General features: G+C 40.3%; 4 long non-coding RNA genes across 4 annotated transcripts; 2 read left to right on the top strand and 2 right to left on the bottom strand.

Annotated features, from left to right (window-relative positions):
* Positions 1 to 28,288: 28,288 nt before the first annotated feature.
* LOC144783307 (uncharacterized) lies at positions 28,289 to 30,332 on the bottom strand. The gene is made up of 3 exons (XR_013601427.1): positions 29,206 to 30,332; positions 28,753 to 28,863; positions 28,289 to 28,392 (listed from the first exon to the last, which is right to left on the bottom strand). It is a non-coding gene; the product is annotated as an uncharacterized LOC144783307 (long non-coding RNA).
* Positions 30,333 to 33,931: 3,599 nt separating this feature from the next.
* LOC144783305 (uncharacterized) lies at positions 33,932 to 34,997 on the bottom strand. Its single transcript, XR_013601426.1, has 3 exons — positions 34,849 to 34,997; positions 34,396 to 34,506; positions 33,932 to 34,035 (listed from the first exon to the last, which is right to left on the bottom strand). It is a non-coding gene; the product is annotated as an uncharacterized LOC144783305 (long non-coding RNA).
* Positions 34,998 to 39,820: 4,823 nt separating this feature from the next.
* LOC144783304 (uncharacterized) lies at positions 39,821 to 41,864 on the top strand. Its single transcript, XR_013601425.1, has 3 exons — positions 39,821 to 40,947; positions 41,290 to 41,400; positions 41,761 to 41,864. It is a non-coding gene; the product is annotated as an uncharacterized LOC144783304 (long non-coding RNA).
* A 3,599-nt stretch (positions 41,865 to 45,463) lies between these two features.
* Positions 45,464 to 47,507, top strand: LOC144783303 (uncharacterized). The gene is made up of 3 exons (XR_013601424.1): positions 45,464 to 46,590; positions 46,933 to 47,043; positions 47,404 to 47,507. It is a non-coding gene; the product is annotated as an uncharacterized LOC144783303 (long non-coding RNA).
* Positions 47,508 to 72,089: the final 24,582 nt, after the last annotated feature.

Below are 72,089 nucleotides of genomic sequence, written 5' to 3'. Positions count from 1 at the left end.
CCATTGAGACATCCATTCAATCACCAACACACCCATACACACACTCACCCACCCATACGGCTGTTTCCACATGCACTCTTGAACCCATTCACACAGTGTATCAACCACTCAAACATCTATGCACCGACTCACACACCTTCCACCCAACCACAAACACACCCAGGCACACATACAAATACTTAGGCAACCAATCGATAACCCATATAGACACTCATGCAGCTACTGACCAACCCATGCAGCAGCTTATACAACAGACTGATACAGAAATTCACACAGTTTAGTTACTAACCCATGCATTCAGTGAGTCACATGTAATCACTCACTTAAACAGTCACTCACGCACCTACTAAATCCTCCAACCAGACACTTACACACCCAATCATTCTTCAATACACCTTGGCATATATATAATACATATATCTGGTGACCGAGGAAGATTCCCGAACCCTCCTGATTACGAGCTTCATTCTGATTGGCTGGCAACACTCCAAACCAAGAAGTGTTGGCAGCCATCTTGTGACTTGGTAAAACTAGTCACAAGAAAACAGTAAAAAAAAAAGATGAAACACCAGAAAAGGGGGCAGGGTTGAAACACCGTGACCCCCTAGGACTGCTCAGTGCCCAAAAAAAGCATTTAAAAAAAAGAAAATTCAGCCGGAGTCGCTCTGGGAGCCAGCGCTTCGTTTTCCTTAAGACCCCGGGTGGGCCACATCCTGGGGGCAATTCAAATTTATGTAGCGGGGGCCCGCAGCCCCGGGGACCACCACCTCCCCAGGGCTTCTTTGAAAACTACATGGGGGCTGCTGCCCCCACACGCTGCCCTGGGGCCAACCACCTCCCCAGGGCATTTCTTATTATGGGGCAGGGGCCTTGCTGCCCCCCAAACAATTAGTAATAATACATGTGGGGGGCTCACGCCCCCCACACTGCCCTGAGGACCATCACCTCCCCAGGGCACTAATTATTGAAATGCGAGGTTCCGTTGCAGACCCCCGGCCCCAGGGACCACCACCTTGCTGGGGCTGTTTGCATTGGGAGGGGGCCACACAGCCCCCCTACTGGAGCCATCCATGACCCTGGGGACCGCAACCCCCCAGGGCCTGCTCCAGCAATGTCCTGGGGTGCCTACCCCAGAGACACTGCAGTTTGTAATGACAGGACAGGAGCACTGTTCCCACCCTGTCTTTGCAAACACTGCAGGAAAACTGCTCTTGTTTCCATGAAGCAAAGTAGATTGCTTTTGGACAAGGGGAGCTGCATGTCAGTAGCTCCTCTTGTCCAAAATCAATGCCAGCTCCGGCAGGAAGAGGGGATCCGGCTGAGACCACGGGGACATTGGGGTTCCCCCTGCGGTTTCCACCATAAGACCAGACCCAGGGGGATGGTGTCCCCGGGGCCATAATTGATCTCAAGAGAGGGGCCACGCGGCCCTCCTCCAAAATAAAAAAAAGAATGGCTGGACTGGCCCTGGGGACCCCGGGCCATAATTGGCCTCAGGAAGGGGGCCGTGCAGCCCCCTTCAAAATATAAAAAACGGAAAGGAGGGGGCCGCGTGGCCCCCCTTCCCTGAGCCACTATTTGCCCTGGGGATTGGGTCCCCAGGGCAAATAGTGAATCAGGGAAGGGGGGCCACACGGCCCCCCTCCTGTGAAAATAAAAAAAGGAAAGGGGGCAACACCACGGGGGGTGGGTCCCTGGGGCCAAAAATGGCCCTCCTTAAAAATATATCTATCATTTTAAAAAAATATGTGGCCATGCCCCAGGGGATGGGGACCCCGGGGTTGAAATCAGCCTCGGGAGGGAGGCCTTGCGGCCCCCTTCTCATTTTAAATAAATGGCTCAAGCCCTGGGGGATGGGGTCCTCAGGGCCCAAAAAAATGAAGAGAAGGGAGCCACACAGCCCTTCTTCTAAAATAAAAAAGGAGAAGCTGGAATCTTGCTGGAGGCCCCGCCCCCTCCCTGCACCACTCTGCAAATGCGCCAATCTTAAGGGTGCTTAAAGGCCAACTAGCCCACCAGGTACCTCCAGTAAGTCCCACACAGCTGGATTGCTGAGATGTGGTCCGAGGCCACACCCCTTTTTACACCACTCTGCAAACGCGCTTCTTGGCGTATTGCTGGTGGGGCGAAGAGGTCCTCTTGTGTCCTGAGGAGCCACGTTTGCAGAGTGGTGTAAAAAGGGGCGGTGGCCTCCGACCACGCTCAGCAATCCAGCTGTGTGGGGCTCACTGGAGTTACCTGGTGGGCTAGTTGGACCGCAGGGACCCTCAGGATTCAAGGGGGCTTAATCCCCCAACCAAGAACACACAAGGAGGCGAGTGGTGGAGAAAGGGGTTGTTGCCTGTGTCCACCTGTCAGCAATCCCACTATCTGGGGCATAATGGAGGTATCAGGGAGGCTAGTTGGCCCCTAAGGATGCCCAGCAGTGAAGAGGACTTTTATCCCCATCCAAGAGCACGCCAGGGAGTGCATTTGCAGAGTGTTGAGGAAAGAGGGCGTGGCATGCTATGAGAACGTAGCAATCCTACTGTGTGGGACTTACTGGAGGTAATAGGAGGGGTAGTTGGCCCCCGAGGTTGACCTTGGGGGTCAACTACCCCTCCTGATACCTCCTGTAAGTCCCACACAGTGGGATTACTAAGAGGTCTTCGGAGGCCGTGCCACCTTTCTCCACCACTCTGGCAACGAACCTCCTGGCACATTACTGGTTGGGTGATGAAGTCCACTTTACTCCTGAGGGACTTTGTTGAGCTAACTATAACTCGCGCCCCCGCAATGCACTGCTGATAATGTCACATATTACATCACTCAGGACAGGTCAGTGACATCACTGATGACATCTCAAATGAAATCACTGATGAAATCATCCACTTAATATCTCCTCATACCCTGATATACCTTTTCATACACCTACTCTAAAATACAAACTAATATTCTCAAAACCATAGACACACCAATTCTGGTTAGTACATACCCACTCACATATTCATAGGTCTACCCACACATCCACTCACCCATACAGTCACTCATACTTGCAATCACTCATCAATATAGCCACTGATATATGCACTCATAAACCTATAAAGATACTGCTGATGGCATTAGTGATGTCATCAGTGATGTAATTTGAGATGTAATCAGTGATGTCACTGACCATGTCATGAGTGATGTATTATGTGATATCATCAGCAGTGCATTGCGTGGCATATAGAACACCACCTTTGTTCCTCCGTAGCCCCAAGCAATGAAAGTCTATGTTTTTCCATTTCTTGAAGAATGACTCTATGACTACCAATACGTTTTGTGAAATCAGTCTACCTGTGGAAGAGGACAACAGCTGCACGTCCAGGCCATCTATGGTACCTATCATAACAATCAGCAGGTTCATCTATGATTTCTTTAATGTTGGATAGGACTCCCTTCCAAAGCTTTCTATGGATTCATACATCCTTCACACGTATAGGAGCCTATTTTGTCACATCCATAACAGCATATGTCCAAGCTTTCAAATATTCCATTCAGTCTCACTGGAGTTAGATACCACCTCAACATATGGCTGCAGATTGAGTATTTGGCTGCCCTTTGTTATATTGTCACCCATGAAATTATCTGGATGGGCACCTAGAGCTTTGCTGCTCATTTTGGACATATGTGCAGGACTGGAAGGTCTGGCCCATTTCCAATACTCTGTACAGGAGCTCAATGATTTGTGTCATACTTCACTTGGACAACAAGTCTTCCATTCTTTGGTGTCTCTGCCCACCTCTTACTGCACCCTGTCTTGCCATGCCGAATGAAGAAGTTGAGCAAACCGTAGACAAAGCTCAGGCCCACTGTGAAGTTAATTGCACATTGTTCCCGATTTTTAAAGATGCTATTGTTAAATAAGGAGCCTAGTACGCGGAGGGAAGCATCTATCAGCCCATCCAAAGTATATTCTATCCTCAGTGTCGTAAAAGAATTGCTGACAATTGGCATTAGGGGAGGCAGGAAGCTTGAGAACTGGTGGGTGTTCACTGCTCTATTTCGATCTGTTATGTTTATTTTGATGGATTGTACACAGGGTTCCTGATGTTTATGGGCTCTATGGGGCATCATCAAAAGTTTTTTTCAAGGTTACTGTGCACATCTCCTGTTCTAGTCTAAGCCACAGTTTAGCTGATGCTGGGGAAGACCAAATGAAAGCCAGTAGTAACTGGGTCTCCAAAATATATGGGCCTACTTCGGGTACTCCTAGATCACATATATAAGATGCCTTAAATAGGACAGATTTTGTGAACCCCTCCCAGAACTTTGTTATGGCAAATGAAATTCCAAAGCTTCTTTTGGATGGTCGTTATAGGCATCTGTCAAGAACAGGATTGGGAGGCTACATGAAGCAACTGTGGCATGGAGGTGTTGCAATGAATCCTGCTTATCCATGAGAATTCCAGTTTACCCCATATATATTGTTTTTATATAATATATTCAGCAGTGGTTGGAAGTTGTAATCGGTCTCTGAAATATTAACGGGAAGACTACTTTTATGTAGTCTATGCCCTCTTGAATCATGTCATTCTATCTTTGAATCTTGTTGTTAGGTTTTCCTTTGCATAAGATGCCCATCTTTGTTCCACCATAGGCCCAAGCTAGGAAAGTCTGTGACTTTCCAATTCTTAGAGATTGACAATATGACAGGCACAGAGTATTGGAAAATCAGTCTACCTGTGAAGAGGACATAATAATCAGCTGGTTCATCTGTAATATCTTTAATGCTGGATGGGACTCCCTTCCAAAGTTTTATTTGGATTCGCACATCCATCACACATAAGTATAGGAGTCTATTTTGCCACTTCCCTACCAGCATATGTCCAAGCTTCAAACATGGCTTGTGGTATAAATCACTCGGAAATCAAGTCATTCTTGTGGTGTCTCTGTCCACCTGTTGCTGCTCCCTTTCTTCCCATGGCTGATGAAGAAGATAAGTCAACCTTAGACATCCCTGAGGCCCAGTTGGAAATCAATTGCACACTGTTCCCCATTTCTCAAGATGCTAATGTGAAATAAGGTACCTAGTATGGGAATGGGAGGCATCAATCAGCTCATCCAAGGTACATTCTATCCTCAGTGCCATAAAAAATCTGGATTGCTGACAGTTGGTGTTAGGGAAGGCAGGCAGCTTGAGAACTGGTGGGTCCGCACTGCTCTATTAAGTTTATTTTGGTTGATTGTACAATGGGCTCCTGATAATTATGGGCTCTCTGGAGCATCGACAAAAGATTTTCCTGTTCTAGTCTATGCCACGGTTTAGCTGAAGCTGGGGGAGACCACATGAAAGCCAGTACTAACTGGGTCACCAACATGTACAAGCCTACTTTGGGTACTCACACCAAACATATGATTCCCTAAAAAGGACAGATTTCTTGACCTCTGTAACTTTATCACAAATGAAATGCCAAAGCTTTTTTGTGTGGTCTTCACAGGCATCTTCCGACAAAGGATTGGGAGGCTACATTAAGCAATTGAGGCATGGAGGCGGTACAATGAGTTCTGCCTATCCATGGGGTGTTCAGGTTACCCAGTGTATATTGTTTTTTTATATAATATATTCAGCAGTGGTAGGATGTTCTAATCGGTCTCCGATATATTAAGGGGAGGACTTCTTTTATGTATTTGATTCCTATCCAGGCGGAGTTAAAGCTATATCTGCTGGGTAACATTACACTATTATATTGATTTTCAGCTCTCCCTATGCCATGTAGCCTGGTATAGTAAAATCAGGGCCAACGAAACATTTAGCTGTGAGAAACCTAACAAAACATCTTGACAGTGCTATTTACAAGAGTGATTGTACTATAGGAGCCACAAAATGAGGAATTCTTTTCAGCTGCAGCAATAGTATCATTATGGACTTCATCATGTTACCCACTTCAAAGATGAAGTAAAAGACTTTGGTCAGTCTGGAAAATAGTATTTCACTGTATGCCTTATAAAAGGATGATGGCAGTAATTCATCAGGCCGGGACCTTTGTTGTTAGGAAGAGCTTTAACTGGCTGATGCACTTCATCCTCTGATAGAGGGTGTTCAGAGCCATCAATTAGGTACGGTGGAATTATGTGGGCGGTGACCCCCATCAGGCATTAATGCATGAACATGGGATTACACAATTCTACTCTATAGAGGTTAGAATAGAATATTAAGAAAATGTTCATGTAGCCTTGATCCAATGTGTGGGTGACACCAAGGTCATTTCTAATATATTAAATAACGTTTTAGCTATTCTAGTTTGGTAAGTCAATAATCTATCTACTTTGTCAACCTTTTCCTAATATATGTTTTTCATCTCCAATAGTTTATGTCCTGCATCCTTAGTGAGTAGGGCTTCTTCTGCCCCATGTTTTAAAGACATCACAAAATGAGCACAGAGAGAAAGAACTCTTGTGCGCCAACTCCAATCTAGATATTCCAATCTCAAATTCTATCTGTCTTGCCTTTGCTACTCTCACAAACATAAAAGTTTTTTTAAATAGGGTCCCTGCTGTTTACCAGATTTTTGGCATCACAGACTGTGACTAGGGTCAACCCCTCCATCACATTCTCGACAAAAAAAATGTCTGGGGCCTCTTGGATATTATTTGGAGACCACAGGGTCGCACAAGGTTACTTCAATAATCCTGCAATACTGTGCAAGTACAGTGGAATGTTGAAGATTGGAGTGGCATAGAGTGTAAAAGCGTAAAGTGGATTAGCGTAAAGTGAAGTGTACAGTAGAGTGATGAAGAGTGTAGTGGCATACAGTGGAATAGTGCAGAGTGGAGTGGTGTGGAGTGGAGTAGCATTCAGTGAAGTAGCATATAGTGGTGTAGTGTAGAGTGGAGTGGCCTAGAGTAGAATAGCATACAGTGTAGTGGCATAGAGTGGAGTGGGTAGAGTAGAGTGATGTTGAGTGGAGCACAGTGGAATAACGTATAATGAAGTGATGTACAGTGAAGTGGCAGAGAGTAGAATAGTGTAGAGTTGAGGAGGCACAGCGGATCTGCAGACACCGCTATCTGCAGATCCACTGTGCCTCCTCAACTCTACACTATTCTACTCTCTGCCACTTCATAGAGTGAATTGACATAGAGTGTTGTGGTGTACAGGGTAGTGAAGTAGACTGGAGTGGTGTAAGTGGAATAGCATACAGTGGAGGGGTGCAAAGTGCAGTGGCATGGAGTGGAGCGTGATAGAGTGGAGTGGTGTATAGTGGAATAGTGTACAGTACACTCGCATTGAATGTAGTGGTGTGGAGTAGAGCGAGGTACAATGTATTGGTGTGCACTGGAATAGTGTACTGTCGAGTGGCTTACAGTTGAAGAGTGTACACTGGAGAGGGGTAGAGTGGAGTAGCATTGAGTGGAGTGGCCTCGAGTGGAGTTGCATACTGTGAAATAGCATAAAGTGGAGTAGCCTATAGTGGAGTAGTGTAGAGTGGAGTGACAGAGTGGAATAGTGTACAGTGGAGTGACATAGAATTGAGTGGTGTGGAGTAGAGTGAGGTACAATGTAGTGGTGTGCACTGGAATAGCGAACAGTCAAGTAGCTTACAGTGGAATAGCATACCTGGAGGGGGTAGACTCGAGTGGCATAGAGTGGAGTTGCATACTGTGGAACAGCATAGAGTGAAGTAGCCTACAGTGGAGAAGCATAGAGTGGAGTGACTTAAAGTGGAATAGTGTACAGTGGAGTGGCATAGAGTGGTTTGGGGTAGGGTAGAGTTGTGTTGAGTGTAGTGGCTTTCAGTGGAGCATTAAAGACAATGTCATCTCAGGCTGCCATTTTAGAAACAATTGTAAGGATGAATTGAAAACTCTTTACATTCACAGTGACATATTGGCACTCTTCTTTCTTACTGAACTCTGGGACGTAGCTTAAGGGGGTGTTTGGGGTGATACATGCCCCCTAATAAAAGAAAATAAGTGGGTACAGGAGGTTTATGTCTGTTATGATAAGGTGTCTGTTGGGTTTCATCTGGGATTTTTAAAAACACACATCTCTGTTTTGAAGGTCTTAAAACATGGTTGTTTTGCAAAATACTGTGTTTGATGTACCACTCACAATCCACACTCCTTTCCCTTTCCACTGACCCTTAAGACCTACTCATGTGCAGGTTCTCACATTATGATTTCATGAAGTGGAAGCATGATTGTCAGAAAATCTGAAGCTCCCCCCCCCCCCCCAAGTCTAACTGACCATGCTATGCCCCTGATGAAACAATGTCACAAATGCTACGTCTATGTACTATCTTTCAATACTTATCTCCTCTAGGCAGAAAAAGTTATCACACAACCACTTCATAAGGAAGGTGCTTTAAAGCGATTTAGTTTGCCTCGCTGCTCTAGAAATTTTTCCACTAACACACTTTCATATTTCAAAACAATATGCGTTTCATTAGGCAAAACTCCATACACACTTTCTTTAACATTTCTGAACCCAGTTTGCACATTTGTAATGCAAAGGACTGGGGTTAAACTGTTAAACGAAGAAAATGAAATTTCTGTTCATGTCTGCGATGTCGGCTGCAGATTTTAATAATAGAAATAAATGCTGGGGCAAGTTTGAGCTCATTTTTAGCTGCGTTCAGGAAACACGCTGAGAGACTTTTAATCAGATTAGTGTTTCTGGGAGGAGAATTGGTCGAATGTCTTGTGTGGTCCAGCTCTCATGTCTCAGTGCTGCATGGTATGTTTTGTAATGTATTTCTATTTCTCTGAATAGGTTGAGTGGCCTGAAATGGAGTACCATGAAAACAAGAGAGGATAAAGGGCTAGGATTCAGTTACTGTAATGCTGAGAACTATTTCTTTCACAGAAGGCACAAAGAGTTTGGAGTGTTCGCACAGAGGTACTGAGCCTTTTTATTAACATTGTGCAGAAGGTAAAACATGGAGCCAATAATTTGGCTACACGGTTTTCCTGGTATGAACCTGGCAAGAGAATGAATAACTTCTTTCGCCATTTCTTTGCGTGTAAAAAGAAACCAAAAGGTAGCTCTGTTACAGTGGCATAATGATATGTGAGCCCCTCCTCCGCAAGATATGCTGAAGAGGCCCCCCACACCATGTTCCTATTATTATGACAGTGATTTACAAAGTAGGAAGCAGATTGCATTTACCTTGCCCCACAGAAATATTAAGGCCAAAATAAGACTGCAGAAGCAAGCATTATATATATATTTATATGTACTGAAAAAAACGAAAGTTATAGGGACGTTACAGTGAGGAAATAGAATTTATTAAACATTAGAAATTAACTGAAAAAACTAAGGTTATAGGGATGTTATAGTTGGGCTGACATTGGACTCACAAAAAAATACAGAAATTCAGCAGTTATAGTTAGCTGAGTTAACTATAATTTGCACCTCCACAATGCACTACTTTTGGCCTCCCATATTACATCACTCATGACATGGTCAGTGGCATCACTGATGACACATGAAATTACATTATTGATTATATCACTCATGACATCTGAAATGACATCATCCAGAGAAACACTGACACACCCATTAACACCCCATAAAATATGTCATACATCCACTTCCACACAATCACTAACAATAACAAACTCATTCCCAGAACACATACAAACAGGTACACATATCACTGGTCATCCATACAGCCAGTAACTCATCAACTCACCCATAGAGGCACTAACAGAACCACTAACTCACATATACAGACACTAATGCACCTACTCACTTATCGATACAGCCAGTCACAGATTCAGTCATAGAGACATAGACACACTTACACACCCACTCATACACCCATACAACTACTGACAAAGTAAATGAGTTAATCATACAACTACTCACACACCTACCTAGTCACCCATGCAGTCAGTCACACAGCATCTAACTCACCCATACAATTACTCACACAGCCACTCAGTTACTTATACATACACTAAAACATATACTTACTCACCGGTACAGTGACCTCAGAGATTACATCATTCATGATATGGTCAATTACATCTCAAATGAGCTGTGAATGGAATGGAACTATAATCGCTATAACTTTATTTAGAGATAGTGTGTGTATATTAACACCCCTTTTTTCTCTTTTCTTTCGTGTAAGAACCATTATAAGATGCAACGTGCCCAGATTAATATGGCCGATAGCCTTTAACTTTAAAGTAATGTGTAGTCCATTGTTTACATTGATGTTTGCAATCCTAAGTATGTTTATTATGAATAAGTCACTTTGACGAACATACAGGTATGGCGGTCACGGGGCAAGATATGCTGATATTACATTGTGTGTATATTAACACTTGTTTTCTTTTCTTTGTTGTATCAATTCCTAATTTTCACATCGTGACCAGGCCAATATGGCAGCCAGCTTTTCGGATTAAAGTAATATGTAGTCCTTTTTTAATGTTGGCAACGTTAGGCATTTGTACATTTAAAAAAGGATGCTACAATGACGTCTTGTATCGTTATCAAGGTTCAGACGAGCCGAATAGTGCGGATCACGTCCTTTGCAGATTAAATACTTCCAAACTACAACCTGAGTGCTGATTCCTTCCTTGCAAAAGTGAGAGGAGATTAAAAACATATGTATAAAATTCACTGAAAAAAACACAAGTTTCAGGGACGTCATAGTTAGTTGGACATTTCACTCGTACAAAACAAGAGAAATTCGGCCGTTATAGTTAGTTGTGCTATAACTCGCGCCCCACAATGCACTGCTGATGACGTCACATGTTACATCACTCATGACATGGTCAGTGACATCACTAGTGACATCACTGATGACATCTCAAATGACATCACTGATGATATCATCCATGCCATCTGATGCACGGCCTCACACGCTAAAATACAGACTACCATTCTCGACACACCAATACTAGTACAGCTACAATATTTTGTGCACTATGCATGCAGACCTCTAACCAGCTACATACTATTGATATGCTCTTCTAAATACCCAGTTAGTACCTATGCAGTCTAGGAACCCTTCTGTCTGTCCCATGCACTTCTCCATTTACCCATCCAGCTCTATCTACATATCCTATCACTCCACCAATACCTAAGCACTTATAAATTCAGCACGTACTTTCTTTGCAACACTGAAATTACTCCAGTTATTAGTCGTATACTTAAGGAATGGCGTAGTCACTAACACAAGTGCAGGCACAATATTTTGTACACTATGCATGCACACCTCTAACCAGCTACAAACTATTGATATGCTCTTCTAAATACCCAGTTAGTACCTATGCAGTGTAGGAATCCTCCTGTCTGTCCGATGCATTTCTCCAGTCACCCATCCAGCATGATCTACTTATCCTATTACTCCACCAATACCTAAGCACTTATAAATTCACTATACACTCTGTTTGTAATACTGTAATTATTCTAGTTACGAGTCATGAACTTATGGAATGGCCTGCCTACTAACACAAGTACAGCTATCATATTTTGTGCACTGTCCAAGCAGACCTCTATCTAGCTACATACTATTGATACATTTGTCTAAATAGCCAGTAAGTACTCATGCAGTGTAGGAATCGTCCAGTCTGTCCCATGCACCTCTTTAATCCCTTATCTACCACTATCTACTTATAATATCACTCCACCAATACGTAAGCACTTATAAATTAAGGGGCAAATTTACAAGGCCCTTGCGCCACTTTTGCGTCACTTTAAACATGGGAAAAGTGACACAAAAGTGGCGCAAGGGGCTTGTAAATCTGCCCCTTAGTGTTCATTCTGTTTGCAGCACTGCCATCATTGCAGTTACTAGTGGTATTCTTATAAAAGGACCTAGGCACCAACACAAGTACACATACAATTTTCTGTTCATAATCCCTACAAATCTCTAAGCAGATACATACTATTGGTCCACTACATTAAATACTGAAGTAGTACCCATGCAGCGTAGGATACCTCCTGTCGGTCTCATTCAATTCTTCAATCACCCATCCAGCACTATGTTCTTATTGTATCAGTCTGCTAATACCTAAGCACTTATGAGGCAGATTTACAAGCACCTTACACCACCAGTACGTCACTTTTTGTAATGTAGTGATGGCGCCAGGCACTCCTTCATATTTACAAGGAGAGGAAAAGCCACCCTGCATGGTTTTTCCTCTCCTTGTAAATACGACCCCTTCATACACAGACCTTTGCGTTGAAGGGGCGTTCCATAGGTGCTGCTGTGGGTGTTCCCACGCAACACCCATAGAACAAGACACATCTTCAGATTTATGAGAAATCGTAAATCTGGAGATGTGTGTGAATGATGCGCCATCCTAGAGTTGGTGTAGCAAGGCGCAACGAGGAGAATTGTTTTCATTTCTTCTCATTTTTCCTCTTTGAATGCATGCTGCATTCCACAGCATACATTGAAAAAGGAAAATGCCTTTACTGATTGTTTTTGTGCAGGAAGGTGTCCCTTCCTGCACAAAAACAATCTCCACACAACACAGACATCCTTGCACCATGGTGCAAGGGTGCCTGTGTCACCGCATGGCTGCAGTTTGTGTAGCAGTGCAGAGGGAAGCACACAGTTGCAACATATTCATGTACATATGTCACATCCCTGTACTTCGGAAGTGCCACAATGCAGTGTAGCTAAAGGGCTTGCAGTGTCATGCTGCAGTATTTCCTCATAAATCTTCACCTATAAATTCACAATACACTACTAATACATTCTTTCAGTCAATCATGCTGTATACATATATTCAACCAAACTTTCACACATTACCTTGCAAATATAGTTCTTTCTTTAACCAGATTAGGTAGTTCTGATAAAAACCTTTTTTTTCTTTTGTATTTTTTAATTTTTTTAACAATTTTGTATTTTTTTGGGTGTTTTTTCAAAAAATGAACAAAAAAGAACAAATAAAACAGGAAACATTTGGAATTACTTATCTTTCCAAAAACAACAAAAACATTTTTTAACAATGATGGTTATGTTGTGCAGCACAAACTGCATCCACCGACTGCTCACCAAAGCATATAAGTTTCTTACACTTCACGCAGTGTTGCTCGAGAATGGCGAAATCTGTCCTAATGTCCATTGCAGGTGTTCCTGAGGACGCTCCAGACGTACTTGCCACAGCAGGTGAGGGGTTCAAAGCAGCTCCCCTCATTTTCTCCCGAGCAAGATTGAGATGCTTGTACATAGAAGCAGTGCCACAAGAGTATTTTTTTTTCACTGCCTCTTGACAGGACTCGGTCACAAATTTTGCACGTCACCTTTCTCACATTTACTTTCTTCTCTACAGGTGGAAAAGTGAAGAATTTCCACACAACAGATTCCGGCCTCTGTGGACGTGGTGCCTCCTGCAAGAATTCTTCTTCAGAAGATACTTCCTCCTGCTGCTGCTGCTGTCCAGATGCCATTTTGTTTGATATGTTCTTCAAAACACCAAAAAAAACAAGCAAAAAGGGTTCTTGTAGGAAAAGAGATGTCTCTCTAAAGATGCTCCAACAAGAATGGTTAAAATGGGTGAGGTCCTTCAATTGTTACAGTGGGAAATGTTATGAACCAATTAAATCTTTTTTTTTTAGGTCACATGGGATCCGTGCACTCTGCGCTCACGAAGCATGCACCTGACGCGACTATGCAAAAATATATTTAAAAATAATTTAAGTTTATTATAAGTACAAATATATTATTTTTATGAATATCTTAGAAAATCTCTTGCCCTAATATGTATATTAAAGACATATACATATCATTTTAGGACCCAGCGCCCCCCAGCATGTATATGATGTAACATGGGACCCACCACCGCGCAAGCGTCGTGTACCGTAATGCCCATGTGTCGCGAATACACTAGAGCAGGAGTCACGGACTGGACGCATACCAATTGCGCACATTACGTAATATTAAATGTATATGATGTAACTGAAAAACATGCAGCCGCACTCCAAACGCGGATCCTTCACACGTTTTCTAAAATGGCGGCTAGAATCCACGCACCTACCGTGATGTGTACGCTTTGGGTGCGCGACTGGAAAAAAAGAAAATAATATAAATATATTAAAATAAAAAAATAAAACAAAGAAATGAAACAATATTTCAGCTTGAATTAAAAAATTTTTTTTGCAATTTTCAGAAAAATATATAATGTTATTTAATGAATAAAAATATTTCTAAACAGTTAAAAAACTGTAGAAAATCAGTACAAAAAATAGGTATAACTACTATTACACTTCGAAATTCACTGAAAAACCCAAAGGTTTCAGAGACGTTATAGTTAGAAATTAGCATTTAAAAAAGCTTTGAAATTCACTGATAAAAACATAGGTTTCAGAGACGTTATAGTTAGAAATTAGCATTTAAAAAACCTTAGAAATTCACAGAAAAAAACATAGGTTTCAGGGGTGTTATAGTTAGCTGGACATTTCACTCGTCCAAAACCATAGAAATTCCTCCGTTATAGTTAATTCTGCTAACTATAGCTCGCGCACCCGCATTGCACTGCTGATGATGTCACATATTACATCATTCATGACATGGTCAGTGACCTCACTGATGACATCACTGATGACATCTCAAATGACATCACTGATGACATCACTGACTTTATGTAAGGGGTTTCCCAAGACATTGTTTTACATAATGGGTGGGGGATTCTATGGCTGTAAAATGACAGATAATTAGCAATTGCTTGGAGTCCCTCCGTACCTCACTAGGCTTAGTGTAGGAAGTCTTAATATTATGAACAAATAATATTTAGTCCACCCATGTAAACAGTCCCCCTTTAACCCTTTAGGTGCTGCCGTCGGCCAACGGTCGTCACGGGCACTACCTCCCCAGTGCTGCGTGCGACCGCTGGACGTCCAGTTCAGCACTGGATAATGGACAGCGCAGCACTGGGGAGGTTTGTTTACGAAGCTCCTAAGGTGTTAATTTGTTCTTCTTTATTTACTTATGCACCGTATGAATTATTATCACTGTATAAAATGTCACCACAAACAGCAGCATGCCTGTGCCCTAGCCATATAGACAGTATGAGAATAGTAGACGCATAGAATAGGATCCAATAGACTGTTAATGTCACACCCCTTGAACTTTGTGTGTTTTATAAAATACATTTGAAGTACATATTTATGGTCTTGCCATTAGTTGAATAAGCATAGAAGGAATTACCATACGGGTACATTACCCTTAATTAATTTATTATGTATATTTTTTACTTGTGGCATGATGCATTTTGGCTACATTAACCGCAATAGCCTAAGTTTGCCATGAGGCATGTGACCCTGATTGGAGCCTATGGATTCTGAATCTGCAGTAATGATTGTTATTACAGTTTGTATAATGAATTGCATGCCTCGTAAATATGGTAGCGCAGGCACAACCAATTTATGGAAATTATGTTGTATAATCATGCCGTCATCTGCACATATTAGCTAGAAAATGTTAATGCCTTGTAAATATGGTAGCACATGCACAATTAATACATGGAAATAATGTTTTATAATTATGCCGTCAATTGCGCATATCAGCTAGAAAACGTTTATGATTCATTTTGAGGCATACCACAGCTAATATGCAAAACCCTTGCAGAATGATAAACAATTGGTTTTGACTGTAGAAGCAACCAGAATTGTTGATATCTGGAATAATTGTTTCCTCAAACTGCAAAGGGATGAATTTATGGCAATTGATTTTATGATTTACAATTGTTTTTTGATGTGCTTGCGACACGCAAGTGTTTTTTCACTGTCTAAGAATCATGACCCTTATTTCTATGGGGAATTGGGCGCAGGTTATCTACTTGACAAAGGCTTTGCCGAAACGCGTCTTACTGTTTGGGTTGTGAGACAATCAACTTTTATTGGACTCCTCCTATGATGTGCCGCTGGGAGTTATTTCATAATCCTGAAAGAAGTCTCCCGTGTGGGAAATATAAGCACATGAAAAAATGCTTTTCCTATGGAAACATGGTCCTAACTATAATGAACGGTCGCCAGTAGGTAATTTCTCTTTTTGGATCAGCTCCTATCTTGAAAGTTTGGGGTGATTCTTCAAGGGGGGCTGAGAAAAAATAGGGGTGCCAAAACGTGTTTTCTCCATGCAGCTTTAGACAAGGCTACAGGTCAAACTGCTGAACGGAATTACGCCAAATTTGGCAGGGAGCAAGGTCTTGGTCCATAAAGCATGCTTTTGTTTAAATTGGGTATGTCCGTTTAGTAGTTTTAGAGAAATATCAAAATTTACAGATATCGATATTAGAGAATTCCGACATCTGATTGGCTGAGGCATTATGAGCATGTTTGTGCAGCTCGTTGGCTGTGAACCATTGAAACTAGGAAGTGTTGGCAGCTATTTTGTGACTGAGTTAAAAGGCGTAGGGGAAAAAAAAAAATTGTATAAGAGGGTATAGTAGGAACACTGTGGTTTTAGTTTAAGCAGTCTGTACGGTACAGAGGCAGCGAGTTTGAATGTTGCGTAGGCTCTGGAAATCCCGTTGGGAAAACAATGCGCAGTATTGCGGCAAGCAGTAAGGTTGCGTAGGCTTTGGAAATCCCATCAGGAAAACAATGCGCCATATAGGAGCAAGCAGTAATGTTGCATAGGCTCTGGAAATCCCGTCGGGAAAACCATGCACCGTATTGCGACAAGCAGTAAGGTAGCATAGGCTCTGGAAATCACGTCGGGGAAAATAATGCACCATATTGCAGCAAGCAGTGTGTAGGGTGCACACAAAGATAGTGTAAATGTTGCGTAGTCTGTGGATATCACATCCACAAAACAACAATGTGCGGTATTGCGGTAATGTTCAGTAGGCTGTGAAAACATATCGGGAAAATAACAGTGCGCCGTATTGCAGCTTTCCTTTAATATAATGCGCAGTAATGTTTACTATAATGCGGTGTTCACTTTTATCTTGGACTGTGTCACTTTGTTAGACGAAATGTAATATTATGTGGGAGGGCGTGTTCTGTTCCAGTGCGTGGAACAAAATTAACGTTTAATTGGCAGAGGTGTTCCAACAACAAGCTCAATGTTCATTGGCTGCGAACAATTAAAAGTAGAAGTGTTGCCAGCCATTCCCTCCCCCTGCATGGAGTAACAAGGACATCTGATTGGCTGACATGTTCCAAGCAGGACCTTCCCAAGCTTAATGTTCAATGACTGTAAACCATTGAAAGTAGAAGTGTTGCCAGCCATTCACTCCCCTTCCGCGGAGCATCAGGGATATCTGATTGGGTAACGTGTTCCAGGCAGGACCTTCCTAAGCTTAGTGTTCATTGGCTGCAAACAATTAAAAGTAGAAGTGTTGCCAGCCATTCCCTCCCCCTGCGCGGAATAGCAGGGTCATCTGATTGGCTGATGTGTTCCAAGCAGGACCTTCCCAAGCTTAATGATTATTGGCTGTGAAGCATTAAAAGTAGAAGTGTTAGCAGCGATTCCCTCCCCCTCTGCGGAACACCATGGACATTTTATTGGCTAAAGTGTTCCGAGTACAAATTTGCTCCTTATTGGCTGGGAACGTTTCACTGTTGTGAACCATTTTGTGATTCACTTCGATGGAGTACGGGGAAAAAAAGTAGTAGCGGGGAGGGTAGGAACACTAATAACTCTGTACAAGGGTAACAAGGTGGTGGACAGGGATTGTGAAGATAAAAATTGTTTTTTATATATTTTAAGGGCCATTTATATAATTGGCTTGGGGTGCACAAATCACGGCGGAAAAATAACAGAGTGTGTTGCAGTCTTCTTTTTATAAAGTTTTCGGGTGGGATACTTCCTAGGAGCACTATTTACTTATAATGTGGTGTTTACTTTTCTGACAGGGAGGTGTGGTTGCGCAGCAAAAAATTTCAGTCTAGGTTTGAAACTGTTTTTATTAAGCAATTAGAAAAAAACTTTCTTCGGAAACTGACACTGTATATATCAAAGGGGTGACAAATAAAAACGCAATTCATAAAATATCCCTTAAGCGTGGCCACGCCCTTCCTTTTTTCTGCTATAGTTTGTAAAAGTGATGCTCCATATTCTTGATAATATAAGAGGGCATGAGTTACTTTTAGATACAGTAAAAAAGAAGTGCTACAAGAAACACTCCCGCACTACATCATCTCAGGTCACAAGAACAATCACAAGTAAAAAACTGTTAAACACAAATGACTTTATATTACATAGAAATGTACGCTTTATCATTTTTTACAATTTCTATTCTGTAGAATTCGGGAACGTTCTGTCGTAGTGCTTAGAGGTGGCTCACTGCTCCGCTAACAAATCACGTTCTCTGTTAATAATATATTGGATAGTAGTATAATAATATACCCTACTGGTCCTATATATTCTATAGGGAGAAGGTGAATACGAACCGCAACTGAGAAAAATAGAAATCACAAAATATCATTCAGAAATGTAGGGTTTATCAAAGGTATTCACTAAGAAAGTATCTATGCAAACTATCTATTTTCAGACTGCAATTTTGAAAAATATTCTCACTGTAAAAATATCTGATCAAGTAAGTTATAAAGGTCAGTAAGCTGTATTTCAGATGGTTTTACTCCTGGTGCCGACAAATCTCCAATTCCTGTTCTCTGACAATATGACACTCTATTACAATATAGAGAGTGTCACTGATGCCACACAAAAGGAAAAGGAAAATAAAGTTATGAACCCAAAACAAGATCAATAACAAAATACTTTCCAGCGGTGAGTATGTTCAGAGCTTTCTTTTCTCCGGGACTACGAAATCTTTCATCTTCGCGGCAACAGCTCATAAACTCCTCTGAGATCATAATGACTGTGAATATTGTAATATACATATTCACAGTATATGATCCCAAGGGAGAAACAGAGTAACAACCAGAAGCTGGTGACCTTACATATAAATCTTTAGTCTTCACGTAGATGGGTCACCAACACCTCTGAGGTCAAGTACAGTGTCAATATTATAATATACAAAGTCACAGTATATGAGCTCAAAGGAGCCAGAAAAGGAGCACTGTTTGCTGTATTCTGTCTGTTTCTGAAAACAAGCTGCTGACATTACAGAAAAAGGCAAAAACAACCAATAACACTTTTTTCTAAATACAAATGTTTAAATATTGACAAATAGCAACGTATTATAAATATCTACTATGCCATAATCAAATAACTTACAATTCTGGAATATGTTTTGTTGCAGCGAAACAAGAATCCAACGCTAGAATAGGGAACCTGCATCACAGAATGGACACGCGTTAATAACTCACAAAAACGATACTAATCGAACAACGGTTTTGGTTTATATATTTTTTGGTTATTAAGTAGTCTATGGAAGGAAGATGCAGCTCTGCCCCTTTAGCTGTCATGTTTTACAGTTCACACATGCTCACGTTTTAACTGTTTAACTTGTGCACGTGTTGGGAAAAGTGAAAAAATGTGAAGCGGTAAAGGTTTCTATTTCGATTCTAACACGTATAAGGTCCTTAATATATACATACGTTGGAGAGCTTAACCCCTCCCACGCTTATGACGGAACCGCTCCGTCATGCCCCTCGGGTGGGCTGTGCTGGTGAAGGAGGGGTTCCGTCATGGCCTGCTCGCCGTGCCTGCGCGGCGCGTTCCATTGAGCGGGCGGGGCCATGACTGAACCGCTCCGTCACAAGCACAGCCCACCCGAGGGCGGTGACGGAGCAGTTCCGTCATAAGCGTCGGAGCGCCGCGCGGCCGCCCCACCCCTTTAGCGCTGCGACGGAATTGCCTCTGCAGTGAAAGGGTTAAAAACTGTTACCCGGCAAACCGTCTCATTTCCATTCTCATAACTAAAAATATCCATTAATTGCCATAATTCTAAATAGAAGACATAAAAAAACTATATAATTCAGAACAGAAGAAAAAAAAAAATATGTGTAATATTTCTCATCACTATGGTTTTAAATTAAGAGAATGCCAACATTTGTAAAGCATACAGCTACCCCCCGGAAAGTATGCATGTCTTTTGAAAATTTTCTTAAAAACAACATAGGTTTCAGGGACATTGTAGTTAGAAAGTAGCATTTATAAAACCTTTGAAATTCACTGAAACAAACATAGGTTTTACAGACGTTTCAGTTAGAAATTAGCATTTAAAAAACCTTTGAAATTCACTGAAAAAACCATAGGTTTCAGGGACGTTATAGTTAGTTGGACATTTCACTCATACAAAACCATATAAATTCCACCGTTATAGTTAGTTCAGCTAATTATAACTCGCGCCCCCGCAATGCACTACTCATGACATCACATTTGACATCATTCATGGCATGGTCAGTGACATCACTGATGACATCTCAAATGACATCACTGATGACATCATCCACGTGAAAATCTGGTGCACCTCCTCACAGTCTAATATAACCTTTGATTCACCCACTCTAAAATACAGACTACCATTTTTGAAACCATCAAGACACCAATACCAGTTACTACATACGCTTGCACTGATTCCTAGGTCTACACACACGTCCCCTCATTCACCCATACTATCACTTTTACATGCAGTCACTCATCAATACAACACTATCATATGCACTCATACACCTATTCAGACATGCAAACACCAGTAATCATCCATGGAGTTACTCACACACCTAGTCAGTCATGCAAAAAATCAATCACACTCCCATTTACAGACCTATACAGTTATACACACACCACCTCACTAATTCATACAGATAGTAATGCATACTTACTCTCTTATATAAGCACTGATACAAGTACACACTCACCCACCCATACAGCTGTCTACACATGCATTCTTGAACCCATACACCCAGTGAATCAACCACTCACACATCTATGCACAGTTACACACCTCCAACCCACCCACACACACACACACTCAGTCTTCCATACAAATACTCAGGCACACAATCAATAACCCATATAGACACTCATGTAGCTACTGACCAACCCATGTACCAGCTAACACAACAACAGACAGACTGACATTCACACAGTTTAGTCACTAACCCATGCATTCAGTATTACATGTTTAATCAGTCACTTATACAATCAGTCACACATCTCCTAAATCCTCCATCCAGACACTTATACTCCCACTCATTCTTACATACACCTTGGTATATACATATAAAACATATTTAAACTTTACAGAAACACACAGTCACTGGATGATGTCATCAGTGATGTCACTGAGCATGCCATGAATGATGTAATATGTGACGTCATGAGCAGTGAATTGCGGGGGCGCGAGTTATAGTTAGCTGAACTAACTATAACGGTGGAATTTCAGAATTTCTATGGTTTTGTACAAGTGAAATGTCCAGCTAACTATAACGTCCCTGAAACTTATGTTTTTTTCAGTGAATTTCAAAGGAGCTATATATATATTTTGTTCATCGGTCCCCCCCCAACCCGATCATGAGCCTGGTCTGGACTCAATTCATCATGCTGCCAGTCATGTAAGACAGGATACAGTTTACCTTTTGATATCATTCACGCAATGTTTTTCCCTAATGGTTCGAGATTTGGCTCATGTACCAGTTGAAATTATTCATGACTTAGACATTATGCAAGCTGTTGAATTTCTGCTAGCAGACACCCGTAGAGATGCATTATGGGACTGGAAGTCCTGGAAGATTGGAGCACGCACTGGGAGTTTGACATTGAAGTCGAAAGTCATTCACTGGATGCAAATGACTCTCGTAGTGCTGTGGCTTTCACCTTGTCCCTTTTGCTACTGGTAAACTGAATTGGGAATGTGACATATGCAGCTCGGAAAGCGAGATAATTATCCCAATAGCTGAGGTCAGAGGTCAAACACCGGCAGACTATGCAGCAGCTTGTGAGCTTACTTTGCGTTTGAAATTATTTCTAATGGACAAATCTTTTTAAAAGACACTGTGCAGCATGGTTCCTTGTCAATTAACTAAATGTTTTTTTTAATTTTCAGGCAATTTAGCATGAGAGTATGGTGGCGCTTACTTTATGCTTTATGTATTCCCAGGGAAGCCGGGTGAAATGCAACATTCTGTTTATAATTTTACATACCCTAGCTAGCTACAACAGGATAATTCATAGAAGTTGTTTAGGGGTATTACGCAATTGATATACATCTGTTTATTCTATCTATGTTATCGCTGGTATTTATCTTCAGGGCTCTTTTGAATTCTGTAAGGGGTTTACATTAACAGAACATGCTTGTCAGTATGTTGTCTATGTCTACTAGTGCCTCAAGGGGAATGGCCACTATATATATTGCCATTTTAAAAGCCAGACTGATAAAGGCTTCAAGTAAGCCGGAACGCGTCTCTCTCTTACCTCGGGGTTGAGGGTGACTTGAGACAATAAATATTGCCGTAATCTGAGCAGCCTCGATCCATGCCTTCTTCTGTAGTTTTGCTGTAGAAGCTGGAGTGCTTGTTTATATATATATATATATATATATATATATATATATATATATATATATATATATATATATATATATATATATATATATATATATCACCACCTGTAAGTTACAGTAAGTAACTCAATGACGGCCACTCCAATTGTGCTGTTTTCAGTTTCTTTAATGGAGACAGCATTTGCATGACGCGTTTCGCCTCCGTGAGGCTTAATCATATGCAGCTTTACAGGGGATGGGTTCGTTAGCTTTTTTAAAAAATAAACGTGACTCTAAACATCGAGAAGGGACTAGTGCCCAACAGTTCGAATTTAAAGTGTCAGCAAGGTTCATATAATTCATCTTTTCATGGCATAGTACAGGGAAGTACTTCGCAATTACCTCCGGACAGTTCCTTAGAAATGCAGTATTTCTTGTGCATGTTTCCTGATACTATTTTTCATTATTGTTTTCTCTCCGTGTCCTTTGAACCACAGTGACCAGAATGCACCATTGCTGTCTCTTCGTGAGTAATGTCCCCCAATGTAGATTTTGGCAAGATTTTCTCCTTCGGGTTAGTCGGCAGCCTTATACAAAATGCCTTTAAAGGGAACAATTCCAAGTGTGGCTTGTATTTCCCGGCAGCGATGTATTCCGAAGGGTATCTCGCTACCATCCACGTTATGTTCTTTCATATTCATTTGTCCTCCAGAAAGCACCTTCCAGCACGAGGGGCTTGGAGACAGTCTCCGTCCCCGACTCTGGCTGCGTTGTGTTCTTCTCTGCAGTCGAGGCGGGCCCTTCACCGAGGCAACATCATCTTTCTGTAGTAGAATTCCCTTTCACAGCCGGCGGGCGCTTTTAAACTGGATTCTCTCCAATGTCTCACGATTCTGACAAGGAAAGCGCCTCCACCAAGCGAGTCAGGGCCGTCCTTCCAAGGTGTGTCAGACACCTTACAAATCACCACCTGTAAGTTACAGTAAGTAACTCAATGACGGGCACTCCAATTGTGCTGTTTTCAGTTTCTTTAATGGAGACAGCATTTGCATGACGCGTTTCGCCTCCGTGAGGCTTAATCATATGCAGCTTTACAGGGGATGGGTTCGTTAGCTTTTAAAAAAAATAAACGTGACTCTAAACATCGAGAAGGGACTAGTGCCCAACAGTTCGAATTTAAAGTGACAGCAAGGTTCATATAATTCATCTTTTCATGGCATAGTACAGGGAAGTACTTCGCAATTACCTCCGGACAGTTCCTTAGAAATGCAGTATTTCTTGTGCATGTTTCCTGATACTATTTTTCATTATTGTTTTCTCTCCGTGTCCTTTGAACCACAGTGACCAGAATGCACCATTGCTGTCTCTTCGTGAGTAATGTCCCCCAATGTAGTTTTTGGCAAGATTTTCTCCTTCGGGTTATATATAAAACCTACTGCCGCTCGCCAGTAGGTAGTTATATTTAGGACCTCGTTACCATAACATTCTATTCCCAATAACTTTGGCGCCGATTGACGAATCTTCGCGAAATTTTCAAAACTAATTCTTTGTTGATATCAGCTCCTGTGTTGAAAGTTTGGGGGTGATTTGTCAAAGGGGGGCCAAGAAAAAAGGGAGTTCCAAAACGTGTTTTCTCCATGTTCATTTCCATAGAAAACTTTATAGACAAGGCTACAGGTCGAATTGGTGAACGGAATTACCCCAAATTTGGCAGGGGAAGGGTCTTGGTCTTGGTCTAGAAAGCATGCTTTTGTTTATTCTGTGTAAATCCGTTCAGTAGTTTTTGAGAAATATCGAAATTTACGGATATCGATATTTGGGAATTCTGCAATCTGATTGACTGAGGCGTTACGAGCACAAGCTTGCTGCTTATTGGCTGAGAGCGGTGCGAGCGGTTGCAACTAGGAAGTGTTGGCTGCCATTTTGTGATTCTGTTGAAGCGAGTAAGGGGAAAAAAGGACAAAAAAAGTGGGAAATAGGAGGGTAGGAGCTCTGTAACCTCTGTGGAGTGTTTAGGGTGTGCTATAGAGGGGGGCGAAGCAAAGTATTCACTCCTATCGGTGTGAAAGTGGTGGCTTACGAAAATTAAGTGAGGTATTGCCTGGAGTCTGTTGCTGCTAAGGTGAGCTGGTGCGGAAATTGTGTGTCTTATGCTGTGGAGTCATGTGCAGTGGCCGCTGCACTACACCTGTGGAAGTAGTGTCAGCATGTGCTTATACCTACTAGGACAAACTACTGACCCGTTCTGGTCTGAAAGTCCTGGTGTACAGAAGATTTGTGAGGTATTGTCTAGAGTCTCATGGTGCTACGGTGAGCTGCTGCCAGACTCGGGGATGAAAGCGTGAGCCCAAACTGTGTGTGCTATGCTGTGAAGTCATGTGCTCTAGGCGCTGTGCCATAATTGTCCAAGTAGTGTGAGCATGTAGTTATAGCTACTTGGATTAAATTGTAGCTTGTGTTTGGTGCTTAGGGGGTGTTATAGAGGGAGTGCGAAGGTAAATTTGCACATATCAAATCAATTCGGTATTTGTGAAGTGCTAACTACTCACTCCTATGGGTCTGATGGCGCTGGGGTGTAAGCGGAGCTGCTTAAGGACTTGGGGTAAAGCCGTTGAACTACTGACCCCTACCGGTCTGAAAGTGCGGGGTTCAGAAATTAAGTGAGGTATTGCGTAGAATGTCAGGCTGTTAAATTGAGCTGCTGCTGGACTCGGGGATGAAACAGTGAGCCTAAACTGTCTATGCTGTGAAGTCATGTGCTCTGGGCGCTGTGCCACACGTGTTCAACTTCTATATAATGCTTAGGTGGTGTTGTATAGGGATTGCGAAGGTAAATCAATACGGTGTTTGTAAAGTGCAAACTACTTACCCTTATGGGTGAGTAGAGCCAGGGATCAAAGTGAGAGGTCTGTGCTGCAAAGTGAGATGGTCTGGCCACTGCGCCACAGCTGTGTGGAGAATACATTTTGGCGAGGGTCCGGGAGTTGCCGTTATCTGGGCCTAAAATAGCGGGCCTAAGTTGTAAGTTATTGGGTGGCTCTAAAAAGAGCCCTTGTGTTCATTAGTTGGAGCTACATATAAGTGTGGATGCACAGCTTCAAGTTATTCATGAAAACTCGGTTTCCCTGATCTGTGAAGTGTACTCCATCACTTCTGTATATATCCGCCATATCAAAACGTCTGTTGTTCTTGTAGATGGAGCCCATTTTGTGGTCTCTGAGGTATATGTAGACACAGCTTTGTTGACTTTCTTCCAAGATTTTTCAATCTGAGGACAAAATTGTTTGGGCCATTTCCACTTCTGTCTTTGGCATATATTGGAATATACAAAGACAGTTTGAGGCAAAAGTAACATCAATTGCCCAAAGATGTCCTTCATAAGCATTTCCAACCTACCCCAGCCAATGTGCCTAGGTCGTTTCCATCACAGTGCACAATCATGAGGTCAGGGTGTTGGAGAGGCAAACAGGTTTTAACCAAAGGCAACAATTGGTGCCACTTCAATCCTCTCTGTCCAAACCATTTAATTTCCACTTTTTTTAAATCTTGGTCTAAGTCAATACGTCTCTGTTCTGCATGCCTCTTGCACCAGAAAACATAGCTATGTCCTACTATCCACACTAGCATTTTGAAGGTATGGCTGGAAGGTAGGGAAAGATGTCTGTAGCTCATGCTGTTACTTCGTAGAATAAGAGATATGTTTAAAGATGGGGAACTAGTTTCTTTTCACATACAAAACGATACCTGATTGGGAGATGAAAATTATTGTTTTTTAAAAGTAGGGTGCACATTCCTTTTGTGGAAAAGCATCTTTGTGATTGGTTAAGAAAAAGCAGTTTGAACGTGGAGTACATAATATAGGATACAATTTGATCAACTCAACCACACCTGCTACTTGCATTTGGACTACAGTGTTCGAACTTAAAACAGTCGTGAACTTTTAACCTGCATGTGCCGTTAAATGTTCGAGAAAATGTTGCAAAAAAATATCGTTAGGTTTAAAAAATTTGATGAACTTTTAACCTCCACATGTTATAGAATGTTTTAGAAAGTATGTTGATAGAATACGTTGCATTTCTGACTTCTATGTGCACTTGAAGATTAATAAAATAGTTTACATGTAAAATTAGAAAGACAGTGATAGAGAGAAGTTTTGAAAGCTAAAGGAACCAAGGAACTATTCGAATGTGTTCTTTATTACCTACTTATTACCTAGTTATAGAGTTAGGACCGAGTTTCGATAGGAAGCGTATTTTTAGTTTTGCTTATAACTTTGACGTCATATGATGAATCTTCATGAAATTTTGAAAACTAATATTGCTTCATATCAGCTCTTATGGTAAAGGTTTGGGGGTGATTCGTCAAGGGGGGCCGAGATAAAAGGGGGGGTCCCAAAATGTGTTTTCTCCATGTTAATTTCCTTAGGAAAGTTTAGACAAGGATACTGGTCGAACGGGTGAACGGAATTACCCCAAATTTGGCAGGGAGAAGGGTTTTGGTGTAGAAGGCACACTTTTGTTTATTTGGTGTAAATCCGTTCAGTAGTTTTTGAGAAATATTGAAACTTACAGGTATCGATATTTGGAAATTCTGCCATCTGGCTGATGCGTTACGAGCAGGAGCTTGCTGCTTATTGGTTGTGATGGTGTTGCAACTAGGAAGTGTTGGCCGCCATTTTGTGATTCTGTTGAAGCAAGTAAGGGGAAAAAAGGGCAAAAAAAGTAGGAAAGGAGGGTATGAGCACTGTAAGCTTTGTGGGGGAGTGTGAAGCAAAATAGTCATTATTACCGGGCTGAAAGTGCAGTGTTGCTCAGAGTGACATGGTGCTGATATGATATGGTGCTACACTCGGGTATGAAACCGAGAGTCAGTCAAAAAACTTTATTTCGATTTTTAAAAAATCACAAAAGTTGATACATAATACATAGAGGTGAGAATATATAAAATATAACCAAATTACAACATAAAAATAGGTTATGTAAATTGGAATCAACCATCCTTTGAAATTCTTAGTTATACAATAAATAGCTTAAAAACAGCTAAAAATTCACCCCTGCAGTACTGCCTCCTAGGGTGCCAGATTGTCATGGATTCGGCATACAAATCAGTTTTAAATTAATTCGGGATCAATACAGGAAGGTACATAGTGCAAGAACAATTGTCTAAAACTAAGGAGATAAAACATTTACCTAAGGCTCCTCTCTTTCCAACCAATCACCCACACCCAGCCCAAGAACTTGGCGACAGCAATCACAATAGACTTTTTCGTGGATGTTTTTTAAATCCTGACTGCCTCGCTACTTAACCTGGTGCCCAGATTTAGACATAGGGGTTCCTGCCATCTGGACCTGGGATTACTATAGGCTGGGCAAGCAAACAGAATGTGTGCCAGTGATTCGTTAGAATTCGGACAAAATGGACAATTGCTACTATTCGAGCTACGCCATTTGTTGGTAAAATACATTAAGAGGAAGCGGACCCACCCTAAACTGATGGTACAGTTTCCTGTCTTTAGGGGCAGTAATTAAATCCCAGTATCCTTCATACTTTGCTTCATGCTTGATCTCAAGGAAGACTCTGGATAACAAGGGGCCAGATAGAGCAGCAAACCGCCTCATAATAAGCGAGTTCCAGTATGCTGCCTTAAACTTGGTTTTAGGCGGAAATACACTGTCAGCAGATGAAGTCCTTAAACTGCTCATCCCCATCTCACATAGAGTGACTTTTACTCGCCTTAGCCATGGGATTTTGCTCATTCCGTCAGCCTCCCTAACTTCTAATAGAGCGTGGGCATAGTGTGAGAGCTCTGAGGTAACCCATAGCATTCTCCAGTATGCAACTGGCCTAAAGTGTGCCACATCCTCAATCGAGTAATACAAAAATGAGCTGGGAGTGCTAGTTTTATCTCAGACTCAATCAGAAATTTTAATCTTCAAAAGGAAACATACATCAATTTACAATTTCAAAAAAAACATAATATTGTTCTTGATGTTCAATTTCAAAATACAATTTTATTCTTGATGTTCAACAGCCGACGCGTTTCGTCCTAGAGGCAGGACGTCATCAGGGCTGCAAATGCAAAACACATAATACAGATGCATCAGTACATATGTACAATCTAAATCATATTGGTACAATCTCAATCAGTAATGACCTGAAAACATAACTCAAATCTCTTAAAAACCAATCATTGTGATACAGCTCAAGGTGCCGTGTGGTACTTTACAAAGAATATAATAACTTCACAAAATTAGAAAAAATAATAATAACAGATAGATAAGCGGGTACTTCCAGCCTATAATTCTCGCTCCAGATACAATCTGATGTTTCTCATTTGTACAATCCAATTATACATCCACATCCTGGGAACAGAAAAGCATGCAAACTGCTGCATAGTTATATTGTTTATGTCTTCAATAAATAGCTCACCTCGTACTCTTATCCTGTGGTTCTTCTGATATTACGATTTAGACTTTCAAACTAAGCAATTGTGCTACAAGAGGTCAGATCCTTCATCACAGTACCGGAAATTACCATAAACTAGGGTGGAGCAGAAGAAAAGGAAGACCAATAAGTTACCAAACATGACCTGTATATCTTCCTGATTTCGATTCACTAAGCTCCAAAGCTCTCTGAACTTAGATTCACCCTATCTGACATAATGACATTTTATACCTACAAGAAATGCGTACCTGGAAAACCCTAGATCAATGTATTTCTCAAATCGATTAATCCTTTATTCCTTTAATCGAGAGTCCTTTAAAAACTAGTCAGCCAAATGGTATTCATACCTAGAAAAGTTAAGAAAATACCTTAATGTATTAGGTTGCTCAGCCCACCCTCTCTGATCTTAAAAGATTTCCATATCCTGTCTTCACTTACCATAGTCCAATACAGTGTAGCCCAAGAAACAAATAACATCTATTATCCAATGATCCTAATATTCCGTTCTGCACCAATCCATTCTGCAAAATAACAATAAACAGAATTTGTAGCCTTCCCATCTCTTATTCTACTCTTTGCCTATTACCCCAAAGCTCCACCTACACTTACCCTTAGCAACAAGACCTCCTGCTCCACACCATCCGGACTCGATAAATTCCGAAGGTGTAATGCTCCGAACTCCCTATGCTTAAAAAGAACCGAGAGCCAATCAAAACGCTCTCCATTCCGCGCGTATTTTAATTGTGTGCATCTGCGAGAAAAGGAACGTTTCCAATTAGGTCCGCTAGCTGCGTGCCTTGATACTTAGTATATCCGCTCATGCGCATTGAGCTATGTCTAGTATTTCCGTTCATGCGCTTTCGTTCGAATTACCGGCAATGCGCATATGCCAGTCACTGTTGTCAGCCAATCAGGTCCGCTGTCTGCGTGCCTTTCGCGCGCATTGAGCTGTATCCTTGCTATTATTTCCGGTCTTGCGCGGCTCACCACAACGTCTTTGTATACGCTTCTCCAATAAGGTCCGCACTGCGCATTTAGGTTAGCATTTGCCAAGACGGTCTACTTCACGCATTGGACTGCATATTAATCCTTCCAATAACCTAAGTATTTCCGGCTATTCCAATAAACAGTATCCGGTCGTGCGCATATCATTCTTATGCCTCCTTCAATAAGGTCCGCACTGCGCATTTAGGTTAGCATTTGCCAAGACGGTCTACTTCACGCATTGGACTGCATATTAATCCTTCCAATAACCTCAGTATTTCCGGCTATTCCAATAAACAGTATCCGCTCGTGCGCATATCCTTCTTATGCCTCCTTCAATAAAAGTTACCATCAACTCTACCAAATGCGAAATACATTACACATTACCACCGTTTCCTACTTCTTGCAACCAATGTCCCTTTCCCAGATGCCCAATAAAAAGAAAATAATAAAAAATTAAGAATAAAAGATAAATTGAAAACTGACTACATCTATAAGTCAAATCATATGAACATAATTTAGAAAGAAAAAAGAAGGAAAAAAGCAGCAGTTTGTTTGCTCCACATCCCAGAATGTTTACAATGAGCATACAATAAATGCTAGAAATGCCTGTTAGGACATTCCTTATTTGAACAGACTGAATTCAATCACATTGGTCTATCACATATCATGTTTTACTCTCGACTATGCCAAAAAGTGATGTAGTTCAGAATCAATATTTAAACCACACATTTTTGTACGACATTTGATTATCCAACGTGCTTCTGCTTGGCGAATTCGTAATTCCCAATCTCCACCTCTCACATGTTGAGACACTTTTTCTATGCCATGAAATTTGAAGTCAATACTAGAACCATGTTCCTTTTCCATATGTGCATAGAGGGGAGATCTCGTATCTCGGTTAATGACTGCTCGTCTGTGCTCCTGTATTCTCAATTTGAGGGGTCTTTTCGTACTCCCTATGTACACTTTGTTACAGCAACATATTATGGCATAAACTATTCCTACGCTATTGCAGTTAATAAATTCATTAACATGAAATTGTCTTATACCATCAAATCCAAAAGTTTTAGTTTTGTTCATACCGTGCGGGCATATGACACATGCCCCACAGACATAAAAGCCTTTTGGCTGGGTAGGAAGCCAATCCTTAGTTTGCTTCACTATCGGACGAATGTAATTCGTTGAGACCTTGTCCCTAATTGTTGGACATTTCTTAAACGTTATTAAAGGTTTGTCATCCAAGATGGAAGCCAAACCTGGGACACCTTTCAGCAAAGTCCAATTCCTACTGAGAGCCTGCCTGATTTTGTCTTTTTGCACGCAGTATGCTGTAACAAAGGAAGGCTTGTGCCTAACTGGCTCTTTCTTTTTTGGAGACAGGGTAGTGGCTCTGTCTATCTTTGACACTTTATCACTCGCCCTTGCTAGATCTTTTTTGGCATAGCCTCGTTTACCTAGTCTTTGTTTCAGTTTGTTTAGCTCCTGAGAGTAGTCATCATCCCGACTGCAATTTCTGCGGGTTCTGACCATTTCTCCAAAGGGTATTCCCCCAACTACTGAATTCGGATGAAAACTGTCTGCCCTCAAGATGGAATTGGTGGCAGTTTCTTTCCTATACAATTTACTGTTGATTTTGTCCCCATCCACCATCAGCGTCACATCCAAGTATTCAATGCTAGATGTACTGTAATTCATCGTCAATCTCACATTGAAATCATTGTGATTCAAGTAATACAAATAATTATTTAAATCCTCAGGTGTGCCTCTCCATATTATAAGAATGTCATCGATGAATCTGGCCCAAAATACCACCAGATCCATCCATTCCCCAGCTCTGCGGCTCCAGGCGTGCTCCCTCTCATACCATCCCATAAATAGATTGGCATAAGAGGGAGCAAACCTGGATCCCATCGCTGTACCCCTGACTTGGTGATACCATTCATCCTCAAATAAGAAGTAGTTATTTTCAAGGATCAACTGGCTCATTTGAATAATCATTTTAGAATGGTGTCTCAAACTTGCACTCCTGCTACCTAGAAAGTGTTCTAGCGCTTTTAAACCCTTGTCCATTTCAATGCAGGTATAGAGACCCACAACGTCCAACGTTGCCAAAATCATACCATCTTCCCATTTAAAATCTTGCAATTTGTTAAGAATGTCAGTGGTGTCCCTAACATATGAAGGTAAGTTCACCACTAATGGTTTGATAAAACCATCCACAAATTCTGACAGATGTTCCGTGACGCTGCCGATGCTGGAGACTATAGGCCTACCTGGTGGGTTTACTCTGTTTTTATGAATTTTCGGTAATGTGTATAGGAAGGGAGAAACAGGATGACTAATATTTAGATATTTATATTCTGATTCCTCTATCAGTCCTTCTTCCCTCCATATACACAAGTGCTCCAATATAGTCTGAGCAATCTCTTTGGTTGGATTGGCATTAATTTTTTTGTAACAATTCACATCTTTTAGTTGTTCACGTATCTCAGCCACATAGTTAGACCTGTTCATCACCACGATGTTACCCCCCTTATCGGCTTCCCTGATAATAATTGAGGGATCCTGTTTTAAATTGGACAAAGCCAATCTTTCCTGCCGGGACAGATTATCTCTATAATGACTGTTCAACGAAATGTTATCTTGTAGTTTATGGAATTCTTGCAATGTCTTTTCCATGAATAAGTCAATTGCTGCATATTGGCTACCATGGGGAATGAACTTAGATTTGCAACGTAAACCACTAGTGCACTGGTAGTTCGTTTCAATTTCACATAAACTGGCCACATCATCCACATTGAGATCCATTTCCCCCGACAAAGTCATTAACAAATGAACATTTTCCAACTCTGCCAATGTCATTTCAGAATTTTTATTATTCAATATTCTCTTCTGCACATTTACATCCAATGATGAGAAAAAACTTTTCAATTTTAAATTCCTGCAAAATTTAAACAAATCAATATGCAACTCAGTGTAATTGCAATTATATACAGGACAGTATTTTAATCCTTTTTCTAGCACAGAAATTTCATGTTCACTCAAAAGTCTATCCGACAAGTTAATGACTTCCAATTCCCCAGGGATAGCCTGTTCTAATCCTTGTTTCTGTTCTGACTCCTGGTACCCATCCTTGTATTTGTGGGATTTCCTCCTCCCCCTTCTAGTCCTCCTATGAACTTTTTCCGACCCTTCTTTATCATTTTGAGTTCGTCGCAAAAAGAAGAATTCTTCTTGGATGCTCCTCCTACGGCACCCATGGCATTCTCCTCGATAGAAGAGATGCTGGAGCTGCTATAATTTGTGGACGTGCTTAAATCACCTGGTTGTGCTGTCCCTGTAGTTTGATTGGGTTTAGGTTTTGGTTTAGCCACCTCATCATAACCTCGGGCAAAAGTGAAGATTCTCCCTTCATTATAGTCCCGCTCATCTCTTTTTAACTTACTCAGTTTTTTATCTTTAATTTGTAATTGATGTTTATTGATAACATCTTTAAGAATAAGATAATTCTTATCCGTCAGCTCAGGTAGATTCATCTCTTTTATCTCTTTTTCCAAATCAGCGATTTGTTGTCTTAACTTTTCTACTTTCCTGTCCGAGTTCTTAATGAGAATATTCATCATATTAAATGATGAAGCATATAGATTCTCTTCCCACTCCTTAAGGTGATCCTCCTCGAGGTCATCATAAGTTGGGAAAATGAGAATACGAAGTCCTCGCGGTACCCTCTTCTGTTCCATATAATTTTTGAGGGTTACACCATCCCACCATTTGCTTAATTCGGATTTGCGTAGTCTTTCCAATTTTAAGAATTTATCTCTCAGACTAATCTTAGTTTCATTTCTTTTAGTACCCGCGGCTCCATTAGGCTGTCTAATTTGAAAGACTTCTGCTGCCAATTTATCTCTGTCATCATCCATGTTTTAACAGGTCCCTGTGCTACTCTACCCTTCAATAAAGGTTTATACAGAAAGATTTTTGGATGACGTAGGGTATAATAGGTGCACTAGAGATAGTACATCAAATTAATGATAACACTCCACCAACTACTGGGGCATCATCCTACCCCAGATTCAACTAGACAAATACAAAAATGAGCTGGGAGTGCTAGTTTTATCTCAGACTCAATCAGAAATTTTAATCTTCAAAAGGAAACATACATCAATTTACAATTTCAAAAAAAACATAATATTGTTCTTGATGTTCAATTTCAAAATACAATTTTATTCTTGATGTTCAACAGCCGACGCGTTTCGTCCTAGAGGCAGGACGTCATCAGGGCTGCAAATGCAAAACACATAATACAGATGCATCAGTACATATGTACAATCTAAATCATATTGGTACAATCTCAATCAGTAATGACCTGAAAACATAACTCAAATCTCTTAAAAACCAATCATTGTGATACAGCTCAAGGTGCCGTGTGGTACTTTACAAAGAATATAATAACTTCACAAAATTAGAAAAAATAATAATAACAGATAGATAAGCGGGTACTTCCAGCCTATAATTCTCGCTCCAGATACAATCTGATGTTTCTCATTTGTACAATCCAATTATACATCCACATCCTGGGAACAGAAAAGCATGCAAACTGCTGCATAGTTATATTGTTTATGTCTTCAATAAATAGCTCACCTCGTACTCTTATCCTGTGGTTCTTCTGATATTACGATTTAGACTTTCAAACTAAGCAATTGTGCTACAAGAGGTCAGATCCTTCATCACAGTACCGGAAATTACCATAAACTAGGGTGGAGCAGAAGAAAAGGAAGACCAATAAGTTACCAAACATGACCTGTATATCTTCCTGATTTCGATTCACTAAGCTCCAAAGCTCTCTGAACTTAGATTCACCCTATCTGACATAATGACATTTTATACCTACAAGAAATGCGTACCTGGAAAACCCTAGATCAATGTATTTCTCAAATCGATTAATCCTTTATTCCTTTAATCGAGAGTCCTTTAAAAACTAGTCAGCCAAATGGTATTCATACCTAGAAAAGTTAAGAAAATACCTTAATGTATTAGGTTGCTCAGCCCACCCTCTCTGATCTTAAAAGATTTCCATATCCTGTCTTCACTTACCATAGTCCAATACAGTGTAGCCCAAGAAACAAATAACATCTATTATCCAATGATCCTAATATTCCGTTCTGCACCAATCCATTCTGCAAAATAACAATAAACAGAATTTGTAGCCTTCCCATCTCTTATTCTACTCTTTGCCTATTACCCCAAAGCTCCACCTACACTTACCCTTAGCAACAAGACCTCCTGCTCGAAAGGCACGCAGACAGCGGACCTGATTGGCTGACAACAGTGACTGGCATATGCGCATTGCCGGTAATTCGAACGAAAGCGCATGAACGGAAATACTAGACATAGCTCAATGCGCATGAGCGGATATACTAAGTATCAAGGCACGCAGCTAGCGGACCTAATTGGAAACGTTCCTTTTCTCGCAGATGCACACAATTAAAATACGCGCGGAATGGAGAGCGTTTTGATTGGCTCTCGGTTCTTTTTAAGCATAGGGAGTTCGGAGCATTACACCTTCGGAATTTATCGAGTCCGGATGGTGTGGAGCAGGAGGTCTTGTTGCTAAGGGTAAGTGTAGGTGGAGCTTTGGGGTAATAGGCAAAGAGTTGGCTGACTAGTTTTTAAAGGACTCTCGATTAAAGGAATAAAGGATTAATCGATTTGAGAAATACATTGATCTAGGGTTTTCCAGGTACGCATTTCTTGTAGGTATAAAATGTCATTATGTCAGATAGGGTGAATCTAAGTTCAGAGAGCTTTGGAGCTTAGTGAATCGAAATCAGGAAGATATACAGGTCATGTTTGGTAACTTATTGGTCTTCCTTTTCTTCTGCTCCACCCTAGTTTATGGTAATTTCCGGTACTGTGATGAAGGATCTGACCTCTTGTAGCACAATTGCTTAGTTTGAAAGTCTAAATCGTAATATCAGAAGAACCACAGGATAAGAGTACGAGGTGAGCTATTTATTGAAGACATAAACAATATAACTATGCAGCAGTTTGCATGCTTTTCTGTTCCCAGGATGTGGATGTATAATTGGATTGTACAAATGAGAAACATCAGATTGTATCTGGAGCGAGAATTATAGGCTGGAAGTACCCGCTTATCTATCTGTTATTATTATTTTTTCTAATTTTGTGAAGTTATTATATTCTTTGTAAAGTACCACACGGCACCTTGAGCTGTATCACAATGATTGGTTTTTAAGAGATTTGAGTTATGTTTTCAGGTCATTACTGATTGAGATTGTACCAATATGATTTAGATTGTACATATGTACTGATGCATCTGTATTATGTGTTTTGCATTTGCAGCCCTGATGACGTCCTGCCTCTAGGACGAAACGCGTCGGCTGTTGAACATCAAGAATAAAATTGTATTTTGAAATTGAACATCAAGAACAATATTATGTTTTTTTTGAAATTGTAAATTGATGTATGTTTCCTTTTGAAGATTAAAATTTCTGATTGAGTCTGAGATAAAACTAGCACTCCCAGCTCATTTTTGTATTTGTCTAGTTGAATCTGGGGTAGGATGATGCCCCAGTAGTTGGTGGAGTGTTATCATTAATTTGATGTACTATCTCTAGTGCACCTATTATACCCTACGTCATCCAAAAATCTTTCTGTATAAACCTTTATTGAAGGGTAGAGTAGCACAGGGACCTGTTAAAACATGGATGATGACAGAGATAAATTGGCAGCAGAAGTCTTTCAAATTAGACAGCCTAATGGAGCCGCGGGTACTAAAAGAAATGAAACTAAGATTAGTCTGAGAGATAAATTCTTAAAATTGGAAAGACTACGCAAATCCGAATTAAGCAAATGGTGGGATGGTGTAACCCTCAAAAATTATATGGAACAGAAGAGGGTACCGCGAGGACTTCGTATTCTCATTTTCCCAACTTATGATGACCTCGAGGAGGATCACCTTAAGGAGTGGGAAGAGAATCTATATGCTTCATCATTTAATATGATGAATATTCTCATTAAGAACTCGGACAGGAAAGTAGAAAAGTTAAGACAACAAATCGCTGATTTGGAAAAAGAGATAAAAGAGATGAATCTACCTGAGCTGACGGATAAGAATTATCTTATTCTTAAAGATGTTATCAATAAACATCAATTACAAATTAAAGATAAAAAACTGAGTAAGTTAAAAAGAGATGAGCGGGACTATAATGAAGGGAGAATCTTCACTTTTGCCCGAGGTTATGATGAGGTGGCTAAACCAAAACCTAAACCCAATCAAACTACAGGGACAGCACAACCAGGTGATTTAAGCACGTCCACAAATTATAGCAGCTCCAGCATCTCTTCTATCGAGGAGAATGCCATGGGTGCCGTAGGAGGAGCATCCAAGAAGAATTCTTCTTTTTGCGACGAACTCAAAATGATAAAGAAGGGTCGGAAAAAGTTCATAGGAGGACTAGAAGGGGGAGGAGGAAATCCCACAAATACAAGGATGGGTACCAGGAGTCAGAACAGAAACAAGGATTAGAACAGGCTATCCCTGGGGAATTGGAAGTCATTAACTTGTCGGATAGACTTTTGAGTGAACATGAAATTTCTGTGCTAGAAAAAGGATTAAAATACTGTCCTGTATATAATTGCAATTACACTGAGTTGCATATTGATTTGTTTAAATTTTGCAGGAATTTAAAATTGAAAAGTTTTTTCTCATCATTGGATGTAAATGTGCAGAAGAGAATATTGAATAATAAAAATTCTGAAATGACATTGGCAGAGTTGGAAAATGTTCATTTGTTAATGACTTTGTCGGGGGAAATGGATCTCAATGTGGATGATGTGGCCAGTTTATGTGAAATTGAAACGAACTACCAGTGCACTAGTGGTTTACGTTGCAAATCTAAGTTCATTCCCCATGGTAGCCAATATGCAGCAATTGACTTATTCATGGAAAAGACATTGCAAGAATTCCATAAACTACAAGATAACATTTCGTTGAACAGTCATTATAGAGATAATCTGTCCCGGCAGGAAAGATTGGCTTTGTCCAATTTAAAACAGGATCCCTCAATTATTATCAGGGAAGCCGATAAGGGGGGTAACATCGTGGTGATGAACAGGTCTAACTATGTGGCTGAGATACGTGAACAACTAAAAGATGTGAATTGTTACAAAAAAATTAATGCCAATCCAACCAAAGAGATTGCTCAGACTATATTGGAGCACTTGTGTATATGGAGGGAAGAAGGACTGATAGAGGAATCAGAATATAAATATCTAAATATTAGTCATCCTGTTTCTCCCTTCCTATACACATTACCGAAAATTCATAAAAACAGAGTAAACCCACCAGGTAGGCCTATAGTCTCCAGCATCGGCAGCGTCACGGAACATCTGTCAGAATTTGTGGATGGTTTTATCAAACTATTAGTGGTGAACTTACCTTCATATGTTAGGGACACCACTGACATTCTTAACAAATTGCAAGATTTTAAATGGGAAGATGGTATGATTTTGGCAACGTTGGACGTTGTGGGTCTCTATACCTGCATTGAAATGGACAAGGGTTTAAAAGCGCTAGAACACTTTCTAGGTAGCAGGAGTGCAAGTTTGAGACACCATTCTAAAATGATTATTCAAATGAGCCAGTTGATCCTTGAAAATAACTACTTCTTATTTGAGGATGAATGGTATCACCAAGTCAGGGGTACAGCGATGGGATCCAGGTTTGCTCCCTCTTATGCCAATCTATTTATGGGATGGTATGAGAGGGAGCACGCCTGGAGCCGCAGAGCTGGGGAATGGATGGATCTGGTGGTATTTTGGGCCAGATTCATCGATGACATTCTTATAATATGGAGAGGCACACCTGAGGATTTAAATAATTATTTGTATTACTTGAATCACAATGATTTCAATGTGAGATTGACGATGAATTACAGTACATCTAGCATTGAATACTTGGATGTGACGCTGATGGTGGATGGGGACAAAATCAACAGTAAATTGTATAGGAAAGAAACTGCCACCAATTCCATCTTGAGGGCAGACAGTTTTCATCCGAATTCAGTAGTTGGGGGAATACCCTTTGGAGAAATGGTCAGAACCCGCAGAAATTGCAGTCGGGATGATGACTACTCTCAGGAGCTAAACAAACTGAAACAAAGACTAGGTAAACGAGGCTATGCCAAAAAAGATCTAGCAAGGGCGAGTGATAAAGTGTCAAAGATAGACAGAGCCACTACCCTGTCTCCAAAAAAGAAAGAGCCAGTTAGGCACAAGCCTTCCTTTGTTACAGCATACTGCGTGCAAAAAGACAAAATCAGGCAGGCTCTCAGTAGGAATTGGACTTTGCTGAAAGGTGTCCCAGGTTTGGCTTCCATCTTGGATGACAAACCTTTAATAACGTTTAAGAAATGTCCAACAATTAGGGACAAGGTCTCAACGAATTACATTCGTCCAATAGTGAAGCAAACTAAGGATTGGCTTCCTACCCAGCCAAAAGGCTTTTATGTCTGTGGGGCATGTGTCATATGCCCGCACGGTATGAACAAAACTAAAACTTTTGGATTTGATGGTATAAGACAATTTCATGTTAATGAATTTATTAACTGCAATAGCGTAGGAATAGTTTATGCCATAATATGTTGCTGTAACAAAGTGTACATAGGGAGTACGAAAAGACCCCTCAAATTGAGAATACAGGAGCACAGACGAGCAGTCATTAACCGAGATACGAGATCTCCCCTCTATGCACATATGGAAAAGGAACATGGTTCTAGTATTGACTTCAAATTTCATGGCATAGAAAAAGTGTCTCAACATGTGAGAGGTGGAGATTGGGAATTACGAATTCGCCAAGCAGAAGCACGTTGGATAATCAAATGTCGTACAAAAATGTGTGGTTTAAATATTGATTCTGAACTACATCACTTTTTGGCATAGTCGAGAGTAAAACATGATATGTGATAGACCAATGTGATTGAATTCAGTCTGTTCAAATAAGGAATGTCCTAACAGGCATTTCTAGCATTTATTGTATGCTCATTGTAAACATTCTGGGATGTGGAGCAAACAAACTGCTGCTTTTTTCCTTCTTTTTTCTTTCTAAATTATGTTCATATGATTTGACTTATAGATGTAGTCAGTTTTCAATTTATCTTTTATTCTTAATTTTTTATTATTTTCTTTTTATTGGGCATCTGGGAAAGGGACATTGGTTGCAAGAAGTAGGAAACGGTGGTAATGTGTAATGTATTTCGCATTTGGTAGAGTTGATGGTAACTTTTATTGAAGGAGGCATAAGAAGGATATGCGCACGAGCGGATACTGTTTATTGGAATAGCCGGAAATACTGAGGTTATTGGAAGGATTAATATGCAGTCCAATGCGTGAAGTAGACCGTCTTGGCAAATGCTAACCTAAATGCGCAGTGCGGACCTTATTGAAGGAGGCATAAGAATGATATGCGCACGACCGGATACTGTTTATTGGAATAGCCGGAAATACTTAGGTTATTGGAAGGATTAATATGCAGTCCAATGCGTGAAGTAGACCGTCTTGGCAAATGCTAACCTAAATGCGCAGTGCGGACCTTATTGGAGAAGCGTATACAAAGACGTTGTGGTGAGCCGCGCAAGACCGGAAATAATAGCAAGGATACAGCTCAATGCGCGCGAAAGGCACGCAGACAGCGGACCTGATTGGCTGACAACAGTGACTGGCATATGCGCATTGCCGGTAATTCGAACGAAAGCGCATGAACGGAAATACTAGACATAGCTCAATGCGCATGAGCGGATATACTAAGTATCAAGGCACGCAGCTAGCGGACCTAATTGGAAACGTTCCTTTTCTCGCAGATGCACACAATTAAAATACGCGCGGAATGGAGAGCGTTTTGATTGGCTCTCGGTTCTTTTTAAGCATAGGGAGTTCGGAGCATTACACCTTCGGAATTTATCGAGTCCGGATGGTGTGGAGCAGGAGGTCTTGTTGCTAAGGGTAAGTGTAGGTGGAGCTTTGGGGTAATAGGCAAAGAGTAGAATAAGAGATGGGAAGGCTACAAATTCTGTTTATTGTTATTTTGCAGAATGGATTGGTGCAGAACGGAATATTAGGATCATTGGATAATAGATGTTATTTGTTTCTTGGGCTACACTGTATTGGACTATGGTAAGTGAAGACAGGATATGGAAATCTTTTAAGATCAGAGAGGGTGGGCTGAGCAACCTAATACATTAAGGTATTTTCTTAACTTTTCTAGGTATGAATACCATTTGGCTGACTAGTTTTTAAAGGACTCTCGATTAAAGGAATAAAGGATTAATCGATTTGAGAAATACATTGATCTAGGGTTTTCCAGGTACGCATTTCTTGTAGGTATAAAATGTCATTATGTCAGATAGGGTGAATCTAAGTTCAGAGAGCTTTGGAGCTTAGTGAATCGAAATCAGGAAGATATACAGGTCATGTTTGGTAACTTATTGGTCTTCCTTTTCTTCTGCTCCACCCTAGTTTATGGTAATTTCCGGTACTGTGATGAAGGATCTGACCTCTTGTAGCACAATTGCTTAGTTTGAAAGTCTAAATCGTAATATCAGAAGAACCACAGGATAAGAGTACGAGGTGAGCTATTTATTGAAGACATAAACAATATAACTATGCAGCAGTTTGCATGCTTTTCTGTTCCCAGGATGTGGATGTATAATTGGATTGTACAAATGAGAAACATCAGATTGTATCTGGAGCGAGAATTATAGGCTGGAAGTACCCGCTTATCTATCTGTTATTATTATTTTTTCTAATTTTGTGAAGTTATTATATTCTTTGTAAAGTACCACACGGCACCTTGAGCTGTATCACAATGATTGGTTTTTAAGAGATTTGAGTTATGTTTTCAGGTCATTACTGATTGAGATTGTACCAATATGATTTAGATTGTACATATGTACTGATGCATCTGTATTATGTGTTTTGCATTTGCAGCCCTGATGACGTCCTGCCTCTAGGACGAAACGCGTCGGCTGTTGAACATCAAGAATAAAATTGTATTTTGAAATTGAACATCAAGAACAATATTATGTTTTTTTTGAAATTGTAAATTGATGTATGTTTCCTTTTGAAGATTAAAATTTCTGATTGAGTCTGAGATAAAACTAGCACTCCCAGCTCATTTTTGTATTTGTCTAGTTGAATCTGGGGTAGGATGATGCCCCAGTAGTTGGTGGAGTGTTATCATTAATTTGATGTACTATCTCTAGTGCACCTATTATACCCTACGTCATCCAAAAATCTTTCTGTATAAACCTTTATTGAAGGGTAGAGTAGCACAGGGACCTGTTAAAACATGGATGATGACAGAGATAAATTGGCAGCAGAAGTCTTTCAAATTAGACAGCCTAATGGAGCCGCGGGTACTAAAAGAAATGAAACTAAGATTAGTCTGAGAGATAAATTCTTAAAATTGGAAAGACTACGCAAATCCGAATTAAGCAAATGGTGGGATGGTGTAACCCTCAAAAATTATATGGAACAGAAGAGGGTACCGCGAGGACTTCGTATTCTCATTTTCCCAACTTATGATGACCTCGAGGAGGATCACCTTAAGGAGTGGGAAGAGAATCTATATGCTTCATCATTTAATATGATGAATATTCTCATTAAGAACTCGGACAGGAAAGTAGAAAAGTTAAGACAACAAATCGCTGATTTGGAAAAAGAGATAAAAGAGATGAATCTACCTGAGCTGACGGATAAGAATTATCTTATTCTTAAAGATGTTATCAATAAACATCAATTACAAATTAAAGATAAAAAACTGAGTAAGTTAAAAAGAGATGAGCGGGACTATAATGAAGGGAGAATCTTCACTTTTGCCCGAGGTTATGATGAGGTGGCTAAACCAAAACCTAAACCCAATCAAACTACAGGGACAGCACAACCAGGTGATTTAAGCACGTCCACAAATTATAGCAGCTCCAGCATCTCTTCTATCGAGGAGAATGCCATGGGTGCCGTAGGAGGAGCATCCAAGAAGAATTCTTCTTTTTGCGACGAACTCAAAATGATAAAGAAGGGTCGGAAAAAGTTCATAGGAGGACTAGAAGGGGGAGGAGGAAATCCCACAAATACAAGGATGGGTACCAGGAGTCAGAACAGAAACAAGGATTAGAACAGGCTATCCCTGGGGAATTGGAAGTCATTAACTTGTCGGATAGACTTTTGAGTGAACATGAAATTTCTGTGCTAGAAAAAGGATTAAAATACTGTCCTGTATATAATTGCAATTACACTGAGTTGCATATTGATTTGTTTAAATTTTGCAGGAATTTAAAATTGAAAAGTTTTTTCTCATCATTGGATGTAAATGTGCAGAAGAGAATATTGAATAATAAAAATTCTGAAATGACATTGGCAGAGTTGGAAAATGTTCATTTGTTAATGACTTTGTCGGGGGAAATGGATCTCAATGTGGATGATGTGGCCAGTTTATGTGAAATTGAAACGAACTACCAGTGCACTAGTGGTTTACGTTGCAAATCTAAGTTCATTCCCCATGGTAGCCAATATGCAGCAATTGACTTATTCATGGAAAAGACATTGCAAGAATTCCATAAACTACAAGATAACATTTCGTTGAACAGTCATTATAGAGATAATCTGTCCCGGCAGGAAAGATTGGCTTTGTCCAATTTAAAACAGGATCCCTCAATTATTATCAGGGAAGCCGATAAGGGGGGTAACATCGTGGTGATGAACAGGTCTAACTATGTGGCTGAGATACGTGAACAACTAAAAGATGTGAATTGTTACAAAAAAATTAATGCCAATCCAACCAAAGAGATTGCTCAGACTATATTGGAGCACTTGTGTATATGGAGGGAAGAAGGACTGATAGAGGAATCAGAATATAAATATCTAAATATTAGTCATCCTGTTTCTCCCTTCCTATACACATTACCGAAAATTCATAAAAACAGAGTAAACCCACCAGGTAGGCCTATAGTCTCCAGCATCGGCAGCGTCACGGAACATCTGTCAGAATTTGTGGATGGTTTTATCAAACCATTAGTGGTGAACTTACCTTCATATGTTAGGGACACCACTGACATTCTTAACAAATTGCAAGATTTTAAATGGGAAGATGGTATGATTTTGGCAACGTTGGACGTTGTGGGTCTCTATACCTGCATTGAAATGGACAAGGGTTTAAAAGCGCTAGAACACTTTCTAGGTAGCAGGAGTGCAAGTTTGAGACACCATTCTAAAATGATTATTCAAATGAGCCAGTTGATCCTTGAAAATAACTACTTCTTATTTGAGGATGAATGGTATCACCAAGTCAGGGGTACAGCGATGGGATCCAGGTTTGCTCCCTCTTATGCCAATCTATTTATGGGATGGTATGAGAGGGAGCACGCCTGGAGCCGCAGAGCTGGGGAATGGATGGATCTGGTGGTATTTTGGGCCAGATTCATCGATGACATTCTTATAATATGGAGAGGCACACCTGAGGATTTAAATAATTATTTGTATTACTTGAATCACAATGATTTCAATGTGAGATTGACGATGAATTACAGTACATCTAGCATTGAATACTTGGATGTGACGCTGATGGTGGATGGGGACAAAATCAACAGTAAATTGTATAGGAAAGAAACTGCCACCAATTCCATCTTGAGGGCAGACAGTTTTCATCCGAATTCAGTAGTTGGGGGAATACCCTTTGGAGAAATGGTCAGAACCCGCAGAAATTGCAGTCGGGATGATGACTACTCTCAGGAGCTAAACAAACTGAAACAAAGACTAGGTAAACGAGGCTATGCCAAAAAAGATCTAGCAAGGGCGAGTGATAAAGTGTCAAAGATAGACAGAGCCACTACCCTGTCTCCAAAAAAGAAAGAGCCAGTTAGGCACAAGCCTTCCTTTGTTACAGCATACTGCGTGCAAAAAGACAAAATCAGGCAGGCTCTCAGTAGGAATTGGACTTTGCTGAAAGGTGTCCCAGGTTTGGCTTCCATCTTGGATGACAAACCTTTAATAACGTTTAAGAAATGTCCAACAATTAGGGACAAGGTCTCAACGAATTACATTCGTCCGATAGTGAAGCAAACTAAGGATTGGCTTCCTACCCAGCCAAAAGGCTTTTATGTCTGTGGGGCATGTGTCATATGCCCGCACGGTATGAACAAAACTAAAACTTTTGGATTTGATGGTATAAGACAATTTCATGTTAATGAATTTATTAACTGCAATAGCGTAGGAATAGTTTATGCCATAATATGTTGCTGTAACAAAGTGTACATAGGGAGTACGAAAAGACCCCTCAAATTGAGAATACAGGAGCACAGACGAGCAGTCATTAACCGAGATACGAGATCTCCCCTCTATGCACATATGGAAAAGGAACATGGTTCTAGTATTGACTTCAAATTTCATGGCATAGAAAAAGTGTCTCAACATGTGAGAGGTGGAGATTGGGAATTACGAATTCGCCAAGCAGAAGCACGTTGGATAATCAAATGTCGTACAAAAATGTGTGGTTTAAATATTGATTCTGAACTACATCACTTTTTGGCATAGTCGAGAGTAAAACATGATATGTGATAGACCAATGTGATTGAATTCAGTCTGTTCAAATAAGGAATGTCCTAACAGGCATTTCTAGCATTTATTGTATGCTCATTGTAAACATTCTGGGATGTGGAGCAAACAAACTGCTGCTTTTTTCCTTCTTTTTTCTTTCTAAATTATGTTCATATGATTTGACTTATAGATGTAGTCAGTTTTCAATTTATCTTTTATTCTTAATTTTTTATTATTTTCTTTTTATTGGGCATCTGGGAAAGGGACATTGGTTGCAAGAAGTAGGAAACGGTGGTAATGTGTAATGTATTTCGCATTTGGTAGAGTTGATGGTAACTTTTATTGAAGGAGGCATAAGAAGGATATGCGCACGAGCGGATACTGTTTATTGGAATAGCCGGAAATACTGAGGTTATTGGAAGGATTAATATGCAGTCCAATGCGTGAAGTAGACCGTCTTGGCAAATGCTAACCTAAATGCGCAGTGCGGACCTTATTGAAGGAGGCATAAGAATGATATGCGCACGACCGGATACTGTTTATTGGAATAGCCGGAAATACTTAGGTTATTGGAAGGATTAATATGCAGTCCAATGCGTGAAGTAGACCGTCTTGGCAAATGCTAACCTAAATGCGCAGTGCGGACCTTATTGGAGAAGCGTATACAAAGACGTTGTGGTGAGCCGCGCAAGACCGGAAATAATAGCAAGGATACAGCTCAATGCGCGCGAAAGGCACGCAGACAGCGGACCTGATTGGCTGACAACAGTGACTGGCATATGCGCATTGCCGGTAATTCGAACGAAAGCGCATGAACGGAAATACTAGACATAGCTCAATGCGCATGAGCGGATATACTAAGTATCAAGGCACGCAGCTAGCGGACCTAATTGGAAACGTTCCTTTTCTCGCAGATGCACACAATTAAAATACGCGCGGAATGGAGAGCGTTTTGATTGGCTCTCGGTTCTTTTTAAGCATAGGGAGTTCGGAGCATTACACCTTCGGAATTTATCGAGTCCGGATGGTGTGGAGCAGGAGGTCTTGTTGCTAAGGGTAAGTGTAGGTGGAGCTTTGGGGTAATAGGCAAAGAGTAGAATAAGAGATGGGAAGGCTACAAATTCTGTTTATTGTTATTTTGCAGAATGGATTGGTGCAGAACGGAATATTAGGATCATTGGATAATAGATGTTATTTGTTTCTTGGGCTACACTGTATTGGACTATGGTAAGTGAAGACAGGATATGGAAATCTTTTAAGATCAGAGAGGGTGGGCTGAGCAACCTAATACATTAAGGTATTTTCTTAACTTTTCTAGGTATGAATACCATTTGGCTGACTAGTTTTTAAAGGACTCTCGATTAAAGGAATAAAGGATTAATCGATTTGAGAAATACATTGATCTAGGGTTTTCCAGGTACGCATTTCTTGTAGGTATAAAATGTCATTATGTCAGATAGGGTGAATCTAAGTTCAGAGAGCTTTGGAGCTTAGTGAATCGAAATCAGGAAGATATACAGGTCATGTTTGGTAACTTATTGGTCTTCCTTTTCTTCTGCTCCACCCTAGTTTATGGTAATTTCCGGTACTGTGATGAAGGATCTGACCTCTTGTAGCACAATTGCTTAGTTTGAAAGTCTAAATCGTAATATCAGAAGAACCACAGGATAAGAGTACGAGGTGAGCTATTTATTGAAGACATAAACAATATAACTATGCAGCAGTTTGCATGCTTTTCTGTTCCCAGGATGTGGATGTATAATTGGATTGTACAAATGAGAAACATCAGATTGTATCTGGAGCGAGAATTATAGGCTGGAAGTACCCGCTTATCTATCTGTTATTATTATTTTTTCTAATTTTGTGAAGTTATTATATTCTTTGTAAAGTACCACACGGCACCTTGAGCTGTATCACAATGATTGGTTTTTAAGAGATTTGAGTTATGTTTTCAGGTCATTACTGATTGAGATTGTACCAATATGATTTAGATTGTACATATGTACTGATGCATCTGTATTATGTGTTTTGCATTTGCAGCCCTGATGACGTCCTGCCTCTAGGACGAAACGCGTCGGCTGTTGAACATCAAGAATAAAATTGTATTTTGAAATTGAACATCAAGAACAATATTATGTTTTTTTTGAAATTGTAAATTGATGTATGTTTCCTTTTGAAGATTAAAATTTCTGATTGAGTCTGAGATAAAACTAGCACTCCCAGCTCATTTTTGTATTTGTCTAGTTGAATCTGGGGTAGGATGATGCCCCAGTAGTTGGTGGAGTGTTATCATTAATTTGATGTACTATCTCTAGTGCACCTATTATACCCTACGTCATCCAAAAATCTTTCTGTATAATCCTCAATCGAGTAGCAGCCCAGATCTAAGAATAAGGGTAGTTGCGGGGTGGACTGTCGGAGGCCAATTAATGACCTCAAAAATTTATTTTGAGCTGTCACTAATAGATCTAGATCGGCGTAACCCCACAGTTCCGCCCCATACAAAATCAAGGTGCCAATTTTTGTGGAATAAATTTGTAGTGCGGGAGCGATTGGTTTGGTATATGATGATCGCTGCTCCTTCAACAAGGCACCTGAGATTTGGGTATGCTTGACAGAGAGCAAATCTATTTGAGGCTTCCAGCTTAGTTTATTGCCAATAGTTACCCCTAAAAAAGTAAAAATCTGTGTTTGTTCCAGAGTACCTTCCTTCATTTCAACTCTACCCCTAATGTTCCTATGTTTGTGTAGGACCATACATTTTGTTTTGTCTACGTTAACTACGAGGTCACGGTCCTGACAAAACTCCTCGAATCTCGAAAGGGCACACTGAAGGCCCTCCCGTGTCTTGGAGAGTATAAGGGTGTCGTCCTCAAGCATAAGCAACGGGATCTTCATCCCTGCTAGAGTGAGTGCATCCATGGGATATTTGTGAAAATACTGCACTACCCCGTTGATATATAATGAGAATAGAGTTGGTGCTAGAACGCACCCTTATCTAACCCCCATTTCTACAGGAAACATTTTAGTGGTGCTCCCCTACGCATCCCATCTCACCTGCGCGTAGTTAGCAGCGTGTAGCTTGACCAGAAATGCCAGGATATCTAACGGCATACCACTAAAAAGATCCGCCACTTCTTTGTACGGGTAACAAGGTCAAACGCCGACTTAAGGTGGACAAAAACTGCATAAATTGTACCTCCCCCTAGTACTACAGTATGCCAGTATATCAAGATAAACCTGAACACCTGATCAATGGTGCTGGTACAGGACTGAAAACCCACCTGTAGGGGGGACAGAATGTCACATTCCTCAATCCAGGCCTGGATTCTGCTCAGTACCAACCTAGCCGACACTTTTTGTATGCAGTCAATAAGGCTTATCGGCCTATAGTTTCCTGGTTGTGAGTGATCCCCTTTCTTATAAATAGGGAGTATTTCGGCTCCTGCCCAAGTGCCGGGCACAGTTGCTCCACTTGCAATAGCATTCACAAGGAGCTGAATGTAAGATGCCCAGTTAGGTATGTCGTAAAGGAACAGATCAGCGGTGATACAATCCGGACCGGGGCCCTGCCTGTTGGGACTGAGAGCAAAGCATTTTACACCTCTTTCTTGGTAAAGTACAAAGTGGAAATCGGAGGTAGCATGTCAAAACAATCTTGCACCTACCCGGAATATGCAAACTGGGCCTTAAAATGTGATACCCACTGGTCTGGATCTACATGGTTCACAGGCACCTTACTAGGGGCCCCACTGCCCCACTTCACCAGGTGCCAGAAGGTAGTCATGTTTCTCCCCGAACATGCCTTAAGCAGTTCGGCCCAGTGTTGTTTATCCGAGTCCCTTTTAGCTCGGTGTTGGATTGCCTTATATTCTGCCCAAGCCCTTCATATTTCGTCCCTGTTTTTTGACCTAATTGCCCTAGCTAGGGTTCTATAGGCCGTGCGACACAAAGTGTCATACCAGGCGGCCGCCTTAAATCCCAGGTGGATCAGAGGTTTCTTAATTTTAGAAATAAAAAAGCTTTTAAGCTGGTTAAATATTTCCTCGTGGACCTGCACGATTATAGAGTTAAGCTCTACCTGTGTAGCACATGTCTGTAATGTGCCTAGTGCATTAACTACCAAACTACTCATTTGCTTCATGTGCTCATCTTTTTTAATCACATTTGCCTATTTAACTCTCCTGGTATCATTTGTCAATTGGGCCTCCACATAATCTATTCGTGGCACCATACTAACACCACGAGGAGTACATGCAGGATATAGAGAGAGCACTAGCTGGTTATGGTCACTCTCAGTGCATTCACAGACCACCATATCAATTAGGTTGGACCAAAATTCCTTCTTAAGCAGGAAGAAATCAATGCGACTGCTTCACAGCCCAGTGCTAAACGTATGCGAACCCTGCTTATCTGAAGCGGATCTCCAATTAACAGCCCTGACTCCTTGTTCCAAACAGAACACATTTAATTGTACGGCTGCACTTGTCCATTTTTTGAGTGGGGGAAGATCCAACGATGGAATGGACCACTGAGCATCCTCCTCTGCATTAAGGTTTACATCATATAGGTCCAGGGAATCCAACGTACAGGTAAAATCCCCAGCTATTATCAGATTATTATCACCTCTATGTTCTGTTAAAAAGGTGTCTAAAAAATCAACAGTGGGTGAGGCTTTCCCGCCTTGCACACCCCTTGAGTAGACATTTGTTAAGCAGTAGGACTGGTACATTTACCAGCTGTATCCTATTTATGAGGATGTCCCTGCAATTGATGTGAAGCTCCTTCACCTTGTAATGATCGGATTGTCTAACCAAGGTTGTAAGGCCCCCCTTGGTCTACCACGCTGCCCGCCTTCCGCAACCTTTGAAAAGTTTAAATAGCCCTGGCGATATACATGGTCCAAAGCCCAGGTCTCTTGGAAAAAAAGTATATCTAGAACTTCAATAAAAATGGACCAATCTACTGAAGCTGGTTTTTGTAGGAGCCCAGCTACGTTCCATGAGGCTAATTTAAGTCCTACAACAGCACTGGGATTGTGGCTATAACCAGGCAGATGGCAGGGGCTACTTGCCTCCAATGGAGCGGTTACCCCTACATTCGAATAATTACCAATAGTTGGTGAGTTACACTCCCCTGCCTTGCACGTCCTGGTTACACCCAGAGCCTTGACACAGTTCTGACCGTTCAGTATAGGTGGTAAAGAACCTCCTTGGTTGGTGGAACCTGATACCCAACCACCCTCACCCAACTTGACCATTGGAGGCAAAGTCTTATTATTATCCATGCAGAGATCTAGTCAGTCAATATCCTCCAGGTTTGAAAAAAGCTCAAATCTATTATGTGTGGGAACCGCATAAAAATATCCTAACAGCAAAATATTAATATTGTCCCTGCTTAGGTGCCCGGACCCAGCCCTATTTAAAATAGTTTGAACTAGGCACGGGGACCCAAAGCTTAGCACCACACAGTCAACTCTAGAGGCTTTCGGGGTTTTCCCAACCCACAGAGTTTTACGTATCATTTTGAATTCACTAAACAGAGAGTTACCCAGCCGAGTTCTGGAATTCAACAAATGAAGGGTCTTATTCTTGAGTGATGACCAGTGTTCGTCACTACCTGCGGAAATTACTGGCACATTCGATAAAATAATAGTATCTGTTGTGGCTTCAGGTGGAGAGGCTTACTGGGACTCTCTGTACCTCCTTGTGACAACCCTGGGTCTTGTCGCTTTATTTGTTCCCTAATATGGGTAGCATTAAGAGAAGTAGTGTGTAAACTCTGTGAATTTACCATAGGGGCCATCTCTTTAGCGTGGGCGCTGCGACCTGCCACATTGTTGGGTGTTCTGGTTTTAGACGCACTTGCCAATCTGGTTTCAGTCAAGCCACCTGGCACACCCTCACTCACCAAGGGGGTTGGGGAAAAAAGATGTTGCTCTATTTGAGCTAATCTCTAGTCTATACCAGACAACTTTGCGAACAACGGGTCAAGCATAGTCGCAAGTTTCTCTTCAAATTTAGCTACAAGGACATCCTTGAAATCACTAGACACCTGTCTATCATTGGCCACAGTTCTTGCATCTTTGAAGCCCGTGATGCCCAGGGCCGAAACGGATGTATGACGTTACAACGCATACTTTTACAACGCATGCCTTTACAACGCATTTTTTACAATGCAACTACCTTTACAACGCATGTTTTTACAACGCATACCATTACAACGCGAAATAATAATACTAATGAAAAAGTACCATTACAACGAAAACAAATATAACGCATACCAATACAACGCATATATTATGAGTTTTATATATATTTTTTAATTTTGTAAAATAACTTCTGGCACGGGATGCAGGTAAAATAGGGGTTTTGGGTGGGGGAGTGTATTAAAATGTAGTAAAAAACTGAACGGTAATTATTAAAAATAGCACGGATTTAAAATAAATGAATACTTGAGTATTCAAATTAATACTCGAGTATTTAAAAAATACTCGCAATTTTTAAAATATACATTTTTATTATTCATCAATGCATATCAAACGTATTCACAAAATTAATTATTTAAAACTCATATAAATCGTAGTAGAAAATGTACCATTTAATAATATTAACAGAATAACAAACACATACCCGCCATTTTAGAAAGAAAGCCAAAAACAGAGTCCTACAACTCTTTTCATGAAATCAACACCGAGAGACTCTAAACAAACTGGAGGACAAAACGCTATGTCAAACAAAAAAACACACACTTTTAAATAGATATTTTAAATTACACGTTCTCACAGCAATTGAATGTAAAAAAAAAAAGATTTAAACGATGCTTTTCTAAAAAATTAAGAAATCAGTCTCAGAAACCTATAAATACGAGTCAGACACCATTTTGAAATCAGTAGTAATTCAACTACCAGAGAGAGCAGTCGCAAATAACTGACCCTCTGACCTCTTGCCACAGTGACGAGCTCGAGTCAAACAAAGAGAAATCCATTCATAAATACAAGTAAGTTTGAATTAAAACACAAGTAAACATAGCTTTTGAAAAAAATATCGTACTATTAATAACAAATGTCTAAAACTAATATTTTTCTGATTTTTGAAATCATTACCATCACTTAATAACATTGTTTCTACTTTTGAATTAATAGCTCACAGATGTAAGTACATTTTTTAAATATAAATGACTTTCCAAAAATATAGTGTTGTTAGTTTAAATCATGTTTTTCAAATGTCGTGCTATGGATATATACTCTCAAATGTTAGTGTTTTTTAAACCCATTATTAAAAAATATTTTCTGAATTTTCTCACGTGAAAATATCACAGTAATATTTTTCTGAAACAATTTTTTTAATGATATTCAACTTTTTCCAGCTTAAACATATTTAGAGTATACGGATTTAAAATATCTAAAAAATTAAAGATTTTAAATTTTCAAAATTTTTCTGCAAAATCATTCCTTCTGAAGCATCAAAAAACAACATCTATAATTTGTTTTCGAAATAGGAGCAAAAGACCATAAATCTACTTAAAAGATGTAATAAAAAAAATTATTTTAAATAACTTTTTCTTTTTAAAAGGGATGCATTTAGTAATCTTCGAAAAATGCTAAACCTTTATTAAATTTAAAAGTACTTTTTGGATTCAATTATCAAAATTTAAAGCACTATTTTGAATGTGTAAAAATGTATTCTAATGAAAAAGTAATGTTTTTCTTTTTTAAAAATACGGTTTTAAATAATTTAAATAACATGTATTAATTTTGTAACCATTTTCAGATATAAAAACATTCAACAACTTGAAAACCTACAACATCATAGTGTAGTGTAGTTCCTATTATCCCAATAGGCTCTGCGCATTGGAATAATATCTTCAATAGTATAGACCTAGGGCAGAGGTTAACTAGGTCTTCTACCGACGATATTAGACTTAAAGTTTTGTGTTTGCCAGCTAGCTCAGAGTTCACTAGAAACTTTCTCGAATAGGCAAGGAGGATTTTAACCTCCCTGGATAGACAAGAAGGGATTTAGTTTCTGACAACCATAGAACATGACAACTTTGCTCTCCCCTAATCAAGAGTGTATCTCTAGAGTCGTGTGAAAACAAAAGACAACTTATTTTACTCAGTCAGTTCAGTGCATTCTTAGTTTCACCAGATTGTAGAGAAAAGGAAGAGACGGGCGTGTTCAATAAAAGATGTTATTTATTGATCAGTCTCCTTTCTCATACAAGAGAAATGAATCGCTATTATTGTAATACTTATAGTTAAGTAAAGTGCATACAGTAAAGACAGAATTATAAAATAATACTGTAAAAGCATTGATATGGTTTCTGAGCCATATGATACTTTAAAATGGATAAAATAGATACATATATACATATATACATTTGACTAATCATACTCAACTGGTGCTTCTAATCACGCCTACCCCAGTGTACCTGACCTAAGCCTAATACGTGGGCGGGAGTAGATAAGTAGCAGTTTAAGTTAAGTTTGTTTTGCCAAGGGACTGACTCGAGAATTCTCTGCAAGGGGTTATTCAGTTCTGTACCTGAGATCTAGAATGGTGGAGGGCTGGTATCTCTTATCCCAGGTCTTGATATTCCAGCTGCCTGCGAGGGCTGCTTGGAAGCGCCGGAGCTGGATTTCTCAGCAGGAGAAAGGCAGCGTCTCGTTCTCAGCGCGTCAGGAAGGCGGGGCAGCGCCTGTGGGCTTCGCACTCTGCTGGGCTCCTCGGCACGTCTCGCTGCTCCAATCTCGTCACCACCGCATGTGTTTGCTTAAGGCAATGTCGGTAATATTTATACCTGAAAGGTGCCGAGATTGACGTAAGGATGGACATATATATGTCAATAAGGATGTCATATGAACGGGCTCGTTCGCACATTCTTTTGCTGAAGTTCTCGGTGAAATCAAAACAATGGCTATGGGAATTTCCCAGGTCGCTGTAGGTTTGATTTGTTTTGAGAACTCCGTATGCCTTATCAGGGGCTGGAGGAATATCGCTTGTCTAATTAGATGGCATGCGTTATGACCTAATCAGATAACGCGCTTCTGTGCCGTGGTGTGGCTTAATCAGATAACGGTTTTTGCACCGTTGGATGGCTGCTAGTTAATTATTAACCAAACCAGGGTCAGGAATAGGGGAATCGATACAGTACCTATAGGAATACATCACACCCACTCCACGTAGACTATGTCCATATTTACAAATCTAGGCATAGTGAAACCAGTAGCGTTTGTGTATACCGTACCACCCCAAAATACATTCATAAGTATCCTGAAAAATTGAAACTACGAAATATATGAAACACAATCACATGTACTATATGTACAAGCAGTCTAATAATGCTACACATATAACGCATATTTAAAATTCATCATAAAAAAATGCGAAAAATACACATGAAATGGCTCTTAATACAGAAAAAAAAGTGCGAGACCATTTCATCACAATCATAAAGGTCTGTATGAGAGTGCTAGAGGATAGCGAATGTCTCGTGACTACCTAAAATAGAAATTTAGTTCTCTAAGAATAATGTCTACTTTAAGCAGAAGATAAGTGTCCCAAAAAATCGTAAATATTTTTGAATTGGGGAAAAAGCTCTTGCAGTCTGAAAAAAATGATGAGAAAAAAAAAATAATAATTCATATCGCTTTTTAAAAGTTGAAGGCCAAATTCAGCATGTGGGGAACTCTGAGTGCTAGTTTGCTCAAAGTTATTCCTGCTGCTCTGGTGAAAACATCATATCATTTAGACTGTTGAAAAAACTGTCAACAGCTTCTTGCATAAGTTCCACTAACTCGGAAAAAGTTGTTACCATGCATTCATGAGCCTGAGCATGATTGCCTCCATTGATGTTTTGATCAGCATAGCTGACTGAAGGTCGTACCTGATCGATGCTGCTTTCATCTTGTACTTCACTACCCCTCAATCGTAGTGGTGAAGTCTCCACGAATGCCGTCATCAGGATTGGTAGCCGCTGGGGACAGCACAATGCATGAGCCGTTACCGGACCCAACAAGGTATCTGCGTCCATTGGCACATCCGATTGTAGTGCCAGACAGGTGTCCAACACGCATTCTTCGCCGCATAGCAAGCACCTTAATACAGGCATAACACAACTTCGCCACATTGGTCTAAATGAAAGAGACCAAGTCATGTTCAGGTCCCGAAGCCGTGCTAGTCCAAGGACTTTAGTTATGCGGTCCCGGTAGCCAATGGCTAGGATCATTTCTTTGAAGTAACACGAAAAATTGGAGGGTCTGCAAGACCAGAAGCTGAGTCCGTAAGATCCTTACTAAGATGCCAGACTTATTGGATTGCACAAGATCAGTCCAAGTGGTCACATGACACTAGCTGTGTAGTTGATATCCTATCCGACCACCCTCTTGGCGGAGCTTCGTCATATAGGACAACTGGAACCAGGGTAGTGCGTCAAGGCCCAGGTGAATTGGCCATAGAGCCCGTACTTCTGGTTCGAACGGTGTGAGTGTCCATGCCACTACATGGTACTGGTCGTGTGCAGTGCAAACAAAAATAGTGAGTGAGTGATGTTAAAATGGCGTTCCTGGCAAAAAAAATTTTAATAGTATTCACCAGGACGTCAGGTTAAGAACAAGTGTAGAACAGTGTGAAAAAATCACTGTTGCTTAGCTATGTTGTAGAGGCGGCCAACATGTTTCTGCCAACTGGTGTGACTACACCGGCATTCTTCCCCCGCTCTCTCCGTCGGTACCTCTTGGCTGAATGTGAAGCCAAGAGGTACCGACGGAGAGAGCGGGGCCTCATTCTCCGAGCCGTTGCCGGGTGAGGTGAGGTGTGACTCCCACATACTGATGGGAGTGTATCCACCTTCGAGATATCTGCACAAGGGGATACGGTAGGATGGTCAATGTGACCACACGAGTAGTTTTGACAGTCTTCTTAGGATATTAGGTCTGTCTTTTTCACTTTATAAAAGCATATTAGCGTGTTTTTCATGCAGTAGCAACAGCTTATCTATTAGGCCCTGAAGAATGCCGGTGTAGTCACACCAGTTGGCAGAAACATGTTGGCCGCCTCTACAACATAGCTAAGCAACAGTGATTTTTTCACACTGTTCTACACTTGTTCTTAACCTGACGTCCTGGTGAATACTATTAAAATTTTTTTTGCCAGGAACGCCATTTTAACATCACTCACTCACTATTTTTGTTTGCACTGCACACGACCAGTACCATGTAGTGGCATGGACACTCACACCGTTCGAACCAGAAGTACGGGCTCTATGGCCAATTCACCTGGGCCTTGACGCACTACCCTGGTTCCAGTTGTCCTATATGACGAAGCTCCGCCAAGAGGGTGGTCGGATAGGATATCAACTACACAGCTAGTGTCATGTGACCACTTGGACTGATCTTGTGCAATCCAATAAGTCTGGCATCTTAGTAAGGATCTTACGGACTCAGCTTCTGGTCTTGCAGACCCTCCAATTTTTCGTGTTACTTCAGAGTCTTAATAGGGGTGTTTGAATTTGGAGGGTCTATAAATATTAATCCCCTTGACCCTTCTCAACTTGTTGTTTCTTAGGATCATTTCTTCCCTTGTCGCAGGTGTTTTGTCTGTGACATGGTTTGCCATAGCGAAATAACAGGATCCAAAATAGGAAGCCTGCCACTAGTCCCAAAAGGAGAGGAAGTCCGCCAAAAATTGAATGGACAAAGTCCGGAAAAATACCCAGGATGGCTTTGAATGGAGTTAAAGCACCCGAAAACACTGCTTTAAATACACTGGAGACACCAGTGGTATCAGAAATATTTAAGATTTCGTTCAGTATTTCTGCGAAATGTATGGGGGAATTAGTTGATAATAATGAATGAATCTCTTCTGTTGTCCTTGCAACTTGGAGTTCATATGTTTCTTTTGATGACGTGAGCCTAGTCGGCGTCTGTAGGAGCACAGTCTTCATTCTGCTTAAAGTATCTATTCGAATAGAAGCAATTTTCAAATCGGGCCATAACCTTGCCTCCCTGTCTGGAGAATCGTTCGGGAACAATACTCGTTCACAGCACATGACCTTCCTAGTCACGGTTATGAGATAAGGTTTTCCGGGCAGCAAACTACAACATCTGCGATCTACTATTAGAATGTAACTCCCGTTCGAGAGTCTCCTAAAGAATGGTTCTATTTGTGTTGCAGGTGTGCCTAGCTGGTAACATGAAAGGTTATTTGAAGTCCCTTCACAGGCTCCATGCAAGCTAATACCCTGACACAGAAGTGTACCGCTTAGTGATTTTGCACAATTATTGCCATTGAGAAACACTTTCTGGCCTTTATTACTGACACATTCGTGTGTATAGGGCAAGTTCCATATTGACTTAATGTATCCTTTACCCAACCTTTCATACTGGCCTGCCTGTATATATTTTTGGCAGAATTGAAACTGGAAAGTAGTTATCGGAATATTTATTATTCCATGTATTATCCATTCAATGACAGGTCGTTCTGACATTGTCAATGGTAATCTCTCAAGTCTTTCAATGCTCAGAATTGTATAGTCAGCACCCTTCTGCGCCAAACTGATTTGTTTATCAGTAAGGTTAAAGATATTAAATAATGACGTTGTGTTGATTAAACGCCAAGGCACATAGCCAGAACGCAGATTTTGTAACGTCCAGCCAAGCTGTACAATAGAACGCAATTGGGACTGACCGTGTTGTAACATCAGTAAGTCTTGCGATAATATATCGATTGCTGAAGACACAATGCTGTCCAGAGAATATATTCTGGAGGACAGAGTCATTAACCCATTGTCCACCACAGAAAGTGATTTTTCCAAATTAATACGGTCAATTTCCCGTATTTTTTCTGCTGTCTCAATTTGAGTTACTTTCCAAACTTCGTTATAAGCTGCATATATAGAGGCCGCTATGAAACGTTTTTGACGCTGTTTGCGTGGTCCCAATATGAAATCACGCAAGTCAGCACCTTCTGTAAGTAAAGTTAGGTGTTGCTTAATTTCAGCCAGTGTGGACGTTTGTAGCCATTGAAGACAGAGCTTGCCCACGCTGTAGGTGGTTACTATCCCTGGATGTTGTCTTTGGGAATATCTAGGGTCTGGCCTGGTCAATTTGAACCCCTGTATTTTGTTCAGGAATCTGTCTTGACAGTTATTTGTGTCTGTGAGCCAGATCAACCATTGTTTCCATTCAGGATGTGTTCTGTTTTGGTTTAATATATGGTTTACGTCTAGCTCATCATCTATAGAGCTATTACTGCTGACTGTTGGTTTTGGAATAGACGGTTTGTTCAAATCTTTGATTTTGGCTAAGCCAAGACAGGTAGTTTGTTGAATAGTGTCATTCAAGAATATAATTTGTTCTGGGATCATGCAGGCTCTAAACAATGATTCTATACCTTGTACTTGCCAATCTTTTGTACCCCAAACAGTTTTTGTTTCAATGTTACTGTTCCAGAAATCAAAACCAAATGTATTCATTTGCTCAAAAAATGAATCTGAATATATCAATTTTGTGTTGGTAAGCATGGTCTTCATACCTGTCTTATTTGACAATTTGAAATAAAATGTTTCTGCATTACTTGTGTTAAACCCTGAAAAGTATGAATATTTATCATAAAATGTTTTCGAGCTATCTTTTGGAGGAGTAGCACAATGTTCCCATTGGTTATAATTTAAAACATTTCTAGGTTGTGCAGATTTATGGAGATAATGGTTACCATAGTGGTTATAGCAGAACATTTGATCATAATTAGACGAACCCTGCAAATAATCATGTTCTGTAAATTTAGCAGACATCACAAGATCAGACATCATATCATTAATATTTTCAAAGTCCCAATCATCAGCAAATGTGCTTGGTTTTACAAAGTCACTCAATGAGATCTTGAATTGGTGTGGATACTTCAGGATTTCAACTGGACCATAGATTTCATAATCAGTTTTGTCCCATGCTACACCGCCTGGTATAGGATTGGCTGTGAAGTTCACTGAAGAAAGTTCTCTTTTCTCGATGTGTGAAGATGTGTGTGGTTTAAGGACCAAGTTGATTTTCTGGCTTGCTGTGTCCATTTTAGCATATTTTCCTTCAATGAAAAGTCCCAAGCATAGTACCATGATGAGCCAAAGAATGAGGATAAATGCACCTAAGGCCACCCAAAATTCAATCCATGGAGAAATCAGATAGGGTTCTTTCAGCTGTTGAAGAAGTTCCTTAGCTTTATCTTTAAAATTTTTGTTGATGGCTGTTTCTTTGCTTCACTCAGGTCTTCAGATGAATCATCGAAGTTGATGAAGTAGCCGGATGCTGTTCTGTCAATTGTTCCAATTGCTTTTGGATTTTGCTTTGTTTCATTAGCAAAGTCTGCAGTTACATCATCATAGGTTGTTGTTTCTTGATGAAAAGCTTTGATTTGGGTTTTAAGAGGTTCAAGTTCCATTGCTTTGTTGCATAGTCCTTGTTGATTCACTGTAGATTTTCCAAATGTGATCAGTCTTCCAGTTTGAGCCTCTGTATTCGTAGCAAACATTGGTGTTCTGCTACTTCTTGGGAGTCCACTTGGCCTACTATTTGTTATCGGCCACATGATTGTGGTTTAACCAGGTCGATGGATATGACTCGGTTCTCCTTTTTACCAGCAAGGGGCGGTAGTACTACTGATCTTGTCCCGTTGATAGATAAGACAGGAACTGCTTTTCTGTAAGAAGGCCCAAATTCCTTCTTTACCGCGATCTTTTCTCTGACTAGATCCCCGACTTTTGGAATCCAGACAGGCCTTGCTGGGACAGGTGGTTTCTCTTCAGTGGTTGTTGGCTGTTGTTTCAACTTTATGTTGCTCAGGTCTTTTCTTGTTTCATTTAAGTCCTGCAAAATAGCCAAACGATCTTTGATATCAAAGCTTTTGTCTTTAACCACTGAAGTCTGACTATCAAGATCTTGGATCATCATTCTAGTCCCGAACAATAGTTCGTACGGACTGAACCCTTTCAGAGAATTCCTTGGCAGGTTATTTAGACTACGTTGGACACTTATTAAATGTTTGACCCACCCAGCTCCTGAACCTAATACCTTTGCTGTTATAGATTGCTTTATGTCACGGTTTTTTCTTTCTACGATTCCGTTTCCCTCAGGATGAAATGGACAAGAATACCGCAATGCAATGCCCATGCTGGTCATGGCCTCCTTATAAGCTCGAGAGCTAAATGCAGGACCCTGATCAGAATGTAGCATGCCAATTGCGTATGTGCCGATAAAGACTCGCAAATCTTTTATACCAGTTCTGGCGTCAGCCGATCGCTGGGGCCACAACCATATGAATCTCGTGCATGAATCCACTGCCACCAAGATATATTTATAGTTACCATCCCTTTGTAAGGGACCACAGTGGTCTAGGTAAACACAGGCTAATGGTTTATCTGAGATTAGAAGGTGCGTCTGTGCTGGTCGTTTCACTGTTGATACTTTCATTCTTTGACATATTTCACATTCTAGAACATAGTTCCTTGTTTGTCTTCTCATTTGTGGCCACCAGTATCTCTGTTTTAATAATGACACTGTGGCTGAAACGCCAGCATGTACAGAAGCGAGTCCTTCGTGTGCCGCTATAATGAGTCCTAACCTATGTTCCATGTTTGGAATTGCCCTATCCCCCACTCCAGGGATTCGAGCAAACGGAACATTATTTACATCAGTTATGTATGAGTACTTTACTGGAAAGCCTTTCGGGAGTGTTTCTATCGCATCTTTTACTGTAGCGCTGACAGCCTGTAATATTTCGCTGTCTATTTTTGTTTTTGACCGGGTGATAGCAGCTACGGAAGCCGTTTGCACTGCAGCCTTCGCTGCTTCGTCAGCCAATGAATTCCCTGCAACGTGAACGCCATCACGTTGATGACTCAGTGTATGTATCACGTGAGTCTTTTGTAGTTCCTTTTGCAAAAGAACTACTTGTTCCCAAAGCATTTTATGTTTGATTGTGCCACCTTTTGCATCTTTAAAACCATTCTGAACCCAGATCTGGAAGTATTCATTGTAAGATTGGACGCAGTAATACGAATCACACACAATAAGTGTGGGGAATTCTCGATCGGTATTTTCAAGCGCCAACTTGAATGCTAGTAGTTCTGCTCTTTGAGCTGTACAGTCTCCTAGAGATTGCGTTTTAGTGACCACAGGTTTAAATTTTCCTTCGTGCCAGCGACCTTTAACAATCGCGCACGCAGCACTGTAGGCTTGCTTACCCCCCACTGCGGGTTGTGCTGATCCGTCTGTATATATTATACAGCCGTAGTATTCTAGAGGCAGAATTTCGGTCGGCGGAGGACATTCGAATTCATATTGGAGAAATTCTTGTGTTTTTAAATTGGGATCAAATTCGTATACCACGTCTGTTGCAGCAAGAGAGTTAGCCCACTGTATCCACCTTGGATGGAGTGCTTTAGCATTCGGAATGCTTGCCTTGGTTACCGCCTCTAGGGCTGGTATAGGTGTCACGATGATTATTCGTTTACCCTGTGCTAGGGCCCGCTCCTTTGCTACAGCAGTCTGTACCGCGGTCAGAATTTTTTCCGTTGGGCTAAATTTCATTTCAGCTTTTGTGTACAAGTGTGATTTGTATGCTATTGGTACCTTCTCTCCCTCATTAGAGGTCAGGTACGTGAATCCGCATCTTCCTGGGATGACTCGAATCACAAGGTTGCGTGTATTGTCCCGTGTTTGTAATTTTGTTTTAATTAACATATCTGTTTGTAAAGATCTCAAAATTTCTGTGTGTTTTTGAGTCCAATTGATTCTTTTAAAATCTGGTTTTATAAGATCATAGAGAGGTTTAATTCTCTCTGCATAATTTATAATGTAAGTTCTTCCGAAATTTAGGAAGCCTAGAATTGATTGTAAGTTTTTCAGTGTTCTAGGTGCTTGGATTACAGCACATTTCTCTAGGAAATTGTCAGCCAGGCTTTTGCCTTCACTTGATAGTTCATATCCTAAAAACAGGACTGTTAGATGGGCAATTCTTGACTTTTTAAAGTTGAATTTGTAACCCTCTGCTGCGAACCCAAGTATTATGGTGTTCACTCTCTTCAAGTGAGTATCCAAGTCATCATCTGTTAGATAGATGTCGTCGACATAAGATAATGCCTCGTCATCATATGTTTGAAGTAATTCTGTTACTCTCGCTGAGAATAATCCTGGGCTGTTCTTGAACCCCTGGGGCAAACGACAGAATTTTTTTTGCGTGCCATTTATTGAGAACGCCATCAAATATCTGCTCTCTGGTGCTATATTTTGACAAAAGAATCCATTAGAAATGTCTAATGTGGTTTTGTATTTTTTGCGCACTATGTTATTCATTAGTGCAGCACTATGCGAGTTTTGTACTGCAAATGTTTTGCAACATGAGTTAAGGTGTCTGTAGTCCAAAACAAGACGATATGAATTGTCTGGCTTGGAGACAGGAAACAAAGGGTTGTTCATTTGTGAGGTGCAAGTTTCAATCACCCCCTGGTATTCAAGTTGATCTAGGATCTCTTTTACCTGTTTTTTAGCTTCTTGCTTAATCGGGTACTGCCTCTGTGCAGTAGGTTGTGATTTTAGCTGGATTTTGTGAGGAGTAGAGTCCTCATCCCATCCCACATGATTTTTATATAAGGCAGGGGCTTGAGCTACTGCCCACTTTCTTGCAAGTGTATATTTTTTATGAATTGGAATATGGTTTGAGAAGGCAGGCATAATTATTTCTTCGCCATGTGGGCACTCCCTGACAAACTCTGGAGGCCAGTCTCGTTCAGCTAGAAGGATGTCATAGCCCTTGGAGAGATTATCCCAAAATAGACCCCTTATTTTTCTAGTCTTATCCCCCTCTATACGCAATGTTATTTCATATATTTTATGAGGTTTGCTAACTCTGGTATCTGCAGTTTCCACCTGAATGTATTCATTCGTGTCCACTGTCTCCAGATGATTCATAAGGACTTTGCGAGCTATGCTCACTTCTGCTGCGCTGTCTAGCATTGTCTGAGCCCATTCTCCGTTTTTCAGCTGTGTCCTCAGTATTCTCGGCATTGTTAATTACTTTAATACTGGCTACCTTCTTTTTTGGAAATTGTAATTTTTTATTCAGATGAGCAGGTTCTTTGTCTTTGGACTTGACGTGCTCTTCCCTGTGTTCTGATCGTCCTCTTCTTTCCGATTTCTGCGAGGAAGTCTGAAAAGATTGAGAGGGACGTGTATCAATATCTTGATATCTATCAGGTTTTTTTATATTATCCCTATTTCTAAGGTTGTATTTTTTCACAGAGGGCTCCCTTTGGGGAGACTTGCGTCCTTGGTCAGGAGATCTTTCTCTCCGCCGAGGGGACCTTCCTCTGGACTGAAATCTTTTTTCTTTAGGATTGGATTGTTTATTTCCATCCCAGCTCTTTTTTTGAGTGTTTAAATTATTTTTAATAAATACCTTTTCAGGACTTTCAACTAGTTGGGGTTTCACTGGTATTCCACCCAAACTATCTCTTCCTAGTTCTTCATAGGATTTTTCTATGATTCTGGCAATTTCAGATGGTTGGTCTGCTATATTTGTCTCTTTTAACCTCTGGCGAATCGCCACATTTGCTGCTTCTCCCTTTATGTTGGCTAATAATATTGCAGAGACCTGCTTGAAGTCTTTCAGTAATTTCATACCGAGAGTTAAAGCGGGTTCTGGACCGTATTCATCTTGAATCTGTTTTAGCACATCTGGTATTACTAACATGGATGGTACACCATGTGTTTTTGTGTAAATGGAAGCAAAGACTGTTCCCCAAGTGTCACAGTCCTCCACATGTGGTGCGATTCCCATTGGAAGACAGATAGTCAGAATCCTATGTTTCTCAACAGGGGTGGTATCTGGAAACACCGCCTCTATTTGAGTGATTTTTTGTGCTAACCAGAAAGGAATTTGTTCCCGTTTTGTGGGTACTTTACCTAGACAGGACTGTATGTTCTGTGGTGTAATTTTATTTGTGTTCCCCTGATGAGTGATCAGCTGTGGAATTTTAATTGCTGGTTGGATTGTTGAAGTCCGCATTACATATTGGACTAATTGTCTATGTATTTTTATTAATTGTTTTAGCTGTGCTAAAAGCTCTGGTGCAGGCATTTCTTCAATGTCTGGATGTGGTGTGTATCCGGCTAGCACCGGCCACGTTGCTCCTGGTCTACCTAGTGGACCGAGCCTGGTGATGTGATTATTATGTTTTAGGGCGCCATGAAACAAGAGCAGGTGCTCTTGGAATTTGAGTGGTATTTCCACCTCCTCGAAAGGAATGTACTCATTAGGAGGTTCCTCTATTTTGTAATAGTGGAAGTCCTTTGTTACAGCGTTTGCTGCTGGAAAGTTTATCCATGAATAGAATACCTCTGTCTGCCGATATTCGTGTGCCTCAATTACGAATATGACTGTACCACCTCTTGGTGTCAGTCCATTTTCTATAAGTTTTAGGGTTATAGATTTTCTTATGTTGACCGGGATGAGTATTATATCCGGGTCATTTTGCAGCAGAGTATTGTCTGCTACTAGGAGTTCAGCTGCTATTCTAACTGTCTCACTTTCTTCTTCACTTTCTGTCATTTTACTGACAGGAAGGTTATTCTGTTTGTTTGCAGATCAGGTTTCTATGGAAACAAAGATTAGATGCACAATATTTTGGACCAGTGTATCCTTCAACGTTGAATAAACCAAGAACTATACATAGGAGTCTCCTCCTGCGAGGTTTGGCGGATATGACCTTTCACCCACTCCAGACGTCTTTGGAGTATTATGGGAAAAAAGGGGTCTGTGTGAAAAAGCACGACTGAGTTACTCTAATGTCTTGCGTTAGTTTTATCGCCTATCCAAACGGTTGGGCGCCATGTAGTGTAGTTCCTATTATCCCAATAGGCTCTGCGCATTGGAATAATATCTTCAATAGTATAGACCTAGGGCAGAGGTTAACTAGGTCTTCTACCGACGATATTAGACTTAAAGTTTTGTGTTTGCCAGCTAGCTCAGAGTTCACTAGAAACTTTCTCGAATAGGCAAGGAGGATTTTAACCTCCCTGGATAGACAAGAAGGGATTTAGTTTCTGACAACCATAGAACATGACAACTTTGCTCTCCCCTAATCAAGAGTGTATCTCTAGAGTCGTGTGAAAACAAAAGACAACTTATTTTACTCAGTCAGTTCAGTGCATTCTTAGTTTCACCAGATTGTAGAGAAAAGGAAAAGACGGGCGTGTTCAATAAAAGATGTTATTTATTGATCAGTCTCCTTTCTCATACAAGAGAAATGAATCGCTATTATTGTAATACTTATAGTTAAGTAAAGTGCATACAGTAAAGACAGAATTATAAAATAATACTGTAAAAGCATTGATATGGTTTCTGAGCCATATGATACTTTAAAATGGATAAAATAGATACATACATATATACATTTGACTAATCATACTCAACTGGTGCTTCTAACCACGCCTACCCCAGTGTACCTGACCTAAGCCTAATATGTGGGCGGGAGTAGATAAGTAGCAGTTTAAGTTAAGTTTGTTTTGCCAAGGGACTGACTCGAGAATTCTCTGCAAGGGGTTATTCAGTTCTGTACCTGAGATCTAGAATGGTGGAGGGCTGGTATCTCTTATCCCAGGTCTTGATATTCCAGCTGCCTGCGAGGGCTGCTTGGAAGCGCCGGAGCTGGATTTCTCAGCAGGAGAAAGGCAGCGTCTCGTTCTCAGCGCATCAGGAAGGCGGGGCAGCGCCTGTGGGCTTCGCTCTCTGCTGGGCTCCTCGGCACGTCTCGCTGCTCCAATCTCGTCACCACCGCATGTGTTTGCTTAAGGCAATGTCGGTAATATTTATACCTGAAAGGTGCCGAGATTGACGTAAGGATCGACATATATACGTCAATAAGGATGTCATATGAACGGGCTCGTTCGCACATTCTTTTGCTGAAGTACTCGGTGAAATCAAAACAATGGCTATGGGAATTTCCCAGGTCGCTGTAGGTTTGATTTGTTTTGAGAACTCCGTATGCCTTATCAGGGGCTGGAGGAATATCGCTTGTCTAATTAGATGGCATGCGTTATGACCTAATCAGATAACGCGCTTCTGTGCCGTGGTGTGGCTTAATCAGATAACGGTTTTTGCACCGTTGGATGGCTGCTAGTTAATTATTAACCAAACCAGGGTCAGGAATAGGGGAATCGATACAGTACCTATAGGAATACATCACAATAGAAGCACAATTAAAAATTAAAGAAGGTAAATAATACTATTTAAGGCCATTAAAAAACCTGTGACATGTATTGTTGTAATCCTCTTCTTTTCCCACCAAAATCAAATGTACCAATATTGAACAATCTGTACTTAAAAATCCTTAAAATGTTTCTTTCGACCAGATTCAAACCAAAGTACACGACATTTGGACCAGAAATTCATACCAATTCAACTAAACAACAACGCCAAAGTAAAGTACCAAAGGTAATACACTTTTAAAAACACAAAAAAACATTTTCATCCTTAGACATGTCCATGAAACTGAATTTAAAATGCAAGCAATGCAAAATTGTTTAGCAGTAGGGAAAGTGCTGAATAGTGTAGAGTTATCATTTACTATTCTAACTCCAGGAAGGTGTAGCAGTAGGGAATGTGCTGGATAGTGTATGGGTATTGTTTACTATTCTAACTCCAGGTAGGTGTAGCAGTAGGGAAAGTGTTGGATAGTCTAGGGGTATAATTTACTATTCTAACTCCTGGAAGATGCGGCAGAAGAGAAAGTGCTGGATAGTGTAGGGGTATCATGTACTATTCTAACTCCATGTAGGTGTAGCAGTAGGGAAAGTGTTGGATAGTGTATGGGTATAATTTACTATTCTAACTCCTGGAAGATGCAGCAGAAGAGAAAGTGTTGGATAGTGTAGGGGTATCATTTACTATTCTAACTCCAGGTAGGTGTAGCAGTAGGGAAACTGCTGGATAGTGTAGGGGTATCATTTACTATTCTAACTCCAGTTAGGTGTAGCAGTAGTGGATGTGCTGGATAGTGTAGGGGTATCATTTACTATTCTAACTCCTGGAAGGTGCAGCAGAAGAGAAAGTGCTGGATAGTGTAAGGGTATCATTTACTATTCTAACTCCAGGTAGGTGTAGCAGTAGGGAAAGTGTTGGATAGTGTAGGGGTATCATTTAATATTTTAACTCCTGGAAGGTGCAGCAGAAGGAAAACTGCTGGATAGTGTAGAGGTATCATTTACTATTCTATCTCCAGGTAGGTGTAGCAGTATTGAATGTGCTGGATAGTGTAGGGGTATCATTTACTATTCAAACTCTTGGAAGGTGTAGAATTTTGGTAAGTGATGGAGAGTGTCGGGATATCATTTACTATTCTAACTCATGAAAGGTGTAGCAGTAGGGAAAGTAATGGATAGTGTGACCTTTTTCTATTCCATACAAATAGGGAGTTTTAAATGTACAAATCAACAACCTTTTTTTAATATTTTTCTACAGACATCTTGCAAAAAACCTGACCAACAGCCATTTGAAGACAAAAACATACACACAATCCAAATTCAACCCACATCTGAAAGTGAACAGAAACTAAACAAGAAAGGTAAATATATTTTAGCCAATTTTTCCAAGCAAATATCACGTCTCTAAATGTGCAGAGAATTGCACACTATTAAAAAAAATCATATTTTTAAAACATCTTTTTCAGTTTCTTCTTATCATTTCAGAAAATGTCAAGTGATAAAGCAGCAAAATTCATAAAGAGCAGCAAAGGAAACCGTCTCCTACATTATGAAGGGTATATTTATTGCAAGGAAAGAATTTCTGAACCAAGGAGACATTGGAGGTGCGTGCAATATCACTCATCCCATTGCTTAGGCAGAGCGGTTACTCTGGGTGACACAGTTGTCAAAACATCTGAGCTTTACCACTCTGCCTCAGCAATGGAGATTGAAGTAAGAGAAAGCATTAATGAAATGAAAGATATTGTAAGCACCTCCAATGACTCCACTGGTTCAATTTTAAGGGAGGTAGCACAACATGTCCCTGACCACATTTCTAGCAGTATGCCCATAATACCTAATCTGAGATGAATTATTCAACATAAAAAACAGGCAAGTAACCCACAAAGAGTCACACCACACACATTCTCTGACATAGTAATTCCTCCTAAATTCTCTCTTACTATTTCTAACGAACCCTTTATCAGTGGTTAAATCTACAATATCCAACATAAGTCCTAGGAAAATAATTATTGATTTTGAATTCGCTATGATAAATGTTATAACCAAAACGTACACGGATACCCACATTCAGGGATGTTTTTTCCATTTTTCCCAGGCATTTTGGCGTAAGATACAAAAATCATCCCTAGTTGCGGATTACATATCAGACAGTAAACTGCAATTCGAACTAAAAAAACTTACAGCACTTTGCTTTGTACCTCCTGATAGTGTAGACGAGTACTACACTGCAATTTCTGAATCAGAATTTTTTACAACCAATGAAGAAAAATTGGCACCCCTGCTAAATTATTTCGAAGACACATGGATTGGACATCTAAGCAGGTCGGGTCGCAGGAGGAAGCCACGTTTCCATGTGGAGTGGTGGAACTGCTACACGACCTGCTTAGAAGGAGAGGCAAAGACAAACAATGCCATAGAGGGATGGCACAACTCCTTCAGCCACACAATTGGAAAACCTCATCCTAATCTTTATCATTTTTTGGAAACTTTGAGGAAGGAGCAAAGTTTTCAAGAAATGAGAATGTCACAAGCATTAACAGGTAGTCTGAAGCCACGCATCTCTAAAATATCAAAGGAAATGTCAAAACGACTATTGGCTATTTTACAACAGTTTTCGTTGTGTGTGGCTTCAGACTACCTAGATAATGTTGCACACATACTCCACTACTAGTTCACCCTACAGAATTAGTTTCCTGTTTTGCCCTAAATTAAATTTTCTAAATACAATTGGCATTTTTCAAAACATTATTTTACATAATTTAAAGTCGGGTCACCTTACCTTAGAAGTCTTCTTTTTTCATTCTTTTTCTTCTTTAATCCAATGCAAAACCATGCTTGTTTTGTATTCCATTAGATAAAATCCATTCCCATAAAAATGCATTTCCAAAATAAGGTATTCCTTTTTGAAGATCGATTTACAACAAAAAAATGCCCAAAAAAAGGTTTACTCCTAAAATCGAAACAATCTCCAACTCCCAAAAATTCGAAATAGGTTCCTTCTTCCTCCTGCACTCGAAATCAGAACTCCAAAAGAATCGAAGATACGATCCATCTTCTTGCTGTACTGTAAATCAGCACTCCTTCAAAAAGCATTTCCAAATAATAAAATCCATCCAAAAACAAATCCCAAAAAGCAATCCAAAGATGTGTTCCACAATAAAAAAAAACCATGAAAAACGATCCATTGCCTCCTCTCGAATACCCATGTTCGTAAATCGATCTTCTTTTACTTCCGATGTATACCATATTAACCCCTTCGCTCCAGGGGTTATTCCCCCGCAGCGCTGGGGGTGAGGGGGGCTCGCACAGCGCCCGCACGCTCATGACGAGCAGAGCTCATCATGAGGCACGGCGCTCCTGTGCTCATGATGAGCTCAGCTCGTCACAGGTGCATTACCTGCCGTGGAACGCTCGCACAGCAGGGGAATTATCCCCGCATGCGAGCGTTCCACGGCTCATGACGAGCTCAGCTCGTCATGAGCACCGGAGCGCCGTGGCTCATGACGAGCTCAGCATTGTTTAACTATTAATTAACTTATTAAATACAAACATTGCTATAATGTTTTACAAACACGTGACCCGGCGTGGACATACACCAACACTGTGAGCGGCGACATGCTAAATCTAATATGAAACCTTTTATTTAACTATTCTAAAACTCCCTTTTCTTTCCTTGCAATACATTTCTATCAAAACATTGTTTTTCTTAAAAAAATAAGTTTAAAAACTTCCTTACCTGAGCGCAGGTCTCCTTTCTTCTGCTCTGTCCAGCGACTCTCCTCAATATGGCTGCCTACACATTTGACGTTCATGCGTATACGTCATCATAAGCTGAAAAAAACGAAAAAGGACTATTATTTATTTTACATTATTTATTAATACTGTATATTAAAAATATTTTATTTTATTACAAAACAATATTTAATAAATGTTTTGAAATGTCTGAAAATTAATAAAAATATTTTCATTTATTAAATAAATATTGTTATCAATAAACTTACAAAACTGTGTCGTGTTAGTTTTTTACAATATGTTATTTATTTTTACAATGTTTAAATAAAGTTTTAATAATGTTTAAAATTATAAAATATTATTCTTACCTTCAGCATACTCCCTTTTGTTTCTGTTCGAAGCCCCTTACACTTCAACAAGCTTCATATTTAATTGCCGCGGGATTCACATAGTGAGTTATGGAAATAAATGAAGGACACAACTTTACATTAAAATCAATGTTAAAGCGTGGGAACTTTTTTAAAAATTATTGTAACATTTTTTATCACACACTATTTGTGTTTTAAATATTTTACTTATTAAATGAATGTACTCTAATAATGTAATATTATTTTCAAAAAATATATTTGTGAAGTTTAAGTGTTGAATAATGTTCAAATAAAGATTACTAATCTAACTCCTGAATGGGTGTAATACTAAGGTAAGTTTGGGTTACTGGAGGGGTATAAATTACTATTCTAACTCCAGGGAGGTGTAATACTATTTTATGTGAGGGATAGTGAAGGGATATAAATTACTAATCTAACTGTAGGGGAGTGTAATTCTAGAGTATGTGTGAGATAGTGTAGGGGTATAAATTACAATTCTAACTCCATGGGGGTGTAATACTAGAGTATGTGTATGATAGTGGAGGGGTATAAATTACTATTTTAACTCCAGGGGGGGTCATTTTAGGGTATGTTTTTGATAGTGGAGGGGTATAAATCACTATTCTAACTCCATTGGGGTGTAATACTAGTGTATGTTTTCGTTAGTGGAGGGGGATAAATTACTATTCTAACTCCAGGGGGGTAAAGTACTTTGTTATGTTTTGGATGGTGGAGGGGTATAAATTACTATTCTAACTCCAGGGGAGTGTAATACTAGGGTATCTGTGGGATATGGATGGGTATAAATTAGTATTCTTACTCCAGTGGGATGTAATACTAGGGTATCTGTGGGATAGTGGAGGGATATAAATTACTATTTTAACTCCAGGGAGGTGTAATTCTAGGGTATATGTGAGATAGTGGAGGGGTATAAATAACTTTTCTAACTCCATGGGGGTGTAATACTAGAGTATGTGTGAGATATTTTATGGGTAAACATTACTATTTTAACTCCAGGGTGGGTGTAATACTAGGGTATGTTTTGGATAGTGGAGGGGTATAAATTACTAATCAAAATCCAGGGGGGTATAATACTAGGGTATGTTTTGGATAGTGGAGGGGTATAAATTACTATTCTAACCCCAGGTGGATGTAATACTAGGTTATGTGTGGTATAGTGGAGGAGTATAATTTTCTATTTTTACTCTTGTGGGAGTGAAATACTATGGTAAGTTTAGATTACTGGATGGGTATGAATTACTATTCTAACTCCATGGGGGTGTAATACTAGGGTATGTGTGGGGCAGTGGAGGGGTAAAAATTGCTATTCTTACTCCTGGATGTGTGTGATACTAGAGTATGTTTGGGAT

The sequence above is a fragment of the Lissotriton helveticus genome, chromosome 9, assembly GCF_964261635.1.
Source record: "Lissotriton helveticus chromosome 9, aLisHel1.1, whole genome shotgun sequence".
NCBI classification, from domain to species: domain Eukaryota; kingdom Metazoa; phylum Chordata; class Amphibia; order Caudata; family Salamandridae; genus Lissotriton; species Lissotriton helveticus.
Note: the sequence above shows the minus strand (reverse complement) of the source record. Positions and strands in the feature narration are given on the sequence as shown.